General features: G+C 39.4%; 1 protein-coding gene and 4 pseudogenes across 1 annotated transcript; all 5 read right to left on the minus strand.

Annotated features, from left to right (window-relative positions):
* Positions 1-8,337: 8,337 nt before the first annotated feature.
* LOC149173168 (palmitoyl-acyl carrier protein thioesterase, chloroplastic pseudogene) lies at positions 8,338-11,057 on the minus strand (annotated as a pseudogene).
* A 1,472-nt stretch (positions 11,058-12,529) lies between these two features.
* LOC149173169 (palmitoyl-acyl carrier protein thioesterase, chloroplastic pseudogene) lies at positions 12,530-28,446 on the minus strand (annotated as a pseudogene).
* Positions 28,447-28,645: 199 nt separating this feature from the next.
* LOC149173170 (lipase-like) lies at positions 28,646-29,446 on the minus strand (annotated as a pseudogene).
* A 3,559-nt stretch (positions 29,447-33,005) lies between these two features.
* On the minus strand, positions 33,006-33,551 carry LOC149173171 (uncharacterized). Its single transcript, XM_089426595.1, has one exon. It carries the CDS (start codon positions 33,549-33,551, stop codon positions 33,006-33,008), a length of 546 nt encoding a protein of 181 aa, XP_089282721.1.
* A 199-nt stretch (positions 33,552-33,750) lies between these two features.
* Positions 33,751-34,551, minus strand: LOC149173172 (lipase-like; annotated as a pseudogene).
* Positions 34,552-72,089: the final 37,538 nt, after the last annotated feature.

Genomic DNA, 72,089 nt, shown 5'->3' on the forward strand with positions numbered 1-72,089 from the left:
AGGCTAAGTGCAAGAACCCAACTAGTTTATTACATCCCATTCCCATCCCAGAATGGAAATAGGAAGTGATTTCTATGGACTTCATTATAGTGTAGCCAAATAATTATAATCAACATGATGCAATGATTATAATGGTTGATAAATTGAGCAAGGTGGCTCACTTCATAGTTGTTAAGTCTACAAATCCAACCAATGAGATAGCTCAGATTTTCATTAAGGATATTGTGATATTGCATGGAGTTCCAAAGAAGATCATCTTAGATAAAGATGATAAGTTTATTTCAAAGTTCTAGAGAGAACTATTTGCAATATTAGGATCTGAGCTAAGATTTATCACAACTTACCATCCGTAGACTGATGAAAAAATAGAGAGGATAAAAAGAGTCTTTCAACACATACTAAGGATGTATTTAATGCACTAGCCTAAGAAGTGGGAAGAATATCTTCTACTTGCAGAGTTTAGAGTTTGCATACAACAAGGGTATTATGAATCTTTGAGAGTGAGTCCATTCAAATCCCTTTATGGGAGGAGATGTAATGCTCCTATTAGTTTGAATTATCATGTAAACAAGGTCCTTATTGGGCTTGCTATGTTAAAGGACATGGAACAAGAAGTGCCAGCTATTAAACGAAATTTTAAAATGGTGCATGACAGAAAAAAGAGATATGTCAGCCAACATAGAGTGCACAAAGAGTTCCAAGTAGGGGAACATGTTTTCCTATGATTTAAATCCAAGAAGAGCTCCTTGAAATTTGTGTCATGTGGTAAGTTAAAACAATGATTTTGTGGGCCATTTGAAGTGCTCGAAATAATAGGGCTAGTGGCTTATAGTTTGGCCTTACCTGTAACAATAAAATTTCATGATGTCTTTCATGTTTCATTGCTTAAAATATATGTGCATGATGTCAATCATGTAATTGCTTTGTTTGTGTTATAGGTAGATCCATAGGGAGAGTTCCAACCATAGCTTCTATGCTTCCTGGATCAGAGGCAACTTACACTCTTGAAATTAATTAATAGAGAAAGTTAAAGTGTATTGGAGGCACTTTGGGCCCAAGGAAGCCACATGGGAAATGGATGACCAAATGTGGGAAATGCATCCTTTCCTATTTGTTGAATGAAGCAAATGAAAATACAATGTAAATTATGTACAGAGATGTGTATATAAATCTTCATATGAGAAATGCTTGGTCTGAAGCATGTTTTGCTTGTATATGTTTATTAAAAACGAAGGATGATGTTTCCACCAAGGGTGATCTGAAAATGAAACTACTTGTTTTTGCTGTTCAAGGTATTTCCATTAAATTATATGTGCAAATTGTTATTGATGTCTTGCAATTGAAACAAAGTGCTTTTGGTAAATTTCTGAGTCTTATGTGTGCAGGAGTGTTATTTCATTTTACTATTTAGCATATCAAATCTGAAAAACACAGCAAGATATAATCACATAATATAACACAGTAGCTGATAAGGCAGTTCAGCCCTCCTAGGCTACATTTGCTGGGTCTAAGGCCCCCAAATGGGCATGTCCTTGCTCTTATTAGATGCTCAAATTGGTTATATAGTGATAAGAAAGCCTAAATAGGCAAAATAAGCTGTGAAAATGAGTTCAGAACACAAAAAACAGTTAAGATTGGCTTTTGTTTCACCTCCAATGGTTAACCATAGCCTAATATAGCTCCAACACTCCCTAGGCCCTGATGGCTATCCAAGCTTCTTTGCTGAAAAAAACCTAAAGATGAGCTCTGTTGGCTATGAAACCTATACCATTGGCTTTAGAATGCTCAGAATACCCAAAATAAAATAAAAAAATCGCCCCAAAAGGATCTCCCCCGTGAAATTTATGACCTCCAGAAGTTTTCTCCAGTTTGACCTCAAAAAACTCCACTAAATGTGGAACAACTGCAGTTAAGCCCGCTAAAATTGGAACTGACGATAAATTTGGGTAGTTTGCCAAGCTAACTGCCGAGCTGACTATAACCGTCGGCTGGTTGGCACACATGTGACCTCATTCCTCGAGCGATGGATAAGGATGGCGGTTAACCTAACCACAACCGCTGGCGACTTTGTTGACAGTGACTGTTGACATGTGAATGTGTGGTGGGCAGCGGTTAAGGTGTGGTTATCACGTTGGTGGGTTGGAAGTTAACCACGCACAAATGGTGGCATGTGACCAGGACAGGGACCGCTGGTGGTCTACCCCCAACCATAAACCGTTAACACTTTAAATAGAACTGCCGAACCATATGGGTTAATAATCAACGTGCAGGGTGGACGGCCAGGCTTGTGGGCTGGTATGCGGGAGGTCTCATGATCAAATCCGGTGGAGGCCCAACAAAATTTTACATGCCAACTCAGGGCCACCTGGCAGCCTTCGGGCTTGCCATGTGTCGGCCCCTGATTGGTCCTCCAAAACATAATATTCCCATGAATATTTTGGGGAATATTCCTTGAAATAATTTTTTTATTTTTTATTTTTAAATTCAAATTTTGCAGTTTATTGGGCATTTTCAAAATGCGATAACTCCTTGAGTGTCGTTCGCGGCTACAACATCGTTTCGACGAGGCCTATCTGGTTGTTCTGGTTTCAACCAATTCTGAGCAATTCAAAATTTGAGGATTTTTTCCAGTTAGGACATGATCACCTGATCACACATCCCAAATGGGAAGCTTTTGGACCCCAAAATCTCTTTGATTACCGAAAATGAAGACGAGGAGACTAATTCTCCACTCTTCCAACCTTGGATAACTGACATCTTCCCGAATTCATCAAATTAAGCTTCTCATAAAAAGATAAATGTTCCCTTGAATTCATTGACCGACCGTTGCTAAAATTGACTGAGTCTTGATGCAAATTCTTGAAATTTGTAGAACAACAACTATATTTTGCAAAAAGCATATTGTTTCTACAATGGTCAAACTTCAAAGAAGACTTAAAATAAAGTTCACCTTGCCAAATGTTCACACGGCGAATTTTTTCTGAATGAGCCCTGTACTTGTGCCAAATCTCGACCAAGTTTTCTCGCCATACCAATCTGCCATTTTGAAACCAACATTGACCAATGCTAATGTGTGCCCTCCTTGCTTGCATGCCTTTCCTTCTCATGGAATCTTACACCACTTTGGACCAACACTTTGTTCTCTGCACCGATCGACACCAAAGGTATCTTGTGCAACCTTTTGTCATCTTCTTTCAAAGACGAATTGTTATTAGACTGAAACATATCATCATTTATATCAACAATAATATGAAAAGGAAATTGTACAAAATCTTGTTGTTTAACCATCAACAAAGTTAGATTTTGACTTGCATTAACTAGCCTTTTCAATTGCCCTGCATGGACTAAAGAAGATTCTAGCTTCTTCTTATGTGCTCTCACAATGTACTCTTTTCCATCCTTGAACAAGTGATACTTATTCTCATGGCGATGGAAGATTGCCTTTCTGTCAAATAAATATGGACTACCCAACACAACACCTGTAATGTCAAGTGGTACTACATCCAGTTCAACCCAATCAACATAATGAGCTGTTATGGCGAAGCGCAAGATGCACTTCTTTGAGACTTGTAAGTTTGCATCCTTGCATATCCACCCAAGTGGATAAGGCTTTGGATGTGGAATTGTCTCAAGTTTTAGTTGTTTGACCAAGTCTTCTGAGATGAGATTAGCTTGAGACCCACTATCAAAAAGTGTGTCTATCTTTGTGTGGTTTGAGATTATCCTCACATGAAATAGCTCTATCCTCCTCTTTTCATTTTGAGTTTCTTTGTGATAGTTTAATGTGCTAGAACTAGGATCGGTTTCTTGTACAAACTCTTTCCCCTTTATGTTCTTTAATACCATGGCGATAGTTTTTGTCTCATTACCTGATTCAGAACCTAAGTCTTGTTCAACAGTTGCCACAGTTTTTCCCTTTTCTTTGGTTTTATATTTCTCTAGTTTCAACTCCGGATGAAGCTTCCAACAATGGTCTTCATCGTGGCTTGTTTTTGAACAGTTCTTGCAAAAGAATTTCCCTTTTTCCTTTCTAGAGTTTGCAATCCTTTTTCTTCCTTTGACTTTAAAATCACTATCCTCATTTCCATCAAAAGTGTTTTTCCCTCTAGTCTTTAAATGCGTAGCTTGTACACAAACTTCGTATAGACTAGTAGGATTGAACATAAGGATAGTATGTTTAAGGTAGCTGTACAAACCACCTATATATTTCAACAAAGTGTCCTGACTTTGTAAGTCTACCCCTAATAAGAGTGCTCTTCTCCTAAACTCTCGAGTGTATTCTTGAACACTTTGTTCTTTAAGTTGTGTAAAACTTTTCCAATTCATTATAGCCTTTTGGAAATGAGCAAGAGGATAAAATTGCTTCTTAATTGCGTAAATAAATGCAACCCATGATAAAGTAAGCTTACCATGTTTTCAAATTTCATCCTTGGTTTTGGCTTCCCACCATACCAATGCTGCTCCTTCCATCCTTAATGAGGCTAACTAAATCTTGGTGTTGTCATCATGTAAGTTCTGAATCCTTAAATAAACTTCCAACTGTGTTATCCAATTGTCAAGTTTCTCTGCATTGACTTCATCATTGAACATGGGTAATTCAAATTTAACATCTAGCTTTAAAAATGGACTTTTTCCAGAAGATTTAGGCTTATGAGGTTGATTTACCGAGGTAGAGGATGATGATGTAGAGGAAGAGGATGACGATGGAGATGGTGGATCACCATTTCCTCCATGTCCTTTCTTTGAATTATCATCACCTTTCTTTCCTCCTGGAGAGCCCTCTCCTTCTTTCTGATGCTTAGACCCTTCTCCAGCCAACCTATCATTCCTTTTCTGGTATAATATTCTTACCATCTCAGTCATGTCCAAAAAATCTTTTCTAAATACGCGTTCTTCTTCTCTTGGATCCATGTCTTCAGGAACTTCTCCTTCCCTTTTAGACATATTTGAAGCTTCTTCTAAGGCTATTGAGGGTGAATCATAAGGTGGAGATAATCGCACCCTGACCCTCCTTGGTTGAGGATTATCTTGTGCTCTAACCAATTGTCCTTTCCCTCTTTGAAGCTTAAGCCTGGTAAGCATTAAAACTTTCAAAACAGTAAAAAATATCTTTGCACAAAACTAATACTCAAAACTGGAGCTCTGATACCAACTGCTTTGAAAATGAAACTACTTGTTTTTGCTATTCAAGGTATTCATTTCCATTAAATTATATGTGCAAACTGTTACTGATGTCTTGCAATTGAAACAAAGTGTTTTTGGTAAATTTCCGAGTCTTATGTGTGCAAGAGTGTTATTTCATTTTACTGTTTAGCATATCAAATCTGAAAAACACAGCAAGATATAATCACATAATATAGCACAACAGCTGATAAGGCAGTTCACCCCTCCTGGGCTACATCTGCCGGGTCCAAGGCCCCCAAATGGGCATGTCCTTACTCTTATTAGATGCTCAAATTGGTTATACAGTGATAAGAAAGCCTAAACAAGCAAAATAAGCTGTGAAAATGAGTTTAGAACATAGAAAATAGTCAAGATTGACTTTTGTTTCACCTCCAATGGTTAACCATAGCCCAATACAACTCCAACACTCCCTAGGCCCTGATGGCTCTCCAAGATTCTTTGCTGAAAAACACTTGAAGATGAGCTTTGTTGGCTCTGAAACCTATACCATTGGCTTTGGAATGCTCAGAATACCCAAAATTAAAAAAAATTCAGACGACTATTGCACCATCGTACCAACCTACAATGGAAGAATAAAATAATGGGCCACCTTCACAGATTTGGGGAATCCTAGGCAAATTAAGTGAGGTTCTGCTTCGCCTGCATCAAGTGGTATCAAGGTTATCTCATCTATTTCCCTCGAGAGCTACTTAACTCAGATTATACACTATTAGTTTAAAATTCCCATAGGTTGGGAAAATATCCTAACATAAACATCATATGGGACATTTATCCCAAAAACCTAAAACTAGCTCACAACTCAACTATACACTTGTCATTATTTACAAAAGCTCAAATGGACAAAACACCAACTCATCCAAATATCCTAATAGCCCAATGATCCAAATTCTATCTAGAATTATCATACATGGCTCTACATCAAAATCCACCAAATCCCTTATTTATGCACACTAAATGTGAGGGAAAATGAAATTCTCTTCAGAAATTACATGACCCCTTTTGAGTTGTAAGAAAAATGGTATGCCTAAGGTTGATGTTCCTACATCAGTGGATATTAATCATCATCATCATTTCCATCATCATTATCTATTATTATAGGAAAATTTACACCAATGATCCGAACTTAAATAGGAACGCAACAACTTACGGATATACTCATAAACACAGAGATGCAGTAGAAAAACACTTCATTTAATTAATAGAAAAATATTGAACTATGCTTACAAACAAAATGGAAATAAGATAACTTGGGTGATGGTAGCTTATCTCTGAGAAGAGATGTGGCAGCTACATGCCTCTGAATTGAGTTACAATGAGGCTCAAGGGCCTTTTTATTATTGAAAAATAAGAGAAAACCCTAAAAAAGAAAAACCCTAACTCGAGGAGATGTAACACCAAGAGTTTATGGGCCCCGTTTGGGTTAGTTGGGTAGCCAACTTCATGGGTTGTTGGTAGAAAAAATATATATTATAGAGCAATGGAGCACATAAAATATATTTAAGAAATATAAACACAAAAAACACATAAAACAAGAGAGACACAGATATACGTGGTTCACCCAATTTGGGCTACGTCCACGGAGAAACAACCAGTCCTTCCTTTTATATTATCCAGCAAACTAAAGAGATACAACCTACAACAGATCCACTGTAATTCCCTCTTCACTCTCACACAATCTCCTCTCTCTTTCTCACTCAGAATACCAATCTACATAGACGCAATACAATTCCCTCATATATAGCGAGGGGTTGCCTTCTAGGGCAAAAAACCTTAAATTAAACATAACTTCTACCGTTAGATCTCTGCCTAATGAACGACCTAGATTGACTATGAAATTACAACATTTTACAAGGCAATTTTACATCTATTTTTAGCTTCGGGGGTGTTAGCGCTCAAATCTGCCTCAGGCTGAGGAAGGCAAAACTCGAGGCAACATCATACCACGCTCAGCCTCGTAGCTAGCCCTACGAAGACAGGAGAGGGCTCTCTCCAGGTCTATCTCGGCAAAAAGTTTTCAAAGGGGCTGAGATGACCAATAAGGAATACTGATTTTAGGCTAGTAAATTGATAAGAAAAGGGGATTTAATGGATGATGGGGTTTTCTGGGCTGCATGGGGCAAAGAAACAACTTGAACAGAGAAATATAATCAAAAACACAGATTATCTCATGAGGCAAGGTAGGCAAGAAATTTAACAATTAAATTGAGATAAACGGAATGGCAAGACTGCTGAGAAGTCAACAAGGGCATAGAAGATGGATCCTTGTCAAACAGAAGAAAACATTAACTATGAATACTTCCTCAAGACAGAGCAAATAAATTGAATTCTGCCTTTCTCACTTAAAAGTATTCAACAGAAATGATTATGAGATGAAATGTAAAACATTACAAGCTACACATGAAACATAGGAAAAGACAAATGTTAAATTTCATACCACAGGAATCTCAGAAGCCAGAGCTGTGTATTTTCATTAAAATCTCTGTCAAAAAGCTGTACAATGAAACTTTGTTTTCCTCCACGCACACCTCTCAGAACTCTTCTCTCCTCTCTCACCTACAAATGTTTTTTAATACAATAAAAAGCTCAGGAGAAAACCGATCCATGAAAGGATGGAACTGTTTCAACTGACATTATGAAAAATAGTAAAAAGCCACTCATCGGTTCCTAAAGAACAGCGCTACATTTTCTGTGACCAATACAAATGCGGAAGCTGTAGTGTGAACCCTCCAAATCATAACTGAAGACTAGGATAAGCAATCTGTTCCTATTTTTCTGCTCATGATCGATGTCTTCTTTCAAATTTTGTCTTTGACCTGGACTGCCACGTTATACTTTCCATTTCCTTTTGCTGTTAGACCAAAATATCATTGAAATGTGGAGGTCGCCTTTTGACAAGCGCATTGCAAATCAAGCCATGTTACCATTTGAAACAAAACCATTTTTACATACAATAAATAGACCAAAAACCTTTCCCCTACAGGTCGATGAAAAATAATGAGCTGTTTCAACTATAATTGCAAGAATAGAAAGAGTTATCCATTTTTCCTAAAAACAGAGCATCGTTTCCCTTGAATTCCTCTGATGGCCAATTAAGAGATAAACACTGGAGCGCAAATCCATTTGGATTATTAACTGAAGTCATAAATAGACTGCCTAATCATGTTGTCTCCCCTTCACCATCTCTGCGCCATTTTCTTGCAATCGAATCAAGTGTTTGCACGCGTTTGAAGAACGGACACTTGCACATGAATAGCTCGGAGAGCTGGATCTATAGAATCACCACTGTTCTTCTCTAGGCTTGTAAGTGACTGAAGGACATGGAATTTCTCACATTCTCTTCTGTACTCCAAAGTCATCTTTACTAGTTGTTGATTCTCCAAAATAGAGACTGGCACACCCTCCATAATCCAACCAATGTACTTAACGTTGTTGACATGCCTGTTTACATCCAAATCAGTCCATTTTGGTGTTAAATCTGAATGTATGTAATCAACACTGTCATCAACCAGCTTGTCTAATTTTTCATGATGACTCTGGTCAATCACTGGGCTTTCAAGATAATATGGAGATATCTCCTCGTTTACCGCTTCTGGAAATTTGGATAGTCTTCTGGTCACTCTGTTCATCATAACCCAGGTGCTGGTAGCTCGTGCAAGTATATAGCCAGTTTTGTAGTCTCGAACAAGCCAATCACGACTTAAGCTATTTTTCCCCGATCCAGTTACCCAAGTATCAATTTCCATCAAATCACCCCAAGAAGGATACTGCTCAACATGAACTTGCATGCGGGTAACCACCCAAATGAGATTGAGACGAGTCATCTGATGTGTGGAGCCGAAACCATCTCCATTAATTCCAGCAGCACAAACATGTTTCAGGGCAGTTTCCTGAAGATGATTCATAATAGTTTCAATCGATCCATGCATGTCCGCCCCAACCTCGTAGGATCTGATAGCAAAATTCGGCCTATAAACTAAATCCCTTGCACAAGCCTCCCCAATTTGAATACATCTGTCAATCCGGCAACACTATTAGTCTTGGCTATGTGAGTTACATCTTTCTCCTGCAGTTTAGAGCCATTGATAATAGCAGGCGTTTCTTGAATATTGACAATCGCTTTCAGGGTCTTGTTTCTTCCACATAGAGATTTTGATACAAAACTTCTCAAATGTGGATGCTTTGAAGATCCTATAACCGATATTGATGATGATGGCGCGCTTGCAATTGAAGCGTATGGGCATGGGATTGGACGCAAGAGCAACAAATTTCTAAGCTCTGTTGCTGTGTGGGTAACGCCCCTGCCCAACACGCCGCGCGCCTCACCCAACGTGCTGCGCGCTCCTGATGCGCCTCACTCGTGTAAAATTGCACTGAGAATTGTTGCCTGATGCATAGCGCGCCACTGGTGCGCTGCGCGCCCAGTCCAATGCGTCGCGCACCCCTAAAACTGCTCCAAGTTCCTCACCAACTCACAAATTCGCCTTGGAACGATGTTCTTCACTCTTGGCATGCAAAATAATTTGAAAATGTCATGAAATAGCTTTATGAAGACTCCCTTTTGATTTTTGTTTGGTTCATGACCCTGTTTTGGCATTTGACATTCGGTCATTTAATACAATGCATTTTCTATGGCTTTTCCGAATTTTGGACTGATGACTTTGCTGTCTTTTGCAGGGATTGGAGCTGATGAGTCCTGGCAAGGTAACTAGGGCCTACATTTGACATTTTTTGTGAGGGCAGACTTGAAAATATACTTATTACAAATAACTAATTTGACAATTTCTTCTCCAAAACAGGGTTTTGGAGAAGAATTATCCTTTTAATCATGAAACTCCTGAAATACTAACTCACTGAAACTTCCTCTGGCTTGCACATGTCATTGAAACACTCTGAGAACAAGCTATGCAAACATCTAAGCTGTGTTTGGTGAAGTTGATTATCATTGGCCTGCATATTTGAACTGAGACTTTGACAGACACCTGTTAATTTGACTTTGACAGAGGACTTTGAGAAGACGGAGTCTAACATTGGCTCCAATGGGGATGGCAGCTGCCGCTTCTTGGAGGTGCCAAGAACCGCAGAGCTTTGGGAGAGCAGACAGTGCCTCCGTCCATTGGGCAATGGAGTCATTATTTCAACAGACAACACGAGACTTCCGACTCATTTATGGATTGAAACTTGACTGAAATGATCGAAAAACTTGCTCAACAAACTTCACACTACAACTGTAAATGAAACTCAGAATGAAATGCTGCCTTTTGGCTGCTTATTTATTTACAAAATCTACCCTACTCTGCTGTACAAACAATAGATCAGGTAATACTGAAGTGCCAGATCAACCATTCAAGTAAACCTGAGAATGATGCCGCTTGAAAATGTTTCCACCAGGACACAGATGTAATTGCTGGCAGCCCTTCATGCACGTAATGAGCCTGGTCACGTAAAAGACAGCCTGATCTATCAATCAAACTGAAAAACATTTCCATGTATGTTGCCATTGGATCGCGGAAGCCAGACTCTGTTGGCTGCCCCAACTCTGCAATACATACCTCTAGCTGCACACTGTCAATGCAAACATCTGTAGGCAATTCTATTATTTCTTGTTTCGAAGGAGGAAGGATTTCCAAGAACTTTTTAGGGTCTTGGAAATCATATGACTGGATCTGCTCATCTAAAAACTGAATCTCCTTCTCAAGTTTTTCAACAACTAACTCGCAGAAACCAGTTTTAGCTTCAAGAGGGAACTTTGGAGATTTCAAACATTGAAACATAGCAATGAAAAATCCTTCATCATTAATTTCAATATCTGCTAACCAATTTCTAACCTCTTTTACAGCTTCACAAAGTGCAGGGTTTGCCACATACCCTACCATTGCATAGATGGATGAGCGAGCACTGGAATGTCTGGATCGAGTTGGAGTCGCCAGGTGAATGTTTCAGCCTGCATATGTGTCTGAATGCTGTCCACCATCAGCATCAGATCTGCAACTTGATTTCATGTACTGGGACAAGACAATCAACAAGTCGAATGTCACATCAACAGCAAACCATCTTCCCCAGTATGGTCGCCACTATGTTAGCGCTCAAATCTGCCTCAGGCTGAGGAAGGCAAAACTCGAGGCAACATCATACCATGCTCAGCCTTGTAGCTAGCCCTACGAGGACAGGAGAGGGCTCTCTCCGGGTCTATCTCGGCAAAAGGTTTTCAAAGGGGCTGAGATGACCAATAAGGAATACTGATTTTAGGCTAGTAAATTGATAAGAAAAGGGGTTTTAATGGATGATGGGGTTTTCTGGGCTGCATGGGGCAAAGAAACAGCTTGAACAGAGAAATATAATAAAAAACACAGATTATCTCCTGAGGCAAGGTAGGCAAGAAATTTAACAATTAAATTGAGATAAACGGAATGGCAAGACTACTGAGAAGTTGACAAGGGCATAGAAGATGGATCCTTGTCAAACAGAAGAAAACATTAACTATGAATACTTCCTCAAGACAGAGCAAATAAATTGAATTCTACCTTTCTCACTTAAAAGTATTCAACAGAAATGATTATGAGATGAAATGTAAAAAATTACAAGCTACACATGAAACATAGGAAAAGACAAATGTTAAATTTCATACCACAGGAATCTCAGAAGCCAGAGCTGTGTATTTTCATTAAAATCTCTGTCAAAAAGCTGTACAATGAAACTCTGTTTTCCTCCACGCACACCTCTCAGAACTCTTCTCTCCTCTCTCACCTACAAATGTTTTTTAATACAATAAAAAGCTCAGGAGAAAACCGATCCATGAAAGGATGGAACTGTTTCAACTGACATTATGAAAAATAGTAAAAAGCCACTCATCGGTTCCTAAAGAACAACGCTACATTTTCTTTGACCAATACAAATGTGGAAAGCTGTAGTGTGAACCCTCCAAATCATAATTGAAGACTAGGATAAGCAATCTGTTCCTATTTTTCTGCTCATGATCGATGTCTTCTTTCAAATTTTGTCTTTGACCTGGACTGCCACATTATACTTTCCATTTCCTTTTGCTGTTAGACCAAAATATCATTGAAATGTGGAGGTCGCCTTTTGACAAGCGCATTGCAAATAAAGCCACGTTACCATTTGAAACAAAACCATTTTTACATACAATAAATAGACCAAAAACCTTTCCCCTACAGGTCGATGAAAAATAATGAGCTGTTTCAACTATAATTGCAAGAATAGAAAGAGTTATCCATTTTTCCTAAAAACAGAGCATCGTTTCCCTTGAATTCCTCTGATGGCCAATTAAGAGATAAACACTGGAGCGCAGATCCATTTGGATTATTAACTAAAGTCATAAATAGACTGCCTAATCATGTTGTCTCCCCTTCACCATCTCTGCGCCATTTTCTTGCAATCGAATCAAGTGTTTGCACGCGTTTGAAGAACGGACACTTGCACATGAATAGCTCGGAGAGCAATTTGGATCTATAGAATCACCACCGTTCTTCTCTAGGCTTGTAAGTGACTGAAGGACATGGAATTGCTCACATTCTCTTCTGTACTCCAAAGTCATCTTTACTAGTTGTTGATTCTCCAAAATAGAGACTGGCACACCCTCCATAATCCAGCCAATGTACTTAACGTTGTTGACATGCCTGTTTACATCCAAATCAGTCCATTTTGGTGTTAAATCTGAATGTATGTAATCAGCACTGTCATCAACCAGCTTGTCTAATTTTTCATGATGACTCTGGTCAATCACTGGGCTTTCAAGATAATATGGAGATATCTCCTCGTTTACCGCTTCTGGAAATTTGGATAGTCTTCTGGTCACTCTGTTCATCATAACCCAGGTGCTAGTAGCTCGTGCAAGTATATAGCCAGTTTTGTAGTCTCGAACAAGCCAATCACGACTTAAGCTATTTTTCCCCGATCCAGTTACCCAAGTATCAATTTCCACCAAATCACCCCAAGAAGGATACTTCTCAACATGAACTTGCATGTGGGTAACCACCCAAATGAGATTGAGACGAGTCATCTGATGTGTGGAGCTGAAACCATCTCCATTAATTCCAGCAGCACAAACATGTTTCAGGGTAGTTTCCTGAAGATTATTCATAATAATTTCAATCGATCCATGCATGTCCACCCCAACCTCATAGGATCTGATAGTAAAATTCGGCCTATAAACTAAATCCCTTGCACAAGCCTCCCCAATTGAATACATCTGTCAATCCAGCAACACTATTAGTCTTGGCTATGTGAGTTACATCTTTCTCCTATAGTTTAGAGCCATTGATAATAGCAGGCGTTTCTTGAATATTGACAATCGCTTTCAGGGTCTTGTTTCTTCCACATAGAGATTTTGATACACAACTTCTCAAATGTGGATGCTTTGAAGATCCTATAACCGATATTGATGATGATGGCGCGCTTGCAATTGAAGCGTATGGGCATGGGATTGGATGCAAGAGCAACAAATTTCTGTGCTCTGTTGCTGTGTGGGTAGCGCCCTTGCCCAACGCATCGCGCGCCTCACCCAACACGTTGTGCACTCCTGATGCGCCTCACCCGTGTAAAATTGCACTGAGAATTGTTGCCTGATGCGTAGCGCACCACTGGTGCGCCGTGCGCCCAGTCCAATGCGTCGCGCACCCCTGAAACTGCTCCAACTTCCTCACCAACTCACAAATTCGCCTTGGAACGATGTTCTTCACTCTTGGCATGCAAAATAATTTGAAAATGTCATGAAATAGCTTTATGAAGACTCCCTTTTGATTTTTGTTTGGTTCATGACCCTGTTTTGGCATTTGACATTCGGTCATTTAATACAATGCATTTTCTATGGCTTTTCCAAATTTTGGACTGATGACTTTGCTGTCTTTTGCAGGGATTGGAGCTGATGAGTCCTGGCAAGGTAACCATGGCCTACATTTGACATTTTTCGTGAGGGCAGACTTGAAAATATACTTATTACAAACAACTAATTTGACAATTTCTTCTCCAAAACAGGGTTTTGGAGAAGAATTATCCTTTTAATCATGAAACTCCTGAAATACTAACTCACTGAAACTTCCTCTGGCTTGCACATGTCATTGAAACACTCCGAGAACAAGCTATGCAAACATCTAAGCTGTGTTTGGTGAAGCTGATTGTCATTGGCCTGCATATTTGAACTGAGACTTTGACAGCCACCTGTTAATTTGACTCTGACAGAGGACTTTGAGAAGACGGAGTCTAACAGGGGGCACTGCCCTTGATCCCCCACAAGTGGGGGCTCCTAAAGATTGTTGCAGCCCCCCTGTGAACCCCACTTGCAGTGCAAATATTACGGGTGGCGTTGCTGCCATTTCAAACTAGGGTCCAATGCGGTGATACGTCTGAATAAAGAAGATAATCAGGCTCCACACCCAACAATCTCGCACTTGGAGACTAACTATAGCAACTCCACCACTGCTTCATTTGCTGGACAATGACTCCACTTTGGACCTGGCTATTTCTCATCTTCTTCATCATACTTGAAGGCCAATTGAAACTAAGTAGAATCTCAGTTTCTCCCTAGTTACAACGTTTTTTAACATATTTGCAGGATTCTGGCTAGTGTGTATCTTTTCCAGCTTCAACTGTCCATCTTCCAACATTGACTGTATGAAATGATACTTGAGTTATATATGTTTTGTCTTAGAATGAAATTCAAAGTTCTTTTTTAAGATGTATGGCACTCTGGATGTCAATGTATAACCTACCCAACTCCTACTTCTTACCCAATTCATCCAGAAACCTTTGTAACCAAATCATTTCTTTACTAGATTTTATAGCAGCAACATGCTCTGCTTCCATTGTTGAAAGTGCAACAACACTTTGCAGTTTTGAAACCCAACTGACATTTGTTCCACCTACAGTAAACACATACACTGTTGTGCTCCTCCTGTTATCTCTATCACCTGCCATATCTACATCAACATATCCCTGTAGAGAAATGTTTGAACCACCAAAGCATAATGCTTGATTTGTGGTACCTCTCAAATACTTGAGAATCCACTTCACTGCCATCCAATGTTCTTTTCCTGGATTGTTCATGTACCTGCTTACAACTCCCATTGCATGTGCAATATCAGGCCTTGTGCAGACCATTGCATACATTCAGCTTCCAATTGCTGATGCATATGGAACTTTAGACATATAAACCATTTCTTCTTAAGTCTTGGGACACACTTCCTTAGTTTGAAATGGATAGCCAAAGGTATACTAACTATTTTTGCATTTTGCATATTAAATCTTTTCAACACCTTTTCTATGTACTCACTCTGAGACAATGTTAATTTTCGATTCTTTCTGTCTCTAGTTATTCTCATACCAAGGATTTGTTTTGCAACACCCAAATCCTTCATTTCAAATGAGTTTGCCAATTTTCTTTTGAGCACATTTATTTCCTGCATGTTATAACCTGCAACATGCATGCCATCTACATATAATAACAATATAATATAGCTGCCATCATTTTGCCTTTTGAGATAAACACATTGATCAGAGTGACATCTAGTATAACCTTGTTCAGACATAAACCTATCAAATTTAAGATACCACTACATTGGAACCTATTTTAAGCCATACAAGCTCTTCTTCAACCTGCACACTAGTTTCTCCTTCCCTTTTACTGCATATCCTTGTGGCTGCTGCATATATATCTCTTCTTCCAAATCCCCCTGGATAAAGTTTGTCTTTACATCTAGTTGTTCAAGATGCAAATCTTCAGCTACTACTAGACTTAAGATAGTTATGATTGAAGTCATTTTAACAACAAGAGAAAATATCTCTTCAAATTCTATACCCTTTTTTAGTGCAAACTCCTTCACCACAAGTCTAGCTTTATACGTTTTTCTACCTCCATCTTCTTCCTTCAACCTGTAAACCCATTTATTCTGCAATGTTGTTTTACCTGCAGCTAACCGGACTAAGTCCCAAGTCTGGTTATGTGCTAAGGAGTCCATCTCTTCTTTCAAGGCTTGCTCCCACTTCTTATTGGTTTCTACCTACACTGCTTCTTCATAACATTTTGGTTCACCAAAATCAGTCAACAATACATAATATAATGAAGGAGAGTATCATTTAGGGGGGTCTACTTATCTTGGTAGTTCTTCTAACACCACTTTCAGGCGTTTGAGGTGCTTGTTATTGTTGTGGTTGTTGTTGTTGTTCTGGTTGTTGATTACTATGATTTTCAAGCACCTTCACTTTTTCTGTGATCTCATCAAGCACTGTGTACTCTATGTTTTCTTTTTCATGTTTCTTTTCTTGCATCTGATCCTTACACAAAACCTTTTCATTGAATATGACATCTCTGCTCCTAATGATTTTGTGTTTTTCATAATCATAAAGGCGATAACCAAAATCATTAACACCATATCCAATAAAGGTACATTTCTTTGATTTTGCCTCAAGCTTTGTTCTATTTTCTTTAATAATGTGGATAAAGGCTTCACAACCAAAAGTCTTTAAAAATGAGTAGTTTACCTTTTTACCTGTCCATGCCTCCTCTGGAATACCACCGTCCAAGGAACTTGAAGACCCTATGTTTATTAGATAAACAACAATATCTACAACATCTTCCCAAAATTGTAAAGGCAATCCTGCATGCAATCTTATGCATCTTGCACACTCCATGATTGTATTGTTCATCCTTTTTGACACACCATTTTATTGTGGTGTTCCTGGAACTGTCTTCTCTCTACAAATTCCATTCTCTGAAGAATACCTATCAAACTCTTTGCTGTAGATGTTGTATCTACATCAGTATCTACAGTATCTACTGATACACTGATACTGATGTAGATACAACATCTGCAACAAAGAGTTTGATAGGTATTCTTCAGAGAATGGAATTCGTAGAGAGAAGACAGTTCCAGGAACACCACAATAAAATGGTGTGTCAGAAAGGATGAACAATACAATCATGGAGCGTGCAAGGTGCATGAGATTGCATGCAGGATTGCCTTTACAATTTTGGGCAGATGTTGTAGATATTTTTGTTTATCTAATAAACAGACGGCCTTCAAGTTCCTTGGATGGTGGTATTCTAGAGGAGGCATGGGTAGGTAAAAAGGTAAACTACTCATTTTTAAAGACTTTTGGTTGTGAAGCCTTTATCTAGAGGAGGCATGGGCAGGTAAAAAGGTAAACTACTCATTTTTAAAGACTTTTGGTTGTGAAGCCTTTATCCACAAATAAAGAAAATAGAACAAAGCTTGAGGAAAAATCAAAGAAATATACCTTTATTAGATATGGTGTTAATGATTTTGGTTATCGCTTTTATGATTATGAAAAACACAAAATCATTAGGAGAAGATATGTCATATTCAATGAAAAGGTTTTGTGTAAGGATACAATAGTAGATACTGTAGATACAACAGTATCTATAGTATCTACAACTTTCTCCGATAGCAATGTAGGTTTTAACCCCATACAAAAATTACCAGCATACGAATTCTAAAACACAGAAAATAAACAATGCGAGAGCATAAGACATAAAACACATATACACAAAGATTTTCCCCTGGATCCCAAAATCGGGACTACCAGCTTGATTTTTCATTATATTACTTTCAATGTTACAATACATATTTATGCATTCCGAAGCATCCAATACCATGGACCGAAAACCATCGTGTCCAAAACCATGGATCGAAAACCATCGCGTCCAAAACCATGTACAAAAATCATGCACAAAACCATAAGTAGGTCCGCCCAACCTAACATAGGGTCCAAAACCAAAATTTTCCGGGGCGCTGCCCCAGACCCTATAGAGTGGGGTTACCTGCACCCCTCAAACCCCCTGTGACTCCCCCTGCTACACAATTGGCGCAACGAAGGGGGGGCTCTGCCCCCCTTCTAACTCCCTGGTTAACTACGTGGGCTAGTTTTGGAAAGAATATAACACAACCCAAGATTCTCCCACTTGTTGTTTTCTTTCCACAGGGGGCCACAAGAGAGCTTGGTCATTTATCCAACCCTGCAACACCCATTATTTCTCTACACCAAGAGAACTTCTCAGAGCTCACAAAATTTGTCAATGAATCTGTAGTGTTCTTCAAAGTGTCTACCTTTACCAGCAACACCTTTTTGTCTTCTATCATATCCCTCACAAAGTGATACTAAACATCAATGTGCTTTGTCTTTGAATGGTAAGCAGGGTTCTCTGCCAAGAAAATTGCACTTTGGCTGTCACAGTCTATCCTTATAGCTCCCTGTACTAACCACATACTTGAACACAATTTCTACAACCAAAATGCTTCCTTGCTTGCATGAGTGGCTGCCATGTATTCTACCTCTGTAGTTGATAGTTCCACTACAGATTGTTTCTTACTCATCCAACTAACTGCACCTCCAAATAGGTTAAACACATACCCACTTGTAGATCTTCTCTGATCCATATCTACAGCCCAGTCCACATCAATAGAGCCACGGATATCCAAAACTTTGTCCAATCCTGGTCTTCCTTGGTAGCAAAACCATAATCACTAGTGCCACGCAAATACCTGAAAACCCGCTTCACTGTTGTCCAATGCTCCTTCCTTGGTTTTGACATAAAACTGCTAAATACTCCCACTGAATGTGCAATGTTTGGTCTAGTACAGACCATCGCATACATCAGGCTACTGGCTGCACTTGCATATGGAACACGAGACATATCCTCTTCCTCTTCTTGTGTCTTGGGACACTATTCAGTAGATAACTTTACACCTACAGGAATAGGAACCTTCACTGGTTTACTATCCTGCATATTAAACCTCTTCAATATTGTCTTGACATACTTCCTCTGGTTTAGCCAAAGCTTCCTCTTTTCCCGATCTCTTTTAATTTCCATGCCCAAAATATAGTTTGCAGCACCAAGATCTTTCATTTCAAATTTGGAGGACAATTGGGTCTTCAAATCCTGGATAATTTCTTTGTCATTTCCAACTAGAAACATATCATCCACATACAAGACCAGATAAATAACACAGTCACCACTTAATTTAAAATACACACAGTGATATGCTTTGCTTCTAGTGAAGCCAAGTCCCCGTATAAATGTATCAAATTTGTGACACCACATCCTTGGTGACTATTTTAACCCATACAAAGACTTCTTTAACTTTCATACTAGTTCTTTCATACCCTTCACCGCAAAGCCTTTAGGTTGCTTCATGTATATCTCCTCTTCCAGATCCCCGTGAAGAAATTATTTCTTCACATCCATTTGTTCTACCTCAAAATCAAAAGCAGAAGCAACAGAAAAAGGTAATCTAATAGAAGTTACCTTGGCAATAGGAGAAAAAAATATCACCAAAATCAATTCTCCGCACCTGGGAATAACCTTTTGCTACCAACCAAGATTTCTATTTCTCCACCTTTCCTTCTGCATTTGTCTTCTTCTTGAACACCCATTTGCTTCCAATGTGTTTCCTTCCAACTGGCAACTCCACCAAATCCCAAGCCTCATTTTTCTGCAAAGATGCCATTTCATCAACCATGGCCACTTTCCAGAGTTTTCCATCCTCTGAATCTACTGCTTCCTTCACAATTCTGGGATCATCATCAGTAATAGATAAAGAAAAATTTGAACAGAAAGCAGATGGACTATACCTTTCTGGTTGCCTTCTTTCTTGAACTGACCTTCTCACACTTGGAGTTTGTGGCTTTTCATCTTTTGATTCCTCCTCTGCTGTAGAGTCTAGTTCTTCCTCCTTTAGCTAAAACTCTATCTTCCTCCTTGAACTGACCTTCTCACACTTCGACTTCATGTTTAATAACATCTTTCACCTCTCTGAACACCACATCTCGGTTGTACTCAACCTTCCTTGTTACTGGGTTCCAAATCTTATAACCCTTTAAACCATCCTTATACCCAATGACGATGCACTTTCCAGACTTACTATCCAACTTGGTTCGTTTCTCCTTTGGAACATGTACATATGCATCACATCCAAATACCCTTAGATGTGAAAGAGAGGGTTTCTTAACAGTCCATACCTCTTGTGGAGTCTTATCCTCCAACGTTGATGAAGGTGATCTATTGACCAGGTAACATGTTGTCTCCACCGCCTCTGCCTAGAATTCTTTTCCTAACCCGGTACCACTGAGCATGATTCTTGCCCTTTCCATCAATGTCTTGTTCATTCTTTCTAAAACTCCATTTTGCTAAGGTGTATATGGAGTAGTCTTTTTCCGTGCTATACCACACTTTTTACATAATTATTCAAATTCCTTACTACAAAATTCTCCACTATTATTTGTCCTCAACACCTTTATCTTCTTCTCTGTCTGGTTTTCCACCAGAGCCTTAAATTCTTTAAACTTGTCAAAGACTTCAGATTTCTTCTTAAGGAAATATATCCATGTATTCCTTAAGAAGTCATCTATAAATGATACATAGTACATAGACTTACCCAGTGATGAAACCTTCATAGGTCTAAACACATCACTGTGCACAAGTTTTAATATCTGTTTTGCCCTCTTACCACCATAGTGGAAACTCACCCGATTCTGCTTCCCATATACACAATTTTCACAAAAATCAAAATCTAGAGAGCTATTACTCATACCTTCTACCATACCTTTACCATGAAGTATTCAAAGACCCTTCTCTCAAATATTTCCAAGCCTTTGATGCCACACCACGGTCTTCTCTCTAGAGACCACTAGATTTTCTACTCCACTTTTAGGAACCACATAATTGTTGCACCCATCAACAACAGTGCTACCTTGCAGCTTGTATAGAGTTCCAATCCGAACTCCCCGCATCAATACCAGTGCCCCCCAAACCATATTGTAGGTATCCTTCTCGAACATTATTTTTACACCTGCATCATCCAGCTTACAGAAATCAAATTTCTGGCTAATGCAAGAATATGGAGAACACCCAGAAGTATACTAACCCTTCTACCTTGGAACTTCAACTTTACTTTTTCACAACCAACGATTCTAGCCTTCCTATCATCCCCTATGAAGACATCACCACCATCGTATTTCTCATACTCGTAGAACCACTCTCTATGGGGAGTGAAGTGAAAGGATGAACCTGAGTCAATAAACCATGCCTCATGATCTACATGTGTACTTGAGGAAGCCAAGTACACATCCCCACCTTCATCTGAGGTGGTTTTCACCTCTGCAGAAAAAGCATCATCAGATCCGTTTCCTTTGTCAGGAGCTTTAGATTTACATTCCCTTTTGTAGTGCCCTTCCTTTCTGCATTTCCAACACACCACCTTTATAGGTTTTCTTGGAGATTTAGATCTCCCACTCGATGAATTATTTTTGTTTCTGTTATGGGACCATCCTCATATAGACAAGGCATCACCATTCTGGCTCTCCATATTTTTCCATATCATCTCCTCTGTCACCAAGGATGAGACTATTTCATCAAATTGCAAGGCAGTTGGATTTCTACCTATTACAATAACCTGACTATCCCACGAATCTGGTAGAGAACACAACAAAATAATGCACTTATCTTCATCTGAAATTTTGATATCAAAAGATGATAACAGACTTACCACATTATTAAATGCATTCAGATGCTCTATCACCGAGTCTCCATCTTTCATCCTCAGGTTATACAACTTTTTTTGTAGGAACAATTTATTCACCAGAGACTTAGATTGGTACAAAGTCCCTAACTTGTCCCACAAAGCCTTCGCCGTAGCTTCCCATGATACATTCAACAATACTAAATCTGAGACACACAATCGTATTGTGCTCTTTGCCTTCCGATCCAAATTCTTCCATTCTTCATCAGACACTCCCATTGGTTTAGTACCTGGATCTATCACGAGCCACTGATCTTTATCCACCAACAGATCCTCCATCTTGAGTTTCCACAACTCAAAACTATAACCATTAAATTTCTCGATCTCTATCTTTCCACTGCTCGCCATCTTCTTTCACCACCAGAATTGATTCTGCAGATCTCCCACTAAACGGGGTCTACCACAGGCCCGAGCGAAACCCTCAGCAACAAAGGCATCCCCTTGAAGACAAAACAACTCTGATACCAAATGTAGGTTTTAACCCCGCACAAAAATTACTTGCATACGAATTCTAAAACATAGAAAATAAACAATGCGAGAGCATAACACATAAAACAGATATACACAAAGATTTTCCCCTGGATCCCAAAACTGGGACTACTAGCTTGATTTTTCATTATATTCCTTTCAATGTTACAATACATATTTATACATGCCAAAGCATCCAATACCATGGACCGAAAACCATCACGTCAAAAACCATGTGCGAAAATCATGCACAAAACCATAGGTAGGACCACCCAACCTAACGTAGGGTCCAAAACCAAAATTTTCCTGGGCGCTTCCGTAGACCCCATAGAGTGGGGTTACCTTCACCCCTCAAACCCCCTGTGACTCTCCCCGCCATGCAATCAGCACAACGAAGGGGGGCTCTGCCCCCCTTCTAATCCCTCGGTTAACTACGTGGCTAGTCGTGGAAAGAATATAACACAACCCAACACCAAGTCACTTGAAGGCCCTCTGTTTATTACATAAACAACCGTATCTACAACATCTACCCAAAATTGTAAAGGAAATCCTGCATGCAATCTCATGCACCTTGCACGCTCCATGATTGTCTTGTTCATCCTTTCTGACACACCATTTTATTGTGGTGTTCCTGTAACTGTCTTCTCTCTACAAATTCCATTCTCTGAACAATACCTATCAAACTCTTTGCTGCAATAATCACCCCCATTGTATGATCTGAGACACTTCAACTTTTTTCCTGTCTCATTTTCAATCAAAGCTTTCCATTTCTTGAAAGTATCAAATACATTAGATTTATTTTGAATACAATAAATCCAAATTTTTTTGGTTGCATCATCAATAAAAGTAACATAATAACAAGATCCATTGAGAGACGATACCTGAGCAGGTCCCCATAAATCTGTATGCACAAGCTCTAATTTTTCGCTCTTCTTTTCTTTCCCAACTCTGAGGAATCTGACTCTCTTCTGTTTTCCATTCGCACAATTCTCATAGAATTTTAAATCAACATGCTTCAAACCTGGCAACAAATTTCTTGAGTGAAGAATCTACATCCCCTTCTCACTCATGTGCCCAAGTCTATGATGCCACAATGTTGTATATGCCCCTGTAGAGGTTAAAGCATTAACATAATTAAAAATACCATTGCATAAATACAATGTACCAACCTTTTCTCCTTTTGCTATTACTAGGGTTCCTTTAGTGACCTTCCAGGTTTTATTTGTAAAAGTAGTTACACAACCTTCACCTCCAAATTTCCCTGTTGAAATCAAATTATTATTCAGATCTGGAACATGCCTTACCTCTTTCAATAGCCATTCATTTCCATTCTTATGTTTTATGAAAATTGTACCCATTCCAATAATTTTACATGGTTTATCATCACCCAATCGAGCTTGTCTACAATGTCCTTGAACATAACCATGAAAATGTTTCCTATTAGGTGTGGCATGGAATGAGGCCCCTGAATCTACCACCCATGCACCAATAATATTTTCTAATGAAATAATCAAAGCATCTTGCAACACATCACCTGTCACATTTGCTTCATGATTGTTTTCTTATTCCGCGTCTCCTTCTTTTCCCTTTTGAGACTTGCAGTCTTTCTTTAGGTGTCCTTTCTTCCTGCATTTCCAGCACACTATCCCCGATATGGACTTGGATCTACCTTTCCTTGACTTACTGCGATATCCTGGGCTCTTTCCTCTTTCCACTTTTCTTCCCCTAGTCTCTGCAGTCAAAGCATTACCTGATGTATCACCAAATATTTTCTGTTGCATTTCCTCGCTAAGGATTGCATCGGCAACATCATCAAACTTTAAAGTTCTAGATCCAGAGACAGAGTTACTAATGGCCATAACTAAACCATTCCAACTTTCGGGCAATGAGCATAGAAATAACAGAGCCCTAACTTCATCATCAAAAGTTACCCCTACAAAACATATTTGACTGGTAACTATATTAAATTCATTTAAATGATCAGCAACAGATCCACCTTTTGACATCTTCATATTAAATAAATGCTTCATAAGAATTACCTTCTTTGAGGCTAAGGGTTTTTCGTATGGTTCGGTCAATGCCTTCATTAAACCCTTTGTTATCGTTTCCTTTGAAATATTAAAGGCTACTAACACTAATAAGCATAGTTGTATTGTTCCAAGTGCCCTTCTGTCGAGAATATCCCATTTTGTGTTTGTCATACTCATCGACTTCTTTGTCTTTTTGCTCAATGGTAGGTACATATCTCTCTAATATGGATAATCTTCCATTTGCATCTTCCATAGCTAGTAGTTTTGGCTGTTAAATTTTTCGGCCCTAAACCTACCATCTTTCGCCATTGCTCCTACTTGAACCAGGAACCCTTCTCTCCTGTGAGTTTATCAGCCAAATAAACCTTCGGCTCTAATACCAGTTGTTAGGAAAAAATATATATTACAGAGCAATGAAACACATAAAATATATTGCAGAAATTTAAACACAGAAAACACATAAAACAAGAGAGACATAGATATACGTGGTTCATCCAGTTTGCGTTACGTCCAAGGAGAAACAGCTAGTCCTTCCTTTTAAATTATCTAGCAAAATGAAGATATACAACCTACTACAGATCCGCTATAATTCCTTCTTCACTCTCACACAATCTCCTCTCTCTTTCTCACTCAGAATACCCATCTACATAGACGCAATACAATTCCCTCATATATAGCGAGGGGTTGCCTTCTAGGGAAAAAAACCTTAAATTAAACATAAATTCTACCATCATATCTCCACCTAATGAATGACCCATATTGACTATGAAATTACAACATTTTACAAGGCAATTTTACATCTATTTTTAGCTTTGGGGATGCTGCCCCTAATCCCCCGCCGGGGGGGGCTCCTAAAGATCGCTGCTGCTCCCCACTAGACCCCCCTTGCAGCACAAATATTACGGGTGGTGTTTCCACCACATTTCGAACTAGGGTCCAATGCGGTGATACCTCTGAATAAAGAAGATAATTAGGCTCCACACCCAATAGTCGTAACTTGGTCATATTATCTCCGTTTGACACGTATGATACCTCGTTGGAAAGATCTATCCGAGGACTACAACTTCCAACATGATTACTTCTGTAATCACCAATTTTACTAAAAATGGTTGTTTAGGGCCTCAAAACGGCTTTGAAAGTTCAGGACCCGAAAAACTGCCAAAAATAGTAAACTATGCTACAATTAAGAAAACTAAAAAACTAAAAGAAAAAAATGGTGAAGGTCCAAGTGGAATAGGTGGGTGGCCACCAATATCCACCTGGATCAGTCTGTTGGCATTTTTGCACAGGTGTGGCCCTATGGTACAGGTGTTGTCCTTGATGGCAACTCACTTTGGTGTCAGATCTCAGTTCAGGCACTCAGAATGAAGGAAATCTTGTATACGCAGGTTCACCTTGTCGAAGACGCGTACACACGCGGGTTATACGTTAAGAAGTCGCGTATGCGTATACACGCACTTTTATGCACATAAAAGCGTGTACATGGTGGGAAACTTATTTTTTGGTCGATGGTTGTTAGTCCTTGGAATTTGAACCTATGGTTTTGGACCATGGTATCTCGTCAGATGTGTTGACCTCAGGTATTGGGCCCTTGGTATTGTTTATTATGGTTTTGGACCGTGGTATTGTGGAAGGCCTAAAACTATAAAAGAGGAAGGAGATCATGTGGCAAAAGATCATCTGATTTATTGAATATCTGATATTGTTCTAGATCTAGAATACTGGTGATTGGGTTATGGTGCAGATCTAGATCTGAATAAAGGAGGAACCTGAGCGCAAGAAGGATAAGGACTATTGATGGATCAAAATCTCAAGGCTTGAACATTGGTATCTCTGTATGATTTTGATCTGTTATATGTGGCGCACTCTTGATCTATAAATCTGGGTTAACTAATGTCTGAATGCTTAAAGGAATTAATTATCCTTTATAGATTCGTACGCAGGTTCAGTGAATTGCAGGTGCGTATACACGCTTTTTCTGTGTGTTATCACAAAATCGTGTACTAAGGGCTGCTACTTAGCAAGATCTCATGCAACTATTTCAAACCAGGCTTTAGACTAAGGCTTAGCCTCCTCAGTCAGAGAGGGCTCTCTCAAAGATTTTTGATATGGATTAATAACAAGAAAAGATGGCTAACTCTTCAAACAGTACATGAAAATAAGCTGGTTGGAACAACAAAATAACACTTCTTCCATTGGGCTCATGGAGTCAAACACCTCTGCAGTAAACTATTAACTACTCAATCATGGAAGCCAAGGCATATAATGTTTAAACACTCAGAACATTTCTCAAAAAGAACCTCAACTCATAAACATACACAGGAAGTCTGAGCACTAGGTGAATTCAGAGTGATTGCATGTCTATTGAGCTGTAAAACAGAAAGGATAAAGACAAACCACATATATTCTGAGCCTTTGAACACAAGATGAATCTTGGGAAGAAAAAGTAATCTTTCTATTACTGTCAAAAGTCTTTTACATCAGTCAATATAAAAACTCTGTTTTTTGTATAAATCTCCAACCACACTTACATCAGAGTTTCTCCTATATATAGGAAAACAAAACTAAAACTACCTTGAGTCTCCTCCTCCATGAGGGGAGCTCGATGGTCTATCATTAACTAACCTTATCTATTTTTAAACAAACTTATTAAATACATAAAGTATTGTGCTGTAAATACATAGAGTCCTAATCACATTGAAATTCTAACTCTATCTCCTCGTATGCATGATGCCTTTCTTGAGCTTTAACACCTGTACATTTTCTGTTGTGGCCGAGATATGTTGGAGGAGCATTCACTGAACGAGCTGGCCTTGGATACTAGCTGTAAGCGCTGATGGATCATTTATCTTCAGGATCAAAACACCTATTTTTAAGGTTCCTGTCTCCTACCCTCCTCCGAAAATGTAGCAGCATGTTCCCAACTCTTTAATAACTCAAAGTATGGAACGCTGCTACCAAACACCATGTCTCCAGATGAGATGTAGGCTGTATTGATGTACAGGTGTCTCTCTTCTAACATTCCCGGTCAAACTGTTTATTCTGCATTGAAAACATCACCTACAGCAGTTTCGTAGCGCGCTACGAAACTGCTGTGTGATTTAAAAAACACAGTCTTCCTCTAAACTCCTCACAAAATTGAATAGCTGCTGTTTGCTAAGCTTCACGGTTGCCATTTGAAGGATACTGCCATCATAGACAAACCCACTGGTTGCAGCTGTTGCTATTGGTCATTATGGAAAAAAAACTACCCTGTTGGTGGCTTCCTTTAGATATGCTTGTTGATGTGTTTCTTTCAGCAGATGAGTCATCACATGAGCCACTAGAAATGTCTTGAAAAGATGTTTCTGAAGCTTTCTTACAGGCTATAGTATCTGTAGGTTGGGAGGTTTTATTTTGAGAAACTTCTCCAGTTTCCAGATCTCGAAGGGAGGCAATGATTGCTTCCATGACCATCCTTTCTTCATCATTTATTGAAATTGAAACTCGAGCAAATCTATCCAAAGGACAGTCAGAAACTTGGTTGCCTGTGGGAAACGCTGCTACAATATCAATACAATTCTTGTCAAGGATGCTGTCACTGCTTTTATCGCATTTATTGGATGTACCTTCAGCATCGTTGTTTTCTTTCCTCTCCTGTCCACTTAAGTCCTCTGCGTGGATGATGCCTACAGTTTTTCTGATTTGTCTGGAAATTCAAAAGGTACCTCAGTTCTACTCATTTGCCACCTAGAGCGAAAATGATCAATGGCATCTTCGGTGGTGTCATTTTGTGTGGATCCTGGACCTCCAATAATTTCATGCAACACATTCTCATCCAGATTTCCTAATTCATCGAAGTAGTCATATAAACTTTCAGAAGCATGTTGTTCAATCAAATCATCTGGAGGATGCAAGACATTATGAAAGAAAATGCTTATTGAATCATAATAGAATGGTGGTCGTGGAGAGTTGTGGTCACCCTCAAACTTGATGATGTTTTTATCACCAGCATATGGGTTATATATGAGATCTGAATGATGAGGCTGAATAAAAAGGTCCCCTGTGCCATGTCCAAATAATGCAGCAATAAAAAACTTTGTCGCTATCTTAACAACATCAAGATCCATGATATCAAAATGCGCCTTCCTCTGGATTACCTTTCGCATATATTGAACTACAACTTTAACAGTGAACTTTGGGAGGCGAATCTTGTACACATCAACCAGCTCCATACATCAAGCTTGTTACAGCCCAGAGAAAGATTTTCGTTTCTTCTTTAAAGCCCTGCAAACTTCATCTGGAACCGGTTTATGGATATCCTTATAGAGTCCACTCATAGTTGTTCACAATACCCATTCACTTTAATGCCATAAGTCTACTGTATGGATTACTGTCTATTACTTCAGATTTCATATCCTTCACTTTTAGGTGTCACATAGCTACACCTTTTACAGTCGTGGAAATCTGCTCTGCATGATGTTGCAACTTGGTAAGCTGAGGAGGCAAATGTGGAACAATATCATGGGCATGAGAGACACGTATATGTTTTGATACAAATGTATTATCAAAATCAGCAAACACCGAATTTCCAATACGAGGCTGCCCAAAGGTCACAACTTGGACACCCTTTGCTCCATAGTTTACCGTAAGATCAAGTGCGCAAAAGGAAGCCATAGCTCCACCCATTTAATGCCCTGTAATCATAATGGATAGTGCATTATTCCTCTTCTGGATTTTCTCTACCACTTCTAAAATCCTCGGACGCGATGTTGTATTATGGTAGGCAGAATAAAATCCTTGATGTGCCATTGAACCAGACATGCCAGGGTAATTAAGATCAAGCTGCTTGAAAAGCAAATCTTCTACCCAGTTCCGAATGCTGTTCTCTTGTGTACCCCTAAATGCAATGACAATGGCCCCAAGGTCTTCTGCTACACCCACAAATGCCTGAAGGCAATGTTCTACATCCACTATGAGTTCTATCAGCTGGAAGTTCTTTGTCGAACCACTGCATCTCGAACAAGTCCAAGAGATAAGAGCATTCAGGTCACTCATATACACCGTAGATGTATATTCTGCAAGAATCTTGGCAACCGTGCGATTATAGATGTGTCCATGACGTTTGGGAACCAGAATCCCTGTCCTCAAATCTCTTCCTGCACAAAGTATAGGGCTGCACAGAACCAACAGAATGAAAATTTTGAGATTTTCCCACCGCCAAGAATGAATCATAGACCACCGCAACTTTTGCTTGTACAACTGTCAACCATCTCTTTGCAAGCACCCATATTATGATATGTTGCATTACCGCCAACTTGGAACATGAGTGATACAGAAGGCAGCTTATTTCCATTCCTTACACATAAGCAGGAAGAACATATTATGACCGTCATGCAAGACCTTACACATGCTATTCCCGTAAAATTCTTGCAGAACTATGACAGCTGGGATGAGATGTGCTATGGATCAGCACGAATTTCCCATTTCGTAGCGCAGTTAGTGCAAACTCAATGTTTTCCGCTACGAAATCACCTAAACCGAGCTGCGCTGCGAAACTGATAGAAAGTATTTATGTGCCTTTGACAAACCATTGAACTGATGTGAAAAATTTAAAATTTTTTCTTGAGTGATAACAGTGGCTCCACTTGGGATAGTGTGCTCCTGTAGTACACTAAGAACTCGTAGAACCAGTGCCTTATCCATTTATGACAAACAGAAATTTGCTTGACAAGCATGACTGTAGGAGAAAGAAAGCTACATCTACTGAAAAACGAAATGCTCAGTCAACCTTGAGCTTATTCGTATTCACCTACCTACCTACCCTAACAATTTCAAACTTCATTCAGCTCAATCAATGTGGAATTTCCAATGTAGCCAATCATTTATCTTATCTGAAATTTCCATGTTTGTCCTTTGGCTGTGCTTGAAACAAAAATAAACCAGATACTGAAGTAACCGAGGCAGCATGAGGTGTAACTGTTCTTCAACATGAAAATATAACTGGAAGCCGCCTGAACAGTAAATCTTTTCCATGTATTCAGCTATAGGGTCATAAAACACATGATTAGTTTGCTGATTCTCAAAACCTTCTGTATCTTTAGACAACTTATCTTCAGCCACACCAAATTTATTTGATATGCTATCCAACTGCCTTTCTAAATGATGCTCACAAACAATGTAATTTTCCTCACTACTATGATCATTATTTGAAGTAAGCTGCTGCAAGGAATTACAAAATTGAGCAAGCTTTTCCTCTGCCTGAGGGTCATAGAAAATTTCCTCCAATATTTCTTCTTGCTGAGTGCAATCAATTTCATCTCCATCATGATCTGAAGCCTGACAAGTCTGCTGCATCTCTACATCAATACCAAAGGATGAAACATGGGTTTCACAACTAAACCCCTGCTGCTCCTCATGCTGCGTTTCATGAGATGTTATACCCTCTCCTTGGTGCTGGAATGCATTGTTATGGAGAGCCTCTAAAATTTCTTCATCCATAAATTCATCATCACCATAACAATCCTCCAAGTACTGAATAAGATTTAAAGAATGCCTACAACAATCTTTGAGCAACAACAAAGAAGGATAACCTTCTTTATACATTTCACAGAATTCATCATGGAAATCAGCAAGAGAAGATAATGAACCATTCTCCAAACTTTTATACCAAGACCATGCTTTTCCTTCTAAAGTGGCCATAAACATCCTCATGAGACAATCCTCGGGGAAATGAACCTTAAGACTGCGTACATGCATATGAAACCTAACCAAATGGAGAGCATCATCATCCTTCTTTTCATCTTTGAATATTGGAAGATCATCTAACCAATCAACCTTTGGCATAGGATTTGGAAAACCAGGGATATGAGACTGATTCATAGGAGCATACCTGGCATTCATTCTTGCAGTGGAACTCATCTTGTAACTTCATCAAGCTACTGATCTTCTAGCAGTGGAGTCACCTTCCAACTTCTTATTTGATGTGTGGAGTCGCCAAGGTAGTTTTGCAGCCTCAAAAAGATGTCCGAGCTCCTGCTACCTTCAAAAATTCAGCCTCTAAATTTCGGGAATGAATAATCTTCAGACTCCCGGCAGACGCACCAAAATGTTATCACAAAATCGTGTACTAAGGGCTGCTACTTAGCAAGATCTCATGCAACTATTTCAAACCAGGCTTTAGACTAAGGCTTAGCCTCCTTAGTCAGAGAGGGCTCTCTCACAGATTTTTGATATGGATTAATAACAAGAAAAGATGGCTAACTCTTCAAACAGTACATGAAAATAAGCTGGTTGGAACAACAAAATAACTCTTCTTCCATTGGGCTCATGGAGTCAAACACCTCTACAGTAAACTATTAACTACTCAATCATGGAAGCCAAGACATATAATGTTTAAACACTCAGAACATTTCTCAAAAAGAACCTCAACTCATAAACATACACAGGAAGTCTGAGCACTAGGTGAATTCAGAGTGATTGCATGTCTATTGAGCTGTAAAACAGAAAGGATAAAGACAAACCACATATATTATGAGCCTTTGAACACAAGATGAATCTTGGGAAGAAAAAGTAATCTTTCTATTACTGTCAAAAGTCTTTTACATCAGTCAATATAAAAACTCTGTTTTTTGTATAAATCTCCAACCACACTTACATCAGAGTTTCTCCTATATATAGGAAAACAAAACTAAAACTACCTTGAGTCTCCTCCTCCATGAGGGGAGCTCGATGGTCTATCATTAACTAACCTTATCTATTTTTAAACAAACTTATTAAATACATAAAGTATTGTGCTGTAAATACATAGAGTCCTAATCACATTGAAATTCTAACTCTATCTCCTCGTATGCATGATGCCTTTCTTGAGCTTTGACACCTGTACATTTTCTGTTGTGGCCGAGATATGTTGGAGGAGCATTCACTGAACGAGCTGGCCTTGGATACTAGCTGTAAGCGTTGATGGATCATTTATCTTCAGGATCAAAACACCTATTTTTAAGGTTCCTGTCTCCTACCCTCCTCCGAAAATGTAGCAGCATGTTCCCAACTCTTTAATAACTCAAAGTATGGAACGCTGCTACCAAACACCATGTCTCCAGATGAGCTGTAGGCTGTATTGATGTACAGGTGTCTCTCTTCTAACATTCCCGGTCAAACTGTTTATTCTGCATTGAAAACATCACCTACAGCAGTTTCGTAGCGCGCTACGAAACTGCTGTGTGATTTAAAAAACACAATCTTCCTCTAAACTCCTCACAAAATTGAATAGCTGCTGTTTGCTAAGCTTCACGGTTGCCATTTGAAGGATACTGCCATCGTAGACAAACCCACTGGTTGCAACTGTTGCTATTGGTCATTATGGAAAAAAAACTACCCTGTTGGTGGCTTCCTTTAGATATGCTTGTTGATGTGTTGCTTTCAGCAGATGAGTCATCACATGAGCCACTAGAAATGTCTTGAAAAGATGTTTCTGAAGCTTTCTTACAGGTTATAGTATCTGTAGGTTGGGAGGTTTTATTTTGAGAAACTTCTCCAGTTTCCAGATCTTGAAGGGAGGCAATGATTGCTTCCATGACCATCCTTTCTTCATCATTTATTGAAATTGAAACTCGAGCAAATCTATCCAAAGGACAGTCAGAAACTTGGTTGCCTGTGGGAAATGCTGCTACAATATCAATACAATTCTTGTCAAGGATGCTGTCACTGCTTTTATCGCATTTATTGGATGTACCTTCAGCATCGCTGTTTTCTTTCCTCTCCTGTCCACTTAAGTCCTCTGCGTGGATGATGCCTACAGTTTTTCTGGTTTGTCTGGAAATTCAAAAGGTACCTCAGTTCTACTCATTTGCCACCTAGAGCGAAAATGATCAATGGCATCTTCGGTGGTGTCATTTTGTGTGGATCCTGGACCTCCAATAATTTCATGCAACACATTCTCATCCAGATTTCCTAATTCATCGAAGTAGTCATATAAACTTTCAGAAGCATGTTGTTCAATCAAATCATCTGGAGGATGCAAGACATTATGAAAGAAAATGCTTATTGAATCATAATAGAATGGTGGTCGTGGAGAGTTGTGGTCACCCTCAAACTTGATGATGTTTTTATCACCAGCATATGGGTTATATATGAGATCCGAATGATGAGGCTGAATAAAAAGGTCCCCTGTGCCATGTCCAAATAATGCAGCAATAAAAAACTTTGTCGCTATCTTAACAACATCAAGATCCATGACATCAAAATGCGCCTTCCTCTGGATTACCTTTCGCATATATTGAACTACAACTTTAACAGTGAACTTTGGGAGGCGAATCTTGTACACATCAACCAGCTCCATACATCAAGCTTGTTACAGCCCAGAGAAAGATTTTCGTTTCTTCTTTAAAGCCCTGCAAACTTCATCTGGAACCGGTTTATGGATATCCTTATAGAGTCCGCTCATAGTTGTTCACAATACCCATTCGCTTTAATGCCATAAGTCTACTGTATGGATTACTGTCGATTACTTCAGATTTCATATCCTTCACTTTTAGGTGTCACATAGCTACACCTTTTACAGTCGTGGAAATCTGCTCTGCATGATGTTGCAACTTGGTAAGCTGAGGAGGCAAATGTGGAACAATATCATGGGCATGAGAGACACGTATATGTTTTGATACAAATGTATTATCAAAATCAGCAAACACCGAATTTCCAATACGAGGCTGCCCAAAGGTCACAACTTGGACACCCTTTGCTCCATAGTTTACCGTAAGATCAAGTGCGCAAAAGGAAGCCATAGCTCCACCCATTTAATGCCCTGTAATCATAATGGATAGTGCATTATTCCTCTTCTGGATTTTCTCTACCGCTTCTAAAATCCTCGGACGCGATGTTGTATTATGGTAGGCAGAATAAAATCCTTGATGTGCCATTGAACCAGACATGCCAGGGTAATTAAGATCAAGCTGCTTGAAAAGAAAATCTTCTACCCAGTTCCGAATGCTGTTCTCTTGTGTACCCCTAAATGCAATGACAATGGCCCCAAGGTCTTCTGCTACACCCACAAATGCCTGAAGGCAATGTTCTACATCCACTATGAGTTCTATCAGCTGGAAGTTCTTTGTCGAACCACTGCATCTCGAACAAGTCCAAGAGATAAGAGCATTCAGGTCACTCATATACACCGTAGATGTATATTCTGCAAGAATCTTGGCAACCGTGCGATTATAGATGTGTCCATGACGTTTGGGAACCAGAATCCCTGTCCTCAAATCTCTTCCTGCACAAAGTATAGGGCTGCACAGAACCAACAAAATGAAAATTTTGAGATTTTCCCACCGCCAAGAATGAATCATAGACCACCGCAACTTTTGCTTGTACAACTGTCAACCATCTCTTTGCAAGCACCCATATTATGATATGTTGCATTACCGCCAACTTGGAACATGAGTGATACAGAAGGCAGCTTATTTCCATTGCTTACACATAAGCAGGAAGAACATATTATGACCGTCATGCAAGACCTTACACATGCTATTTCCGTAAAATTCTTGCAGAACTATGACAGCTTGGATGAGATGTGCTATGGATCAACACGAATTTCCCATTTCGTAGCGCAGTTAGTGCAAACTCAATGTTTTCTGCTATGAAATCACCTAAACCGAGCTGCGCTGCGAAATTGATAGAAAGTATTTATGTGCCTTTGAAAAACCATTGAACTGATGTGAAAAATTTAAAATTTTTTCTTGAGTGATAACACTGTGAATGAAAGAAGTGTATACGCAGGTTGGTTGTGGTACAGAAGCATATACTTGCAGGTTGCTGAACAGTGAAGTAGCGTATATATCTTGATTTATGTTCTAGCTGCTTCTGTTTTATTACTGCAATGTTCTGGGTTCAGAATTGGTGTTTGATTATAGTTACTGTGTTCTGGGTACAGCGATCAGAGAAGTGTTTATTTGTTTCAGCTTTTGATTGGTGAAAAGGAGTTTGGGTTATGCATAAATTCTTGATGTTTGATTGATGTTACTTGTGGATCCAGTATGAAAATTAATGAAACGGAGTCCCTGAAAGCAAAGAGAAGGTTGCAGCCTTCTGCAGGTAGGAGCCTGCGTACTAGTATATCAAGCTAGTACAAGAACTTAGGGGGTTGGAGCTCCCTTCCAGGAAAGCTGGAGAACGAGAGAGAGTTGTAGCTCTCTGCAGGTTGCAGCCTGCGTACTGGTAAAGACTGCACTAGTACAAAACATTGTAAAGAGAAGGTTCTAATTAAAAGGAAGATAGGGACGAATCGCAGCAGGGGGTTTTCACCCACATTGGGTTTCCTTCTTATATCTTGTGTTCTTGTGTGTGACTGTCTTCTGCTTTGTTTCTGGTACTGTTTATTTGCTTCTGATACACAGATTAATAATTGACATCTGAAAGATAAATCAAATTATAAGTCTGCTTTATATACGTGGGTTTCTTTATCTGTAGTTGCGTATATACGCGGTTTTTATTAACAGAAGTAGCGTATATCATTTGGAATTGAAAAAGGAAATATTTGACTTGATAATACTGATTCACCCCCCCTCTGAGAATTATTTCCAACACAGTCCTCCCCCCTTAGGAAGCAATGGTCCCCATTGCATTGAGTTCCTCCATGAGATGAGGAAACTTTTGCTGAACTTGGTCCCTAGTGAGCCATTTGCCTTGGTGAAGGAGTTGGTCTACTTTGACAACTCGATATAGCTGTATCACCTATTGCCGAGTGTTCTTGGTCTGTGTGTCCATGATATGATCAGTTATGGCCTGTTCCATGTAGTCCGGGTTGAGCTCTTTTGGTGTGAGTTGTTCTACAATGTCATATGTGTCCAACAATGGTGGAAAGTATGGCCGAAGGCAATCTACATTGACCACTGGGTGCAGACCAAGGAACAGTGGGATGCTGAGCTCAAAGGAATTGTCCCTGATGACCTTGATGATGGTGTATGGCCCATATCGAAGCAGGTGAGGCTTGTGGTGGGGTCCAACAAGGCACTCCTTCTGCAAATGTAGCCAAACTTTGTCACCCACCTCGAATTTGTGTGGCACTCGATGCTTATGATGGCATTGCTTGTACTTAGCATTGAATCTGTCCAATATATCATGGACTTGTTGGCGAATGTGTTGAATGCACTCAATGAAGTTGGTAGCCTTTCAACTCAGACTTCATGTGAGCTGAATCTACCCGAGTCACTACAAATGGTATGGCCACATCAATGGGGCATAATGGTTGACATCCTAGCCCTACCTGAAAGGGGTTGTGGCATGTTGAGCTGTAGAGAGATCTGTTGTAGCTGTGTTGGACATAGGGGAGACTTTCATCCCATGTGCGTGGATGCTTCAAGTTGTACATGCAAAGAATGTGTATAATCATCCTTTTGACAATCTCTGTTTGGCCATTAGTTTGGGGATGGAAAGTTATGGACTTAGTGAGTTTTGTATCAAGCATTGAGTTGAGACATGACCAAAATGCACTCAGGAATTTGCTATCTCGATCTGAGAATATGGACTATGGGACCCCAAAGTGTACCCACACTCACTCAAAGAAGAGCTTAACAGTGGCCTTTGCCGTGACACTCTTCTTGCAGGCCGCCATGATGGCCATGTTAGGGAATCTATCAACGACCACGAAAATGCAATCATTACCGTGCTTAGTAAAAGGAAGGCCCGACATATAATCCATGGAGACAGATTCTCAAGGCCAATTAGGAGTAGGTATAGGAGCATACATGCCTTGCTTCTTGATGGTTGGTTTCAGAATGGCGTAGGCGATGCAGGATGTAATTTACTTCCCAACATCCTGATGAAGTTTTAGCCAATAAAAATACTTATGAAATAACGCCACTATTTTCTCTACTCTGAAATGTCCAACAACCCGACTATAGTGTGCCTCTCAAATAATCTTGGCACGCTCACTTGAAGGAATAGATATGTGTCCCAAGTGGCATAACAATACATCTTGAAGGTGAAAATTTGGAACTTTCTTCCCTTCCAGGAGTGTTTGGTACATGCTGTCGAATTCTGGATTGCTCTTGTAAAAATGTGGCCACCCTGATGTCTCGTTACCACAGGAGTCAAGCACAGTGATTGGCACCATGACCGGTGGTCGGCTCAGGCAATCAATGACATTATTGTTTTTTCCCTTCTTATACTTAATGTTCAAATGGAACTGTTGTAGATAGGTGGACTATTTCTAATGAAGATCATTCTGCAACTTCCCTTGTGTCTGTATGAACTGTAGAGGTTGGTGGTTTGTGTGGATGACCATTTCCTTCCCCAGAATGTAATGCTTCCATTAACGGTAGGCCTGCACAATGGAATACATTTCTTTGTCGTATGTGGGTACTTTCAGACTATGTCTGAAAGTGTCTCACTGTGGTAAGCCATTGGATGCCCATGTTGAGTAAGAATTGCACCAATAGCATAGTTGGAGGCATCTGTCTCAATCTCAAATGGTTGTTGCAGGTCTGATAATGTGACCACTGGTGCAAAATAGAGGCGATTCTTCAACTCAGAGAACACACGCTGCTGGATTCTGACCAAAGTAACTTGGCTTTCACTCTGCCCTTGGTGAGTTGAATTAAAGGCCAAGTGATATGAGAGAACCCCAACATGAACCTATGGTAGAAATTGGCAAGAGCCAAAAAGATGCGGAGCTCTGTTAGAGTGGTTGGGGCTGACCAATCCCGAATGAATTGTATCTTGGATGGGTCCACATGTACACCCTGATCATCAATGATGTACCCTAGATATTGAACTTGGGTCAGATCAAAGGTACATTTCTCCAAGTTAGCACACAACTTGTGTTGTCGAAGGGTTTGAAGGACCTGTCGAATATGGTGGAGGTGCTCTTCCCAACTCTGGCTGAAGATTAAGATGTCATTTAAATACACCACCACAAATGCATTGGTGAAGGGCCACAAGATGTCGTTCATCAGTCTCATGAAGGTTGCAGGGTTGTTCGTCAATCTGAACAACATGATCAACCATTCAGAAAGGTCTTCCTTGGATTTGAAGGCAACCTTCCACACATCGGAGGGTTTGATATGCACCTGGTGATAACCTGATTTCAAGTCAATCTTGTTGAAATATTTGGCCCCCTTGAGCTGGTCCAGAAGGTCATCAATTTGTGGGATTGGGTATTTGTTTCGGATTTAAACAGGGACACAACAAAATACATAGATAACCATATAAACAAAGATGCAGCAGAAATAATACTTCATTTCATTACTGTAAAATACTGAAATATGCTTACAAACAGAAAAGGAAACAAACCAACTAGGGTGATGGTAGCTTATCTCTGAGAAGAGATGCGGTAGCTACATGCCTCTGAACTGTGTTACAATGAGGCTCGAAGGTCTATTTATTGTTGAGAAACAATGGAACCCTTAACATCCCAAAACCTAACCCTAGAAGATGAAACGCCAAATTGTGGGCCCCGTTTTGGGTAAGTTGGTACATCAACTTCTTGGGGTCGTAACTTTGGCATACGATCTCCGTTTGATGCGCACAATAGCTCGTTAGAAATATCTATCCGAGCACTACAACTTTGAGAAGAGAAACATGTTGCTCCTAGATTTTGAAAAAAAACGTCGTTTAGGGCCTCAAAATGGCTCCGAAGTTCAGGACCCGAAAAACTGTTAAAAATAGTAAATTGTGCTATAATTACGGAAATTGAAAAACTGAAAGAGACAGTTGTGGGGGACTAAGTGGGATAGGTGGGTTTCCACCAACATCCACCTGGATCATTCCTCCCCCCTTAGGAAGCAATGGTCCCCATTACGTTGAGTTCCTCCATCTACTGAACTTGGTCCTTGGTGAGCTATTCTGCAATCTTGGATGTGTCCAGTAATGGTGGGAAGCATGGTCGAGCGCGGTACACATTGAATACTTGGTGCAATCAAAGGAATGGGGGAATGCTATGCTTCAAAGAATTGTTTCCTGTAGCCTTGGTACTGGTGTAAGGACTATGTCAGAGTGGTCCGAGTTTCTGATGGGCTCTTGTAAGGCGTTCTTTCTGCAGATGCAACCAGACTTTGTTGCCCACCTAAAGCTTGTGTGGTACCCCTGTGAGTGAGGAGAAGTTGTTGTTGTGTTCTGTCATGACCGTATCCTTCTGCTGTCGCTGATGCATGGAGGAACCCTTTGCAGGGGTCATGGATGTGGCTACGATATTCCCCTTACTTTGGGAGTGAACCAGACAGAAAATGAATTTCCTAGTCTGGGAGATGAGCTTGCTGCCTTTCTTGGCAGTGATCAAAGAGGTGGCAGTAGGTGGGGCTATCTCCAGTATCCTGTGTAATGAATTACACAAAGAAATAATGACAACACGAGGCCTTGACTCATACACATCATGTTGCCTCCAAAAGTATGGCTTGCCTAATAGTACATCACAAACATCCAAAGGTGTAACATCACACAATACCTCGTCTATGAAGGGCTTGATGCTGTAGGGAAGGCGGAACTACTGGCGAACTTTGAGATCTTGTCTTTCATGAAGCCACCCAATATTTTATGGTTGCGGGTGTGGTGTAGTTGGTAGGCCCAACTGCTTCACGACATCTGCTGAAATGAGTTTCTTTTGGCTACCACTGTCGACAATGAATTGCAGCGGCAGACCCTTCACCCACATCTGTGAGTGGAAAACATGCTCCCCCTCCTCTGGGTCTTCAGGCTCATTCTTCTAGATCTTGGCGGTGGAAACAGTGACACTGGGCTCCGCATCAATGAGCTGCTTCCCTTTGCCATTCCCCTTGTCGGGTTCTAACTCAGGGTTGGAACATGCATCTAATTCTGAAGCCTTCAACTCGGTCACTAGCGACTACTTGGTCCGACACTCACTTGTGTTATGAGTGGGACTCTTGTGGAACTCACACCACTTTCCTGAGTCCTTATTTGACTTCGTGGTGTTTTCTTTTCTTGCAGCTTCGACGGGTTGTCTTGGGTCACCCTACCTTGGCTTTGTCCTTTAGTCTTCAGATTTGCAGATCCAAAGTCTCGCTTCTTCTATTTGAACTTTTGCTCAATTTTGACAGCGTATTAGTACATCGTGCCGAGCGACGATATGTTCAGGAACTCCATCTCTTCTTGGATGCATCTGTGTAGGCAGCCACAATATTTGAGTACCAAATGCAGTGCAGAGTCCTTGATACCCAACTGTGCACGAAGGGTATGAAAAATGTTTGTGAACTCCGGCACATCTTGGTCCCTTCCCTACCGCAGTGTGGTCCATTTGATGTATTTGTCCTCATAGATTTTGACAGGGTAGTACTGCTCCTTGACGACATCCCGGAATGAATCCCAAGTGGGTGCAGCTGAAAATAGTGAGCCCGTACTTTCATTCTTCTGCTCGCAGTAGGTTTCCCACCAGTCCTTGACATGGGGGGTTGCTTTGAGAAGAGCGAAAACAATCTTTTCCTAACTCGAAAATTCATGAACAGAAAAATACCCATCTAGTAGATTTAACCATTTATCCACGGCATCTGTGTCTATTTGACCCTTGAAGATGGGGATTTCAAAATTAACTTTTACCTTAAATGGTGTGGCATTTGCAGAGTAGCTGTTGGAAGCTAATGCATTGCCTTTGGGTAGCCATTGAAGGATCTACGCAAAGCTATCCATCATCGCATTCCTTTGCCACTCAAGGGATTTTTTGAGCAAGATTTTGATAGGATCTCCTGCCCCTCGTCTTTCTTTTCATCCACCATGGGAGGCTGTTGGGATTTGTGAGGCTGGTCTTGCAAAGGTTCGATCAGTTCAAGCCCTAACTCCTTATATCTCGACCTCATTGGGGACATGCAAAGAAAAACAGAGAAAAGAATAGACTACTATGATACCACTGATCTGGATTTAAACAGGAATGCAAAAAAATACAGAGATAAACATATACACAAAGATGGAGTGGAAATAATACTTCATTTCATTACTGTAAAGTACTGAAATATGTTTACAAACAGAAATGGAAATAAATCAGCTAGGGCGATGGTAGCTTATCTCTAAGAAGAGATGTGGCAGCTACATGCCTCTGAACTATGTTATAATGAGGCTCGAAGGCCTATTTATTGTTGATAAACAATAGAAAACCCTTAACATCCCAAAACCTAACCCTAGAATATGAAACACCAAATTGTGGGCCTTGTTTTGGGTAAGTTGGTACATCAACTTCCTGGGGTCGTAACTTTGGCATATGATCTCCATTTGACGCGTACAATAGTTGGTTAGAAAGATCTATCCAAGCACTACAACTTTGGGAAGAGCAACATGGGTCCATGGAACCAAGTTGCTCCCAGATTTCCAAAAAAACGTCATTTAGGGCCTCAAAACAGCTCTAGAAGTTCAGGACCCAAAAAACTGCTAAAAATAGTAAATTGTGCTACAATTACGAAAATTGAAAAACCAAAAGAGACAGTTATGGGGGTCCAAGTGGGATAGATGGGTGGCCACCAACATCCACCTGGATCAGTATATATTCTAGACAATGATCTTGTTTAGTGCCCGATAGTCAATACAGAGCCTCTAGGTCCCATTCCTTTTTTGTAGCAATACAATCGGGCTCCCACAGGGTGATGAGGTTGGCCTGATGTTCCCTTTCTGTAGTAGTTCCTGAATCTACCTCTTTATCTCATTGTTCTCTAGAAAATCGCGTCGATAGATTGGTCCACTGGGCAATGACGTCCCCGGGGTCAGATCGATGGAGTGCTTGACCTAACAGTGCAGAGGTAGCCTTGTGGGTGAGGCGAAAATGTCCCTGTACTCCTCCACGACCTTGTTCAGGAGCCCTTTCTAAAAGTCATGGCCACAACCTTCTTCTTGCCTTAGGGGTGAATCATAAGGAAAACAAATTTCCTGGTCTGGGAAATGATCTTACTACATTGCTTTGTAGTGATCAAAGAGATGGCGGTAGGCGGGGCTACCTCTGGTATCCTGTAAAACTTATTAGCCAAAGTAATAATCACAGAGCGAGGTCTAGACTCATATATAGCATGTCGCTTCCACAAGTAGGGTTTTCCTAACAATACATCAGAAACTTCAAGAGGAGAAATGTAACAAAATACTTCATCTGTGAAGGGCTTGATGCTATAGGGAAGGTGACACTGCTGGTTGACGCGAAGATCTCATCCTTGGTGAAGCCAGCCGATGGTGTATGGTTGTGGATGCACTTGCAGTCTTTAGGCCCAACCGCTTCATGTATTCTGCTGAAATGAGGTTCTTTTGGCTCCCACTGTCGACAATGAACTACAGTGGAGAACCCTTCACCCACATCTATGAGTGGAAGAGGTGTTCCCCCTCCTCCTGATCTTCAGGCTCAATTTTATGGATCTTTGTGGTGGTCACTGTGGAACTGGGCTCCGCATCAATGATATGCTTCCATTTGTCAGTCCCCTTATCAGGTTCTGATTCAAAGTTGGAACCTACGTCTGATTCGGAAGGCTTTAGCTCGGTCACTAGTGACTTCTTGGCTCGACAGTCACTTGTATTGTGAGTGGAGCTCTTATGGAACTCACACCATTTTCTCGTATCCTTCTTCATCTTCGTGGTGTTGTTCTTTACTTGCGGCTTCGACAGGTTGTCCTGGGTAGCCCCACGTTGGTTTGGTCCCTTTTTCTTTAGTTTGGGGGATCCTTTTCCTTGTTTTGGATTTGTAGATCCAAAGTCTTGCTTCTTCTGTTTAAACTTCTGCTCAATCTTTATAGCATACCGATATGTCGTGCTGAGCGAGGAAATGTCTAGGAACTCCATCTCATCCTGGATGTACTTGTGTAGACAACTGCAGTACTTGAGCACCAAATTCCGCTCAGTATCCTTAATACCTAGCTTCATGTGAAGGGTATGGAAAGTATTTGTGAACTCCGGCACATCTTGGTCCCTTCCCTATCATAGCATGGTCCACTTTATGTATTTATCTTCATAGCTTTTGACAGGGTAATATTGTTCCTTGACGGCGTGTCGGAAAGAATTCCAAGTGGGTGCAGCTGAAAACAGCAAGGGTTCACTCTCATCCTTTTGTTCACAGTAGGTTTCCCACCAGTCCTTGACATGTGGGGCAGCTTTGAGAAGTGAATATGTAATCTTTTCCTGATTGGAAAAGTCATGAACTGAAAAATATCTTTCCTATAGATTTAAAAATTTATCTATGGTGTCTGCATCTATGAGTCCTTCAAATATGGGAATATCGAAGTTAAATTGTACCTTAAAAGGAGTGGCACCTCCAGAGTGGCTGTTGGATGAAGATGCATCGCCTGTGGGTAGCCGTCAAAGGATATGGGGAAAGTTATCCATCATCGCGTCCCTCTGTCACTCGAGGGCTTCCTCGAGAAACATTTTGAAAGGAGCTCCAACCCCCTTGTCTTTCTTTTCTTCTGCCATGGGAGGTCGTTGGGTTTTGCGAGGCTGATACTACAATGGTTCAACTAGATTGAGCCCTAACTCCTTATACCCTGACCTTGTTGGGGACATGCAAAGAAACACAGAGAAAGAGCAGACCGCTATGATACCACCGATTCGAACTTAAACATGAATGCAACAACTTATAGATATACTCATAAACACATAGATGCTATAGAAAAACACTTCATTTCATTAATAGGGAAATACTGAACTATGCTTACAAACAAAATGGAAATAAGATAGCTCGGGCGATGGTAGATTATCTATAAGAAGAGATGTGGTGGTTGCATGCCTCTGAACTGAATTACAATGAGGCTCAAGGGCCATTTTATTATTGAACAATAAGAGAAAACCATAAACAACAAAAACCCTAACCTAAGGAGATGTAACACCAAGAGTTTATGGCCCCGTTGGGGTTAGTTGGGTAGCCAACTTCCGGGGGTTGTAACTTGGTCATATTATCTCCATTTGACACGTATGATACCTCGTTGGAAAGATCTCTTCGAGGAATAAAATTATCGACACAATTACCCTTGTTATTGCCAAAGGAAGTTTTTCAAAAAAAAAAAAACGTCGTTTAGGGCCTCAAAACAGCTCCGGAAGTTTAGGACCTGAAAAACTACCAAAAACAGTAAACTATGCTACAATTAAGGAATCTAGAAAACTAAAAGAAACAATGGTGAAGGTCCAAGTGGAATAGGCGTGTAGCCATCAATATCCACATGGATCAACCACTTAATTGACAAGATAAAAATAAATTATCAATTGAAATAACAATATAATTCATTTTCACTATTTATAATTTTGTGTTAGAAGTTAAGTTGATTGAGGCTTGCTTCATGAATAATAGGTTAATGTGCTAGAATTATCTTACTTATAAAATTATTTAATGAAAATAACATTACTAATGTTGAGTATCTATTATAAATTTTATAACAACCATAATTCAATATGAATAAGAATAACAATAGAGTAGTATAGATTGATTCTTTTCAAATACAAGAGGAAAGACACTAAATTGACTAAACTAGTTATTGCATGTTTTCAATATTTATTTTTATATATTAAAACCAAGTTCATTGGGACTTAACTCATGAGTAATAGGTTGTGAAAGAATTTTCTTACTTATAAAGCTATTTAATGACATATAAATATTGTTTTTGTTACTATTATTAATTATTTTAATGTTGATACTAATTAACTACTTTGTCTATGTTTATTATAAGTTATTGTACTACTACAATGTTGGCACACCTTCAAAGTCTATAAGACAAAATATTTTATAAGTCTACTTATGTCATTTGATGATCATTTTTTATTTTTATTTTTCAATGAATTAGAATGCAACATAGTAGAACTATTTGATCTATATCAAATATAACAAGAAACATTAAGAAGAGATCGCTTCAAACTTTATTTCAATTGTCAAGCATTAATTCATTAAGTGTTTAAATGGTTTGTATTGAAATTAAATACACCAATATTCTTCTAATATACAAAGTTAAAAAGATATTGTTTTAAGGTGCATTATTGAATTTGATTATGCAAATTTGATATAGGGAAAAGTTATGTTGGTTAAAAATATATTTGAACTTAAAAATTGAATGAAAGTGTCACGTATTTCACATAAAGTATCATCACATAATTACACTGAAGTTGAACCAAGTTGTGCATATATGTACTAAATAATATAAATTTCTTCAAAAATAGTATGAATAGAATATTTGATATACAACAATTATTGAAAATTGTTTTTGAAGTATATTAATATATCCTTCAAAAGACAAATTACATTCATGAATTATATCCACCCAATCTCAAGTTATTCTTTCAAGTAGATTAAGAACAACATCCACACCACATTTATTTATCTTTGTCTTCTAGAAATGTTCTTTCTTTGGCATCCATTCCGAAACTATGATACTGATTGGAATAGAGCCAAGTTTTGTGTCATCTGGATTTGGTACCTAATGTTGGGTCCTTCATTTTTTAAGGAATAGCAGTTGCGAAGAACATTTTGGACAAACCTGCTAGAAACAGAGCACCGGAAAATCAAAGCAGTTGTGGAATACTTGTCTTGGTACTTGTACAATGGAAAATAAGGGTGCACACTGAAGAAGCTAGAGAAGATTTTAATACAGTCAATAGAGAACCAAGGTAATGGCCATAGGTATTGGAAAACCATGGATCAAGCGAGCAAGAAACCAAAGACTAAATCAAGAGACCACGACTATAAAAGAGGATGAAGAGTAGTGAGAAACAAGTTTAGAAAATTTTACGGAGTTCAGATAGTGTTGTAAAGTTTGAACTGCTATGCAAAGTTTATATTTTGTTGTAATGTTATGAAGATGGGCTCATATGGGAGAATGACTCCTTATATGGAAATCAGGATATGTAATGATCCGTTTTGATAGTTTTTTGAATTGTAATATTGGCCACAACTTTGAAATGTGCTACAAGCTGTAATGGATAAATTCTATTGTAATCGGGCTCTGCTTTTTTAATAATAAAAGGAGAATGGGAGTTTTATCATTTGGTTGTGTATTTTTTGCTTATATCTATTTTCTGTTAAATGCATGAGTTAAATAGTTGCGAATGAATGCATCAATGGTTGTGCAAGTTGCTTAGATAACTAAATCTAGATCCCTTACACCTTTCTATGGTTCTGGCTCACCTGAGGTGAGATGCTCCTTTGATCCAAGGGAGTGAAAATGCTAGACTGTGGAGAATTTTGTTGAAACCCTAGGCTGAACCTTGGGTCAAACTTAATTTAAACTTTTCCGCAAAAAAATATTTCCGTTGATGGGACCCTAAGTTTCTTAAGGGGATCTAGTTCATGTGACCAAGGTATATTCGCGAGGATATCCAAAAATGGTGGCATGAAAGAGTTGATTACTTTATTTTATAGTAGGAAGAATTGAGACAAAAGGATCTAAATTAGGTCAAAGAAGAGATTTTGTACGTCGAACCTACTTGTGACCAGTATGAGATATTTGCTGAAATATGGAAACAAGAATATTCCAATTTAATATGTCCTTGAATTAAATTGTGAATTAAAATCGAATTTAGTCTTAACAGCTACTTGGAAATAATTAATTAATTTATTTTAAATTAATTAGTTAGAGAAATTCAAGTTAGAAGTCTTTCTGAAATCATGCAAGAGTTAGCCTTAAATTAAGGAGATAAGATTGAGTTATATTTTACTAAGTTAAGTCTAGTTAAATTAGTTCCAAACTGTTTGAGGAACTAATAGTGAGTTAATAGCCAATTGATGCATTAATGCACTCAACTAGTGCTACTCCAGTTCACTGAAGATTCCCTCATCAGAAACTCATGCATGTCTATTTTGAGAAAGACCTAGTTGAGATTAATGTTCAAGGACAGTGTACTATTAGTTGCATGTGTTTGCATGTGTTTTCTCATGGAGAAAACTCATTCATGTAGTCAAGGATTCATCCTTGAGGATTGCGCAGTTTTGAAGCTAGCTTGGTTTTCCACTTGGTAATAGGCTAATCATCCACAAGGAACAACACAAGGGAATAGGAGCTTGGAGGGTAGAGATGAAGGTTGGAGAGAAGCCAAGATTTTCTATGAGCATTTGTGAGTATTGTACAGAGAGCTGGATTGCTATGAGAGCTAAGGCTTTGTATAATTCCTATGTATTTGCACCATGTATGATAATACAATAGTGTGGGGTTTCTATCCGAGGATCTCCCCAAAGTATTTTCATGTGTATTATGTCATTGATTCTTATTCTTCTGGTTATATTGTTCAGCTCAATATTTAAGCTTCCACAAATTGATAGTAGAAGTAGGTTATCATATTCTAATTTGATTTATATTGCATTATTGGGTTAACCTATCACAAATTTTATACATGGTATCGGAGGTGTGAACAATATACTAAGAAGAGAATTCAAAGTTTGAAGTTCGGGGTTGCAGGTGCAAATTGAATTCATATCATACTTCAAGGTTGGCCAATGGCGTTCTATGGCTTGAGACTCGAGTATGCCTTGGAAGGTATCTAAAATTACATAGCATGGAAAGATAGAATGGAAGCTGTATTATAAGACAATGGATTGAAGGAATTCATTGATTAAGAAATCCCAAAGCCAACTTCAACTAATGCACAAGAGTTGGCTAAGTGGAAGAAGTGTGTGACGAAGGCGAGACGGATCATCCTTGAGGGAGTTCAAGACCATATTGTCTCGAGTCTCCATGGGAAGGATACTCCATTTTCGATGTGGAAGACATTGAAGAACCTCTACCAGAATAATAGCGACCAGAGGAAATTAGCGCTTAAGGATAAGATTCGAAGAATCAAGATGGAGAAGGGCGATACTATTTCCACATATCTGAACAAGCTCACCACCTGTAGAGATGAGCTTAGTAGTGTGGGAATAACTATTGCCAATGATGATATGGTGAGCCTCACTCTCCTTGGCCTTCCAAAGAGTTGGAATAGCTATCAGGACTTTGTGAATGGAAGGGAGAAACTATCGAATTAGGAACGACCATGATCGGATCTTATGCATGAGGAGATCAAGAGGAGCACACGAGATGGTTCTTCATCCAAGAATGATGATGAAGAAAATCTCACCTTAGCAAGTAAGGAAAGGAAAGGGAAGGGGAAGGCTTCCCATTTCAAATAGAATTCTTCTCATGGAGGGAAGAAGGCTGAAACATCTAAAGTAAGATGATTTAATTGTCACAAGATGGGACATTATGCGACTAATTTCCCATCGAAGAAGTCCAATAATGGATCCTCGGAAGGATTGGAAGGTGAGGCATTAGCCTCTTAGTTCAAAATGGACTTTACCCTCATCGCGTGCATGGTGTCATCGATGATGGGTTGTGTCAGGTATCTTGACAGTGGAGCCTTATTCCACATGACCCGTGATAAAAAATTATTCAGTGCCTTGGAGGAGAAAGACCTCAAGATGTGCATAGAGATGGGTGATGACAGAAGGTATAGTGTTTCAGGAGTGGGCACAGTTTCTTTTCAGAGGGAGCATGGAGCTCCTCTCACCTTGAAAAATGTGATGTATGTGCCTGGACTGAAGAAGAACTTCATATCGGTCGCGATGTTGGAGGACAAAGGCTATGATGTTGTCTTCAGTAAAGGAAAGGCGTTCCTAAGACACATAGCCATGGGTTAGACTAAGAGAATAGGGATTCGTGTGAAGAATCTATATAAAATAGAGGTAGATGATTGTGTAGCATTGAGAATGAAAGAAGAATTGGTGCAAAGCCAAGACATTGGTGAGTTGTGTCCTAGGCGGTTGGGCCATTTGCACCATGGGGCTTTGAAGATAATGCAGTAGATATCTACAGGACTTCCCAAAGGTAAAGTTAAGCAAGTTGACACATGCAAAGGTTGTACCTTGGGAAAGTACACCAAGTCTTCCTTTCATGATCAAGACAGTTGAGCAGAGGCTATCTTAGAGCAAGTTCATATTGATTTGTGTGGACCATTCTCGATGGCATCCACAATGAAGCAAAGGTATTATGTGATTTTCATTGATGACTATTCTCGTAAATGCTGGATTTATTTCATGTAGAAGAAGGACCAAACTTTCACAAAGTTTAGTGAGTTCAAAGCTTTGGTCGAGAAAGAGTCAAGGAAGAAGATCAAGGCATTGAGAAGTGAAAATGGTGGAGAATATGTCTCTCAAGAGTTTAAGGACATCTGTGCAGCAGAAGGAATTAAACAAGAGTTGACGACACCTCATATGTTATGAAACCAACTCACAAAAAGATAAAAAGAGAGATCCACGCCTTAGAATTTAGCCTCTTCGAGGGGGCAACCTCCTTTACATTACATAAATGAGCAATTCAATGACAAAACCTCCTTTCTATATATAGGAGTCTAAGGAGTCACAATATAACCCAGCTGACCTAACAATAATAATATAAAGCCACAAAAATAACAATAGAGGGATTCTATGGGGCACAGTAATAACAATACGGGGGCAATAGGGGTACAACAATATTAATAATGGGTACAAATACAATAGTAATGGGGTAATCACTAGTATTATAGGGACCCAACATGCCCCTCTCCTTCAAAAAAGTGTTGTCCTCAACGCTTGAGTAGTTCTGGATACTTCTGTATAAAATTCTCATCCTCCCATGTGGAATCCTCAGCGGATAAGTTCTTCCACTTGATAAGATACTCCGAAATTGATCGATTTCGTAGCTGTTGAGTTCTTGTTTCTGTGACTGCTTCCGGTTCCAATATAATTTTTCCTTCCTCGTCAAGTTCTAGCAATATTGTTTGAACTGGGAGCTTGTCACCTATAACCTTCTTTAAACATGAAACATGGAAAACTGGGTGCAATCGAGAAGCTGCAGGATGTTGAGATTTTCTGTTTCACAAAATAGGCAAAAATCTCTAATGTGTGACAACAATAGGAATTTGTTGCTAGATTAGCTCCAGGTTGTTGGGAGAGAGTTAATGCATCCTATATTTGATGTGAGAGGATTTATGAGGCAGTTAGATTCTCCTTGCTATAAAACAGGTATCCATACGGATTGTTTTTTGGTGTAAGAGAGTTTGTGAGGAACTTGATTAATCATGTAATCTCATGTTTGATTAATAAAGATTGCCGATGCCTATGTTTGGTGGTTGTAGCCCAGATTGGTTGGGTGAACCACGTTAAATTTGCTGTGTCTCCTATGCATGATTTACTAGCTATGTTATTGTTTTTCCTTGCTGCGCATTGTTTAATTAACAAGTGGTATCAGAGCACCGCACAGCGAAGGAGTGACGGGCCTAAAGTCTGTGCGTGTGACCTGCGCTATTGGAGCTTTGCAGCATCGTTGTGGAACGGTACATACCAGCGCTGTGGATTGGAGGTCCTGCGTACACATCGTTTAACAGAGCGGAGTGGCTGTTGGAGCGTAAAGGTGGAACTGCGCACTGTTTGTGACGGTGTTGCTGGTCAACCGTGGTGCCAAACTCGTGGAGGTGAAGCGTGGAGGTTGGCGCTACCATACATAGAGGTATTACCTGCATGGAGATTGTTGTTACCTATGGCATGGAAGGATTAACACCATAAAGCATTACTGGTGCGTGGGGTCTGTTATGCGCAGAACTGGTGGTGTGTAAACCCTGCGGGAGCATTCCATTCATTGCTGGTGCGTATGGTAACTGGTGCACCTCAAACTTGCTACGTGGAGGTGCGTGGTTGAACTGCTGTTCAACTGCGTGGAGTGGATCGCTGCTGGTGCGTGTGAATGGTGCTGTGTTGAATGTTTGCTGCGTGATGTGTATTGATCTCTTACTGCCTAGAGGTGCTACGTGGTGCGTAAAATCCCTTGCCTGCTAGTGTATTCCGTTGATTCCTGGTGCGTGAATTTTTTGTGCTGGTGTGTATTCATTGCTGGTGCGTACTCCAGCGTAGAGTTTCTGTTTGGTTTTGTTTTGAGTGATTTTTCATTAGCGCGACTTTGTTTTAAATACGCCAGTGCTCCATTGGCACATTGTTCCAGTGCACTTTGATACTCAGTTTTTTGTATTGTAACTCAGTTAAAAAAAAAAAAAGCAAAGGCAGTGTCATATAAGGCATAGGCAGTTTTTATATATTAATTGCTGGTGTTTTAAAAAGTTGGATTCGGAGATTATTGTTTTTGGTTGATACAAGATGGCGAAAACTTAGAGTGCCCGGTTTGAAATTGAGAAGTTTAATGGTAAAAATAATTTCGAGATCTGGAAGGTGAAGATGTACGATTTGCTTGTCCAACATGGTGTGGCAAAGGCGTTGTTGGGCAAATCCAAACAGCCTTACAACATCACAGATAATGAGTGGGCCGAGATGGATGAAAGAGCGATAAGTGCTATTTGACTATGTCTAGCTGATGATGTCCTGTTTAATATCGTGTCAGAGACAACAACTGCTGGTTTGTGGACGAAACTAGAAAAACTGTACATGACCAAATCCTTAACCAATAGGATTCTCCTGAAGCGACAGTTGTATAGTTTGCGAATGAAGGAAGGTACATCAATTGCTGATCATTTAAATGCTTTTAATACTCTTCTTGTGCAATTACAAAGTATAGAAGTAAAAATTCAATCCGAGGATAAAGCTATTACTTTATTGTGCTCGTTGCCCAAATCATGGGATCATTTTGTTACTTCTATAAGTCTCAGTTCATCAGAAACTATTGAGTTTGATGATGTAGTTGCATCTTTATTATCGGAAGAATCAAGGAGAAGGTCGCATTCAAAAACATCTACATCAGAAGCCATGATGGTAAGAGGTCGTTCGAAAGAAAGATGATCCAGTAGGCCGAGCGACTCACATTCAAAGTCGAAAGGTAAGAAGAGTAAGCTAAAGTGTTGGTTTTGTGGCAAATCAGGGCATTTAAAGAAGGACTATTGGAAGCGACAGCAACAAACTTCAAAAGAAGATTCTTCGACAGAGAAGAAGGAGGCAAATACGATAGATACAGGTTCGGCATCAGGTTCAAGTATGAGTGATGAAGTATTATCAGTTAATGTGTCAAATCATGGGAAACATTGGTTGTTAGATTCTGGTGCATCAAACCACATGTGTATTCATAAAGACTGGTTTAAGACATATAAATCAATTGATGATGGTGTTGTGTACATGGGTAATGATGTAACATGTAATATTGTGGGAATTGGGAGTATACAACTGCAAATGTTTGATGGGACAACTAAAATGTTAACTGATGTGAGGCATGTACCGGATTTAAGGAAAAATTTGATTTCATTAGGTGCACTTGATTCAGATGGATATAAAACTGTAATTCAAGGTGGAGTAATGAAAATTTACAAAGGTATTTTACTAGTTATGAAAGCTAAGAAGGTAGGAAATCTATTTCAGTTAGAAGGAAGTACAGGGTCAGATTTTGTGTTTACAGTGTCTGAATATGACAGTAATTCCATTCACTTATGGCATCAAATATTGGGGCATATGAGTGAAAGAGGGTTGAAAATTTTGGCTGATCACAAGTTACTTCCAAATCTAAAGTCTGGAAAGTTAGATTTCTGTAAGCATTGTCTGTTTGGAAAACAAAGTAAACAAAAGTTTAAAACATGCAAACATACTAGTAAAGGCATACTTGATTATATCCATTCAGATGTTTGGGGACCAGCCCCTACAACCTCATATGGTGGCTCGTCTTATTTTGTATCATTTATTGATGACTTTTCTAGGAAAGTGTGGGTCTACATGTTGAAAATGAAGTCTGATGTTTTTTCAGTTTTCAAGCAGTTTAGAGCATTGGTAGAAAACATCACTGGTAGAACAATAAAATTTTTAAGAACTGACAATGGTGGTGAGTTTACTTCCAAGGAGTTTGACAGCTATTGCAAGGATGCAGGGATCGAGAGACATAAGACCACAGTTTATACTCCTCAGCAAAATGGAGTTGCTGAACGCATGAATAGGACTCTTCTAGAGAGAGCAAGGAGTATGCTGAGTAACGCTGGGTTGCAAAAGGAGTTGTGGACGGAAGCGGTGGCAACAGCTTGTTATGTGATAAACCGATCTCCATCGACGACGATAGGCTACAAGATTCCTCAAGAGGTATGGAAAGGACACCCTTGTGACTATTCTAAACTCAGAGTGTTTGGTTGTGATGCATATGCTCTAGTGCCTAAACATCAGCAAACTAAATTAGATCCAAAGTCTAAAAGGTATATCTTTGTTGGGTATGGTGTTGGAACAAAGGGATATAGATTGTGGGATCCTACTACCCGCAAAATTATCATCAACAAAGATGTAAAGTTTAATGAATCCTCTCTTGTACAGTTAGATGTAGATAGTAGATTGAAACATGATGATGTATCTGACTTTCAGCACATTCAATTTGATAGCATTTCTAATGATAATCATGATGACCATAGTTCAGATACTAGTCATGAACAGGTTTCAGAATCAGAACATGGACAAGGTTCAGGTATAGATCATGAACAGGTCTCAGATACTGATCGTCAAGAAGTTCCTACAGATGGTAGTCAGCCAATCGAGGAAGCACCAGAAACATCCTTAAGGAGGTCGACAAGAATCAAATGGCCACCGAGAAGGTATGATGATTATGTTACTTCAATTGCATTTACTGCTAATGACGATGAACCTCTGTGCTATCAGGAAGCAATAGAAGCTTCAAAAAGTGACAAGTGGAAAGCAGCCATGAAGGACGAAATGATGGCCTTAGGTAAGAATGGCACATGGGATCTGGTTGAGCTTCCGAAAGACAGGAAAACTGTGGGGTGTAAATGGGTTTTCAAGCTGAAACAGGGTGTGAATGATACAGAAGACAGGTACAAAGCAAGGCTGGTTGCAAAAGGGTTTTCTCAGAAAGCTAGCATTGAATTTCATGAGATTTTTTCACCAGTTGTTAAAATTGTTTCAATTAGAATTGTGTTAGCATTAGTGGCTTTGCTTGATTTAGAGTTGCAGAAGTTAGATGTTAAAACTGCATTTCTACATGGAGACTTAGATGAGGAAATTTATATGGAACAACCTGAAGGGTTTGTTCAGCATCGCAATGAGAAATTTGTCTGCAGGCTCAAGAAGTCATTATATGGCATGAAGCAGTTGCCTCGGCAGTGGTATAAGAAGTTTGATTCTTTCATGTTGAGTCAGAAATATGTTAGAAATGAATATGATCATTGTGTTTATTTTAAGCAATTTAAAAATGGCATATTCATTGTCTTAGTATTGTATGTTGACGATATGCTTTTAGCAAGCAAAAGCATAGAATAAATCAACAGGTTGAAGGCTGAGATGGCAAGGACATTTGATATGAAAGATATAGGAGCAGCAAGACAGATTTTGGGCATGGAGATTTTCAGAGACAGGAGAAATGGTAAGCTATGGCTATCACAACAGAAGTATATTGAGAAAATACTTTTGAGGTTTGGTATGAATAACGTGAAGCCCGTGTCAGTCCCTCTCGCTTCCCATTTCAAGCTTTCTTCGAGTTTATGTCCTAATTCAGATGAAGAAAAGGAATTTATGTCTCGAATTCCATATGCTAATGTAGTAGGGTGTTTAATATATGCGATGGTGTGTACGCGACCAGATATTTCACATGCAGTTGGGGTTGTCAGCAGGTATATGGAAAATCCGGGTAAAGAACACTGGTCAGCAGTGAAATGGGTGCTTCGGTATTTGAGAGGCACAAGTAGTTATTGTATCACTTACAATAAGAGTAGTGAATTTGTTTGTGGGTATGTTGATTCCAATTTTGCAGGTGATTTGGATAAGAGAAGGTCAACATCAGGGTATGTCTTTACTCTTGCAGGTGGAGCTATTAGCTGGATGTCAAAGCTACAAAACATTGTTGCTTTATCCACTACTGAAGCAGAATACATTGCTGCTTCTCATGCTTGCAAAGAAGCAGTTTGGTTGAAAGGTTTGTTTGGTGAGTTTGGTAGGCTGCAGGACAACATCAAGTTATTTTGTGACAGTCAAAGTGCAATACATTTGGCTAAGAATCCGGCCTATCATAGTAAATCAAATCATATACCGATCAAGTACCATTTTGTAAGACAGGTTATCACTGAAAGGGGAGTCTCTCTTGAAAAGGTGCATACAAAGGAGAATTGTGCAGACATGTTCACGAAACCAGTTTTGTTAGAGAAGCTACGTTGGTGTTTGGCTTCTCTTGGCTTGCAGAAAAGATAAAAATAATAAACAAATAGGGCATCAAGCTAATTGTTGTCAAGGTGGAGATTGTTGAGATTTTCTGTTTCACAAAATAGGCAAAAATCTCTAATGTGTGACAACAATAGGAATTTGTTGCTAGATTAGCTCCAGGTTGTTGGGAGAGAGTTAATGCATCCTATATTTGATGTGAGAGGATTTATGAGGCAGTTAGATTCTCCTTGCTATAAAACAGGTATCCATACAGATTGTTTTTTGGTGTGAGAGAGTTTGTGAGGAACTTGATTAATTATGTAATCTCCTGTTTGATTAATAAAGATTGCCGATGCCTATGTTTGGTGGACGTAGCCCATATTGGTTGGGTGAACCACGTTAAATTTGTTGTGTCTCCTATGCATGATTTACTAGCTGTGTTATTGTTTTTCCTTACTGCACATTGTTTAATTAACACAGGAAGCACCAATTTGTATGCCATAGTACCAATATTTTGCAAAACCTTGTACGGACCATAATACTTTGGTGATAATTTATTATCCTTCTTAGCTTGCTTGAGGGACATTTTCTTATATGGTTGTAGCTGTAGGAATACCCAATCACCTACATAAAAACTTCTTTCGCTGCGATGTTGATCTGCCTGTTGTTTCATTCTATTCTATGCCAACACGAGGTTATCCTTTAAGAGTTGGAGGACTTGTTGTTGATGTTCGATGTGATGTTCCACTGCCTGAACCTTAGAATTTTCTCTTAAATATGATGTGATGGATGGTGGTTGATACCCATAAAGTGCCATAAAAGGGGTCATTTTTGTTGCTGTATGGAAGGAAGTGTTATACCACCATTCAGCCAGAGGCAACCATTTGACCCATTGTGTCTGTTTATCAGATACAAAGCAACGAAGATATCCTTCCAAACATTTGTTTACTATCTCAGTTTTCCCATCAGATTGAGGATGATAAGATGAGCTATGAGCTAACTGAGTACCAAGACAAGAAAATAATTTTGTCCAAAAATTTCCAGTGAAAATGGGATCTCTGTCACTTACAATAATCTTTGGGTTTCCATGTAGCTTTTGAATTGTTTCCATAAATGCAGTAGAAACTGTACTGGCTTTAAATGGATGTGATAATGCACAAAAGTGTGCATACTTGGTAAGTCTGTCAACTACCACCATGATGACACTCTTTTCCTCAGACTTGGGTAAACCTGTGATAAAATCCATTGAAACCTCCTCCCAACGTTGGCTTGGAATGGATAAAGGTTGTAATAGACCCTGTGTCTTAATTGTTTCAACTTTATTTTGTTGGAAAACCAAACATTCCACCACAAACTTTTGAATATCTGATTTAAGGCCATCCCAAAAAAATTCCTTCTTAACCCTGTGGTAAGTTTTTAAAAATCCTGAGTGCCCTCCTAAGGGAGAAGTGTGCAATTCCATAAGAATATTTTGTTTTAGCTGGGAATTCTTACAGAGGTATAAGCGATCTTTGTACCATAACGAATCATTTTGCCAGCTAAATGTATCAGACGTACTGGAATCTTGTTGTAACTTTCGAATAAGTGCCCACACTTCTTCGTCATTCTTCCATTCCTCCCTTGCTTCATTTATCCAATCTGGTTGGATAATAGAAATGGCACACAACAATGCTTCCACATCCTCATCCTTTCTTGAGAGTGCATCTGCCACCACATTTTGCTTCCCTTTTTTGTAGATGATTTCAAAGTCATAACCCAACATCTTTGTGACCCACTTTTGTTGCTCTTCAGAGGATAATCTTTGTTCTAAAAAGTATTTAAGGCTATCATGATCTGTTTTTACCTTGAAGTGTCTTCCCATTAGGTAGGGTCGCCATTTCTTAAGTGCATGGAGTATTGCCAACATTTCCTTCTCATAAATAGCTTTGTGTAAAAACTTTCCCTTGATTGGACGACTTTCAAAAGCAATGGGTCTTTCATCTTGCATTAGAACAGCACCAATTCCATTTCCTGAAGCATCACATTCCACAATAAAGGTTTTTGTGAAGTCCGGTGTAGCTAAGACCGGTGCTTGGCACATTGCCTCTTTAAGATGTTCAAAGGCCTTTGTTGCTTCCGGAGTCCATGAAAATGCATCTTTCTTCAATAATGTTGTTAGAGGTGCTGCTATTCTCCCATAATTCTTAACAAACTTGCGATAATACCCTGTCAACCCGAGAAATCCTCGCAGATGCTTTATGGATGTGGGGATTTTCCATTCCTTAATGGCTTTAATTTTGCTAGGGTCTACCTTAACTCCTTCATGAGATACAATATGACCCAGATATTCCACCTCCTGGACTCCAAAGAAACATTTGGATCTTTTTGCATATAATTGTTTCTCCTCCAATAGTTGTAGCACCCTGTCAACATGTTCAACATGATCCTTCCAAGACTTGCTGTAGATTAGTATATCATCAAAAAATACTAACACAAATTTTCTAAGGAATGGTTTGAAAATTGAATTCATCAAACCTTGAAATGTTGAAGGTGCATTGGTAAGGCCAAAAGGCATGACCAAAAATTCATAATGACCCTCATGAGTTCTAAATGTTGTTTTCGGAATGTCTTCAGTCTTCATTCTGATTTGATGATATCCTGAACGAAGATCCAACTTGGTGAAGTAAATTGATCCATGCAATTCATCCAGTAATTCATCAATGACAGGAATGGGAAACTTATCTTTAATAGTGAGCTTGTTGAGCTCCCTATAATCTGGACACATGCGCCATGATCCATCCTTCTTGTGCACCAATACTACTGGAGCAGAGAAAGAACTTTGACTCGGTTGAATTATACCAGCCTCTAGCATTTCTGCAACCATACGTTCAATTTCACTCTTTTGGACATAGGGATATCTGTACGGCCTGATGTTTGGAGGAACACTTCCTGGAATCAGATGAATAGCATGATCATGATCACGCATAGGTGGGAGACCTTTGGGAGTCTCAAATACCTTGGAATGATTGTCCAAGACTTTTTGGAGATCTGGAGAAATAGATGATTTCGATGTGGAAACATCTAGCGAACATAATTGTGCAATTACACCTCTTTGTTCCTTTTTTAGAAGCTTTGTCATACCATTAGAGCTGATTATCTTTCCTGGTTTCCCTGCAATACCCCTTAATTCAACTTCCTTTCCTTCCGTAGAAAATTTGATGAAAAGTTCTTGAAAATTAAAAGCTATTGTACCCAAGGATTGTAGCCATTGGACTCCTAGTACAACATCAACACCTCCCATTGGAATGGAAAGCATTGGGCTAGTCAATACATATTCTCCCATGGATAGCTTGATATTATGGCACTTTCCAGAGCAATTTATTGTTCCTCCATTTGCAATCATCACTTGACACTCTGGTGCTGGATATAGGAAGCAATTCAATTCTTTTGCTACCTTACAATGAAAAAAATTGTGGGTGCTTCCTGAATCAATCAACACTATTACCTTTTTCTTCTTGATTTGTCCTTCTATCTTGATGGTTTGAGGAGTGGTAATTCCCACCAATGCATTACAAGATATGGTCGGATTCATTTGTTTTTCATCTAGGCTTTGTTCCCGGAGTATATCCTCTCCTTTTGACCTTTCTTGCTCCTTTTTTTTCTTCCTCTTCACAATCTATGTAGAATAATTTCTTCTCAGCACACTTATGACCTTTAGTGTATTTGCTATCACAACTGTAACAAAGCCCTTTTGCTCTTTTTTCTTCCAATTGTTGTGGTGTCAACCTTATAGGTTGTGGAAGACTAGGGGAAACAACACTTCCGTCTTTATAGTTGTGAGTGGTATGCTTCCTGGTTGCCATAATTTTGCTTTCCATTTTTCTTGCTAACCTGAATGCCTTCTCTAATGAATCAGGTTCCCAAAGGCGAACATCATGTTGGATATTATCCTTTAAAGACCCTATGAACACATCAATCCTATGCTCCTCTGGAATATCTTTTACCCTTATGTTCAATTTTTGGAACTCCTCAATGTGCTCCATTATTGAACCCTTTTGTTTGAGACTTATCAATTGGCTAAAAAAAGTGTTGCTTTTTGTATCCTCATAATGTGCTATCAATTCTTTCGTAAAAATTGCCCAAGTGATAAATTGTTTACGAGAGCAAAGCCATTGATACCATACAAACTGATTTGGTTCCAAATATAATGTTGCTATACGTACCTTTTGTGTGTTTTGCACATTATTGAGATCGAAAAATTGCTCCATCTGTAATATCCATGTTGCGGGATCCTTGCCATCAAACTTCCTCATATCGATTTTTGGAATATGGTGGGTCTTCGATCCAACATTAGAGTCTATGGAATCATGATTAACATTTCTTTTGTTCTCATCATGAGTTTCCTTTACTACCCTTTCACCATTAGTGACCATTTCTTGTAGCAACTTATTCATATTTATCTTCAATTCTTCCATCTTATCATCCATGCCATCAATTTTAGCGTCCATGCCATTCATCTTAGCTTCCATGCCATCCATCTTAGCTTCTATGCCTTTCTTTAAACAATCCATCTTAGCTTCTACACCTTTCTTTAAACCATCCATCTTAGCTTCTACATCTTTCCTTAAACCATCCATCTTAGATTCTGTTGCTTTTTGTGCAAGTGACACTTGTTGCACTTGTTCTTGTAATTTTGATATATCATATAGCATTTCTTCTTCTTCTTCATGAGTCATGCTAGAGCTTTCAGGTTCCTTACTAGTTGTTTGAATTTTCTTTCCTCGAGACATCAGTTACTGATAATAATGCTCTACTAGCCCTTTGAATTCCTTCAAAATAAATTTTCAAACCAATCTTAAGCAAAAATTTAAAAGAATCTACACACCTTTTTTCACTTTGTAGGAGCTCGATATTGCCTCTGATGTATCTCTGTACTTTCAGATCATCCAGTTCTGAAATTGAAACTTGTGGTAGCCCTCTGTGTCCTCTTTCCAATGCCACCCATCTGATCCAAATTGGATTCTCCAAGGAAGAGTTATGTGAAATCTCCCACAGTGACCTGATTATAGACTAGTTCATTAGAGCGAACTTGTACGACGTGCCACGAGTCACTGTTTTGACCTTTGGCTCTGAAAAATATTTACAAGAAACTACAGTTCGTCCTCTTTCTGCACCTTCTTACGAAATTTCAATCCAGTGCTCAGAGAAAAAGTTATTATGATTTTCCCCAGGTCACATGTTTGGAATGTAATTCAGGAGTCTGGAAAAAGACCAAATTACTCAGATCATATCTTCACAAATATAGTGCAAAAAGCTCTGAAATTTGGACCCGAGATTCAGCACGATGTCTTATGAAATGGGTTTTTTTTTTAGCTTCTGAAATGTCGCAGAAAAAAGTTATAGTGAAAATGCCACGATGACCTGTTTGGAGTAGCGAAACCCTAGAATCCAAAGCTCTGATACCAGATGTTATGAAACCAGCTCACAAAAAGATAAAAAAGAGAGATCCACGCCTTAGAATTCAGCCTCTTCGAGGGGGCAACCTCCTTTACATTACATAAATGAGCAATTCTTGGATGATTCAAATGACAAAACCTCCTTTCTATATATAAGAGTCTAAGGAGTCACAATATAACCCAGCCGACCTAACAATAATAATATAAAGCCACAAAAATAACAATAGAGGGATTCTATGGGGCACAGTAATAACAATATGGGGGCAATAGGGGCACAAAAATATTAATAAGGGGTATAACTACAATAGTAATGGGGTAATCACTAGTATTATAGGGACCCAACATCATAACCCACAACAAAATGGGGTGGCCAAGAGGAAGAACATAACTATTGTAGGGGAAACATGGGAAATGTTGCATGACCAAGGCTTACCACTTCACTTATGGGTTGAGGCATGCAACACAATGGTCTATTTGCAGAATGGAAGCCTGCATTGCATACTTGCGATGAAGACACTAGAGGAAGCTTTCATGGTAAGAGACTAGATGTGGGTCACTTTAGGATCTTTGGCTCATCGGTATATTTCCATGTGACAAAGGATGCACAGAAGAAGCTTGAGCCGACAATAGAGTTAGGGATATTTGTGGGGTACAATGATACACCTCACAACTATTGGGTGTACTTACCTACAAGTCAGAGGATAGTGGTTCGTAGAGATCTCAGGTTTGATGAGCAAAAGGCCATGCGAGTTTCCCTTGAGAGGGAGCTCCAACTACAGGCTATGGAGGAATTGTTGGTTACTAAGGAGGAGGAGCCTTAGACTGATGTGGAGTAGCTGCATGCAGAGGTTCCATGAGTGGAGACATCCACTCAAGCAGAGTCTTCCAGAGATGGACAAAAGCACACAAGAGAAGCTGACAGATTGTTGGAGGATGCGAGAGAGAATGTGGGAGCACCATCTTGTCAGTGCAGACAAAGGAGGTCACCTGAGAGGTACACTGGATACATGACCCTTGCTGGGGAATGTGTTGAGATAGAGCCATCTTCCTTTGAGGAAGCAATGTAGTAGCTGATTTAGGTTGATGCTATGGTGGAGGAGTATGACTTTATAGTTCGTAATAGTGTTTAGGACATGGTTTTGAGACCGGAGAACAAGTCAGTTGTGAGTTTCTGTTGGCTTTACAAGGTAAAGAAAGCTGCTGATGGTAGTGTGGAGAAGCGTAAGGCAAGATTTGTTGCCTGTGGCTTTTCACATGTCAAGGGGATTGACTATGATGAGAATTTTTCTCCTGTCACAAGGTACTCATGTATCAGATCTATGTTGGCACTATCAGCACAGATGAGTTGGAAGATCCATCAGATGGATTGTTAGGCCCCTATACTACTAGTGTAACCCCTTATTGTTATTAGTATAACCCACTTATTATATTGATGTACCCATGTAGTGCCCATATTGTTACTATTGTGCCCCATCGAAGCCCACTATTGTTATTATTATGCCCTTACATTATTATTGTTATGTCGGCTCTGATTATGTTATAACCCCTTAGACTCCTATATATAGAAAGGAGGTCTTTTCATTTGTATCATCCAAGAATTGTTCATTCATGTAATGTAAAGGAGGTTGCCCCCTCGAAGAGGCTGAATTCTAAGGCGTGGATATCTCTTTTCTATCTTTTTGTGAGCTGGTTTCATAACATTTGGTATCAAAGCTTTGGATTCTAGGGTTTCGCTGCTCCAAACAAGTCATCGTGGCATTTTCGATATAAATTTTTTTTTGTGACGTTTCAGAAGTCGTAAAAAAAACCCATTTGAGAAGAATTGACGCTGAACCTTGGGTCCAAATTTCAAAGATTGTTACGTGATATTTTCGGAGATATGATCTGAGGAAGTTGGTCTTTTTGCAGAATCCTGAATTACACTCAAAACAGGGGACCTGGGGAAAATCGTCATAACTTTCTTTCTGAGCATCGGATTGAAATTTCGTAAGAATTTAAAGAAAGAGGACGGACTGTAGTTTCTGTTTATATATTTTTCAGAGTCAAAGGTTGAAACAGTGACACGTGGCACTTCATACAAGTTCGCTCTACTGAACTAGTCTATAATCAGGTCACTGCGGGAGATTGTGCATAACTCTTTCTTGGAGAATCCAATTTGGATCAGACTTGTGGCATTGGAAAGAGGACACAGAGGGATACTACAGGTCAAAAGTTTAGAACTTAAAGATCTGAAAGTACAGAGTTACAGTCGTTTCAAGGTAGAGCTCCTAAAATCAAGAAAAAGCAAGATGAAGAAGTTTGATGGCAAGGATCTGGTAAATTGGATACTTCAGATGGAGCAATATTTTGATATACATGGTGTACAACTATTACAAAAGGTATGTATTGCATCTTCATATTTAGAACCAGATCAATTTTTATGGTACAAAGGGCTTTGTTCTGGTAAAAAACTTGTTACGTGGTCAATTTTCATGGAGGAAATGATAGCACATTATGAGGATACAAAGAGCAACACCTTCTTTAGAGAAACACCACAACAATTGGAAAGAGTAAAAGGGCTTTGTGACATAATGGAAAGCAAAATTATGGAAACCAGGAAGCATACCCCTCACAATTATAAAGATGGAAGTGTTGTTTCTCCCAGCCTTCCACAACCTACAAAGGTTACACCACAACAATTGGAAGAAAAAAGAGAAAAAGGGCTTTGTTACAATTGTGATAGCAAATGCTCTAAAGGTCATAGGTGTGCTAAGAAGAAACTATTTTACATAGAATATGAAGAGGAGGAAGAAAAGGATCAAGAAACATCAAAAGAAGAGGATATACGTCAGGACACCACCCCAGAGAAAGAAGAAATGAACCAGACCATATCTTGTAAAGCATTGGCAAGAATTACCACTCCTCAAACTCTCAAGATAGAAGGACATATCAAGAAGAAAAAGGTGCAAGAAGTGAAAGATCACATCGAGAAAGAAGAAATGAATCCAACCATATCTTGTAATTCAATGGATGAAATTACCACTCCTCAAACTATCAAGATAGAAGGACACATCAAGAAGAAAAATGTTCAAGAAGTGAAAGATCACATCGAGCATCAAGAAATGAATCCGACCATATCTTGTAAAGGACTGGAAGAAATTACCACTCCTCAAAAGATAGAAGGACATATCAAGAAGAAAAAGGTTCAAGCAGAGAAAGATCATATCGAGCATCAACAGCAAGTTCTCCAACTTTTAAAGGATAACGCCACTTCGGTGCAAAATCAAATGACACAACAGGTAGATCAACATCGTAGTGAAAAATGTTTTGATGTAAGTGATTGGGTATTTTTACTGCTACATCTCAAGCAAGCTATTTATGAGAAGGAAATGTTGGCAATACTACATGCACTTAAACAATGGCGACCTTACCGAATGGGAAGAAGCTTCAAGGATGAGGATGTGGAAGCATTGTTTTGTGATATTTATATTATCCAACCAAATTGGATAAACGAAGCAACGGATGAATGGAAGAAGAACGAAGAAGTATGGCCACTTATTCAAAAGTTTCAAAAGATCCCAATTCAAGCAATATTGCCAGAAATTGAAGAGGAAGGAAAAATCATATTGGAACCTGGAGCAGTCACAGAAACAAGAACTCGACAGCTACGAAATCGATCAATTTCAGAGTATCTCATCAAGTGGAAGAACTTACCCGCTGAATATTCCACATGGGAGGACAAGAATTTTATAGAGAAGCATCAAGAACTACTCAAGCATTGAGGACAACGCTTTTTGAAGGAGAGGGGCATGTTAGGCCCCTATACTACTAGTGTAACCCCTTATTGTTATTAGTATAACCCACTTATTATATTGATGTACCCATGTAGTGCCCATATTGTTACTATTGTGCCCCATAGAAGCCCACTATTGTTATTATTATGCCCTTACATTATTATTGTTATGTCGGCTCTGATTATGTTATAACCCCTTAGACTCCTATATATAGAAAGGAGGTCTTTTCATTTGTATCATCCAAGAAGTGTTCATTCATGTAATGTAAAGGAATTTTCCCCCTCGAAGAGGCTGAATTCTAAGGCGTGGATCTCTCTTTTCTATCTTTTTGTGAGCTGGTTTCATAACATGGATGTGAAGAATGCATTCCTCAATGGCCAGATTGAGGAAGAGGTGTACATAGAGTAGTCGAAAGGTTTTGAGACCTTCAATCGTGATTCGCATGTGTGCCGACTCAAGAGAGTGTTGTACGGGCTAAAGCAAGCGCCTCGTGCTTGGTACACGAGGATAGATAACTACTTTACCAGGTTGGGATTCATAAAGAGTGAAGCAGATGTGAACCTGTACCACATTAAGGTGAAAGGTAAGCTGTTGGTCATCATACTTTATGTTGGTGATCTCATATTGACTGGTGATGATTAGTTGATTGTGTCCTGCAAGGACTACCTTGCAAGAGAATTCGAGATGAAAGAAATGGGTCTCATGCATTATATCCTTGGCATGGAAGTGTGGCAGAAGGATGGGGAGTTGTTTGTGTCTCAGGGAAAGTATGCCAACGAGATACTCAGGAGATTCCACATGGAGAAGTGCAAGCCCATGCAGACTCCTCTAGCAAGTAACTGGAGGAAGGAGGTTGCTACTTCAAGAGAAGTGGTAGAGGCTACTGTGTATAGGAAACTTGTGGGTTAACTGATGTACTTAATGAACACACAACCAGATTTGTACTATGCGGTGAACTAGCTGAGTCAAGCGATGGTTCATCCTACCAAGATGTTTTGGAAGGCGACAAAGCATGTATTGAGATACCTTAGAGGCACATCTCAGTATGGATTATGGTACAGATGGACAGAGGGAGTGAATCTATAGGGCTTCACTGATGTAGATTGGGAAGGGAGTCCATCAGATCAGAAGAGAACATCAGGAGGGATTTTCAACCTTGGGTCAGCAGCAGTTTCTTGGTACAGTAGGAAACAGAGGTCGGTTGCACTTAGCTCGGCAGAGGTAGAATGCATGGCTACAAGTCAGGCAACATGTGAGGCCATTTGGATGTGGAAAATCCTAGTTGGTTTGTTTGATCAGAGGATGAATCCAACTATGATCTATTGTGATAATCAGAGTTGTATCAAACTCTCTGAGAATCCAGTATTTCATGATAGGTCCAAGCACATCGACATCCGGTATCATCATCTCAGAGATTGTGTAGCGAGGAGGATCATGTTGATGCACTATATTTCGACAGAGGAGCAAGATGCTAACATTTTGACAAAGGCATTGTCAAAGTGTAAATTCGAGTTCCATAGGATAGGATCGAGGTGGAAGATAATCCCTTTCTTTTTGAGAGGGAGTGTTGAAATATGGCAACAAGAATATTCCAATTTAATTTTTCCTTCAATTAAATTTTGAGTTAAAATAGAATTTAGTCTTAACAGCTACTTGGAAATAATTAATTAATTTATTTTAAATTAATTAGTTGGAGAAATTCAAGTTAGAAGTCTTTCTGAAGTCATGCGAGAGTTATCCCTTAAATTAAGGAGATAAGATTGAGTTATACTTGAGTTGTAATTAGTTAACTCAATTTATTGAGTTAAGTCTAGTTAAATTGGTTCCAAACTATTTGAGGAACTAATAGTGTGTTAACAGTCAGTTGATGAATTAATGCACTCAACTAGTGCTACTCCAGTTAACTGAAGATTACCTCATCAGAAACTCATGCATGTCTCTTCTGAGAAAGACCCAATTGAGATCAATGTTCAAGGACAATGTACTATTAGTTGCATGTGTTTTCTCATGGTGAAAACTCATGCATGCAGTCAAGGATTCATCCTTGAGGATTGCACAATGTTGAAGGTTTGGTTTTCCACTTGGTAATAGGCTAATCATCCACAAGGAACAACGCAAGGAAATAGGAGCTTGGAGGGAAGAGAGGAAGGCTGGAGAGAAGCCAAGATTGCCTGTGAGCATCTGTGAGGATTGTACTGTGAGCTGGCTAGCTGTGAGAGATAAGGCTTTATATAATTCCTATGTATTTCCACCATGTATGATAATACAATAGTGTGGGGTTTTATCTGAGGATTTCCCCAAAGTATTTTCATGTGTATTGTGTCATTGATTCTTCTTCTTCTAGTTAAATTGTTCATCTCAATCTTTAAGCTTCCACAAATTGATAGTAGAAGTAGGTTATAATATTTTTCTTTGATCTATATTGCATTATCGAGTTAACCTATCACAGATTTTCTACAATCTTTTGGTGCAATCTTGTTAAGAAATTAGAAAACTGGTTGAATCAGCTTCACCATAAATCAAGTATTGCAGTAAAGTCGTGGTTGCGTAGAACTTGGAATACAACTAATCTGGATGATCTTCATCGGTTAGATATAGATGTAACAAGAGCTAATGAATTTTGGGTTAACACGACTCATGAGAGCTACATTATTAAATTTGAGATCGAGAAGCATCAGTCCATTTCTCATGCAGAAGCCATATTCACTTTTGGGATAAGGGGACGAATGCTGAAGGAGATTCCCCTTTGGATTAAAGTATTGCTGGTTGAAGACAACTTGTTGGTGTTTTCACAAGATAAAATGGCACCTTAAATTTTTAGTAATGGGGAAATGGATTAGAGGAGAAGAATGTCGTGTAGATGCGAGAGAAGTAAGAAGCTATTATCATGAATCAATAAGAGTTGTGGAAGGTGAGATATTTAAGAGTGTTGTGGAGGGAAATAATAGCTAAAGAGTGGTGGGAAAGGAAGTTGCGGGAAGTTAGGGTTTGAAGAAGGGAATTACAGTGCATAGGTGACGATGTAAGAGGTTCAGTCTTGTGAAATAAGGAAATGGAGACTCCAGAGTCATAGAAAAGAAATGAGTAAGAATGTTATTCTTCTAGGAAATAGGAGCTTCCAGTGAAATTGAAGCAGAGAGTTTAGAAGTGGCTACTCGAGTATATGAGGAATCAGAAGGATTTTGGATGCTTGAGCTAAATGTCCAATTGATTGTGTTACTGGATGAGCATACCATAGTAGAAGATGATTTTAATTTTGGAATGATGCGACTTTTCTTTAAGGATGATTCAGTACTGGAACATAAAATCCCACAAGGCAGTAGCTCAACAACTCCTCTCCCTAAGCTTCCCTTGGTACCATATCAAAGTTCCGTTCTTCTCTTTTCTAAGATACACAAGTTTATTAAAGTTCAGTTATTACATAAGGATAAAGGTAATTCTAGTGGTATTAGTAAGCCAAGTTAATCTGGTTGTTCTCAACTAGGTTCCCAAGGATTTATACTTGTTTCTTCAAGACAATCAACTATGGATGGAGTTGCAACTGACTCACTTACTAGATATCTAGAGTTCATAGGAAGGGGGGGTGAAGATGTTGAACAATGTTGGTACTTATGTGAAGCTATGTGGAGAGCTCGTCGGACTTCTGATGCAACCAATATTATTGAATTTCAAACTACATTTCAAGAGAGATCATTGTGATGGTTTATAAAATGGATCGATGCTAACCCTAATGCTGGTATAGATCCGGTTAAACAAGAATTTATTCAGGAATTTAAGCTACCTCAGTCAAATGAGTGGGGATTGGTGAAGTTGTTGGATATTCGCCAATGGGAGGGAGAATTTTCTTGGAAATGTATGCAAAATTTTAAATATGCTATCAACAAGTTATCTTATCCCATCGATCCACATCATCAGAGGGATTACTTCATTAAGGCCTTGTTACCAATGACTCACATTCTGTTGTCGCAGTAGAAGATTGATACACTTAAATATGCCTTAGATCAAGAAATGCATATCAATGCTTGTTAATCGCAAGACCGTAGAATTGGTGGTTCTTCAACAGATCCTGCTATTATGGGCCTCCAAAATCAGATTGCTATCTTGACAGACATATTGAAAGATATTACACCTCTACAGCCTACGAGACCTCATGTTTGGTGTATTCAAATTCGAGGTTAAAGGACATCATGTTACATAATGCTCGTGACTGAGGGAACTAGGACATTCTAGTGCTCCAATGGGAACTGTTGGGTTGTGTTATATTCTTTCCATGACTAGCTCTGCTAGTTAATCAGGGGGTTGGGGGGGGGTGAAGCCCCGCCTTCGTTGAGTCTATTGCACAGCGGGGGGTCATAGGGGGTTTGAGGGGGGCGTTTAGCCCCCCTCGACAGGGTTCGGGGCAATGCCCCAAGGAATTTTTTTTGGACCCTATATTAGGTGGACGGACCTACCTATGGTTTTGTGCATGGTTTTCACACATGGTTTTGGGTGCGATGGTTTTTCGGTCCATGGTATTGGATGCTTCAGAATGTATATATATGTATTGTAACATTGAAAGGAACATAATAAAAAATCAATCTGGTAGTCCCAGTTTTGGGATCCAGGGGAAAATCTCTGTGTATGTTTGTTTTATGTGTTATGCTCTTGCTATTGTTTATTTTCCATGTTTTAGAATTCGTATGCAGGTAATTTCTGTATGGGGTTAAAACCTACAGGAACCCTTCCATTGCAGTCTCCTGGAGTTGTGCAAATTTCATCTTCTCCTCCTTATCAGGGCCATACAAAATTCTAGTCATTTCCAAATCCTGAAGGTATTTCTGTGAATGATTGTTGTGAGATTTGTCAAATTTTTGGTCATTTACCTCGTCTATGTCCTATTCTATAGAAGTAATCCACTGTTCTCAATAACTCGTTTTGTGAGATTTTTAGATCACCTAATCATCATATGGATAAATGTCGATCCTTGAATGCTTTATCTAACCACCTTGATCGTAATTCTTTTTGTGTCAATGAGACTCCTCGAGGGCAAAGAGGGGGAGATCCAAGAGGAGGAAGGATAGGCATAAGAGGTCTAATTAGGTTTTATAATTGTGATCAGGAAGGAAATGTCGCGAGAGAATGTCCTTTTCCACAAAGACCTTGGTGTTTTATTGTAGCAACTACAACCACCCTCCAAAATTTTTCCTTAGATTGTTTTGGAGCCTCCCTACTAACCTCTCTCAACACTTTGTCCTACTTTGTCAAGTACTCAAGCTTTAGTGTTTTCCTCGCACAAAGTCAGCCTGTCGATCATAGTCGTCCATTCTCCTCATAGGCTGTTCACCCGGACTTGGTCCAGCTGCAGGTTGAGCAGCCTCCCCTTGAAACTTGTGCATTTCTGGAGGGCAGCCAACCTTCCCTCTAAAAATTACGCAATCATCTTTGGTAGTCTACTAGGCTCTAGGATTGCCCAATCCTGCCAGCCAATACTCCCAACAGCATTTGAGAAAATCTCCAGCAAGGCCTCTTAGCCCAGGATTTGTGAAAATTTGGGCAACATTCAGCTGCTCTACCCAGGAATTGCATAATCCTCCTGGGTATTCAACCCAACTCCTAGCTAGGAATGCACATTTTTCCCAAGTAGTTGACGACCTGCATGCATGAACAATCCGGTTGACCAGTTCCATCTGGGACCAAGAAGACTTGACTTGCATGCATGCATGACTTGCTCTTCCCAGAATAGCAAGAGACAACATGAAAAAGGCATCCAATGATTCAAGGAGCTATTTTTAGCAGCCGGGGGTTACATGAAAAATTGTTTTAGAAGTTTCTCTCCAAGTGTCTCTTTTTCCTAGATTTGTGGCATGCGTGTCATGAGACCAAAACTATTTATTCAGCGCATCATAGCTCATTCATTCACATCGATATTGGAGCTCTGACATCCCATAGCACATCCAGGACTCTTCGACACATCCGACTCAACTATTCATGGGTAAGTGGCCTCAACCTCTCTTTTTTAGCATTTTTGTTTCTTTTTGTGTATTCTCTTGTGTGAGTGATGTTTTCTTGTTTTCTTTGAATGTATGTTGTCATTTACACATGTACGAGCTTTTCCTAGCTCTGTTTTAGTTTTTTTTGCTATCTCATCGCTGTCGCATGCATGGAAATATTTCGTAAGGACATTTGCCCAACCAACGAACTACCTCACCCACATGCATGTTGATCTGTTTGTTGAATCTTTCATTGATGTTTTGCATGTACTATCAATCACTTCTTCTATCACTCAATGTAGCCATGCATTCACTATTTTATTTTCTTTAAATTGGTCGTTAGTGAGTCAGGCCAACCTTGGCCTGGGCTCTTTATTCACCAATGCTGCATTGTGCAATCTGGAGAAGGAAGGCTCACATTCCTCTCAAGAAATGTGCATTGGTGCCTAGCACTGGCCTCCATGACTATTTTTCACATTTCTAGAGGAAAGTGGCTGCTTGGCCCAAGCAATTGCGTAAATCTGTACCTGGACCAGCAGTCCTTCCCAGCTAGAGTTGCTCATTGTGCAATCCAAGAAACCAATTTCCTGACTAGATTGCGCATTTCATAGATCTAATAGTCAGTCATACCTCCTAGATATCCCAGACTACCTTTCGCACAGTTTTGGCTGCCCGTTGCCTAGCCTTATAGTAAAATTTGCACAATCTGGCTCATTGGTTTCCCAGGTATGTGTTGTGTCCTTCCCCGGATTTGCTTTGTTTCCACTGACATATTTCTTGCCATGCATGCTTCTTATTTCCAGATCTTTCAGGTGTTCATCTATCTCAATGGCTTCCAAGAGAACAGGATCACAAGACACTAATTGAGTTGCAGTTGGAGCAACAGTTGAGTAGGTGTCCTCTAGTTTGTCGATCTATGAAGATACAAAGTTGTATCTAGACAAAGACATTAAACTGAAATGGCAAGAGGTTAATGAAACATTCAAATGCACTTTTGGGGAAGAACTCGAAGACCGTCATGTGTACATGAACTTCACAAGTCTAGCTTATACCGGATTGCATGTAGATACCCTGCATTCCCATGCGCGGACATGATTCACTAGATCATCTCTCACACTAATCCCAAGACGATGACCTTGAGCAGTGTCAGTGAGAAGAGGCTTGCAACCTTTTGGGCACTAGATTATGATGAGATGTATCAGATTTTAGAACCCATGACTATCATGAGTCCTTCATTCTACTTACCCAGTAGAAAAGGTAACTTGAGATATTGAAGGATTGGGTGAAGGAGCCAGCTTGTTTCAAGATGACACCAAACAAGATCTACAAGACAAAGATATTGAGGAAGGTGTACCAATACTTGGTCATATTCACATGTCGACTAAGTGGCCAAGCAAGCACTGAAACCTTTCCTCAGAGTTGGGTGATCGTATTGGACCAACTGGCTAGAGAAGGAAGACCATGCAACTGGTCCGGCATACTGGCTCATCAGCTGAAGGAATGAGACACGAAGGATCGACATTCACCCAAGGGTATGCATGCAGATATTTACATGTCTGCCTACATCCTAGATGTAGTTTGTGCCCGACATGAGTTCCTGGGCTTGGAGTGGGCATGGTCACCGATGGAGACTGTTGTGAATACATATTTCAAGTTGTTGTCCGAATGCAGCTTCAGGGGAGTAATCATATG

The sequence above is a fragment of the Pinus tabuliformis genome, chromosome 4_2 (genome assembly GCF_031772625.1).
Source record: "Pinus tabuliformis cultivar Carrire ecotype Pingquan chromosome 4_2, CPIR1, whole genome shotgun sequence".
NCBI classification, from domain to species: domain Eukaryota; kingdom Viridiplantae; phylum Streptophyta; class Pinopsida; order Pinales; family Pinaceae; genus Pinus; species Pinus tabuliformis.

Bases quoted from the DNA above. Each gene is read 5' to 3' on its own strand.
- LOC149173171 (XM_089426595.1), bottom strand. From the start codon at position 33,551: ATGGAGCTGGTTGATGTGTACAAGATTCGCCTCCCAAAGTTCACTGTT.